This window comes from Equus caballus, chromosome 19 (genome assembly GCF_041296265.1).
Source record: "Equus caballus isolate H_3958 breed thoroughbred chromosome 19, TB-T2T, whole genome shotgun sequence".
NCBI lineage: Eukaryota > Metazoa > Chordata > Mammalia > Perissodactyla > Equidae > Equus > Equus caballus.
This window is the reverse complement of record NC_091702.1, coordinates 9,880,055-9,952,143: the sequence shown is the minus strand read 5'-3', so window position 1 is coordinate 9,952,143 and position 72,089 is coordinate 9,880,055. Positions and strand designations below refer to the sequence as shown.

Below are 72,089 nucleotides of genomic sequence, written 5' to 3'. Positions count from 1 at the left end.
TGTGATCCCTTTCAGCTATGGTGCTCTGATTGGCCAGGCTTAAGTCACGTTCCCATCCCTGGACTGGAGTGCTGTTACCAAAAGAAGGGTGAACAGCACTGGGCTGGCAATAGCAACCACAGTTCACTACAAAAGGACTTCTGTATCTGTCTGCTTTCATAACAGAAAATTATAGCACATCACATTCACTCCCTTATGATGAAGACTGGCAATGCCAAACTTCCAACCCAGAAACGCATCATTGTTTTCCGTTACTCTTCTTACAGAGCCAGAGGTGGACATTCCTCCATGAGAGTGGTTTTGCAGCCCAGTCTAGAGATTTGTCCTGGGTTGACAAGGGTCTGGTATCTCTAACTCTGGATGGTCCTGCAAGGAGCCGCGGCTTTAGTTTATATTGATCACAATACATCACTTCCAGTGTCCTCTAGGGGGTCTCTTTGCCAGGAGAAGGAAGGAGAGTAACTTCCCAGCAAGACCTTAAAGATGTGTGATTAAAACTACTTTTTATTAAAGAGCAATCTGACCTTATATATGTAGGAAATAATAAAAGTAACAGCTCACTGTCCAGAGCCTGGAGGGCTGATTTATGGTATATTCAACCCTTCCAAATACAGACTCTGCTCCCGGGCGGGGAAAAGTTTCTGCAGATCAGATAAAGCACTTATGCAGCTATACATTTAACTGCTCATTTGGAGATTTATTGATTGTCATTGAGCATACAAACATATAGTTCTGGACGCGTTTGATTTTTCCAGTTCCCCAGTCCACAGCAGATAAGAAACAACGAACTGAACAGGGGTGTGGCAGGGAGCTGTTGGAGAGTCACTGTGTTGCCAGCAAAGAAGTTGTCAGTGGTTTGAGTTGCTAAGACTGAAGGGGTCCTGGGTCTTGCTGCTCTTTATTCAACATGGACAGTAGGTAAGGCGCTGGGTAAGCACTTTACCTGTTACGTCTCATTCAATCATGCCAGTAACCCTGTAAGGTCAGGGCTATTGCCTTCCCTATCTCATAGAGGAGAAAGCTGAAGCTTAAGGGTGGTGTCAAAATATTAAGAAAGGGTTATATGTTTTTTTAACACTTAAGTTAAAAAAACTTAGATAACATCGTTTAGAAATGCTTCCTTCAAAAGTGGCTTACCAGAGGCTTCTTAGGGCTCAAAGGGATAAGTGGAAAGTTCACTTACAAGATCTATCTTAGCCTGTAACCAGGCACAATAAGGTGGCTCTGGGGTGCCTTCTAGGCTTGAGGTTCTGTGTTCTTGGAGGCCTGGGCCTCTAAGGTCACAGAGCTTTATAAATGGTTCTGAGGAGGCTGTCTATTGGAACTGCCAGTGTCCCTTTTGGATGCCTTCAGAGTCCCCGGTCAGGCCCAGGAGGCAGAGTCTGGGACAGAGGTTGACCATGCAGTCTCCCTCAGGGCAACTGCTAATAGCGGACGCTGGCATCTCTATGGTGACTGATTCCTATGCCTGCATTTCTCCTGCCCACCTGGCATCCTGGCTGGAAGGAGCCAGGATCCACTCCTACTTTGGGTCCCACAAGCTGCAGCTGCCCTCATCCCCCGCCTGAAGATTACATGGATACATTCAAAGAATTCTTTCTTTGAAGGAGGTAGTCATCTTTGGACTTAAGGTCAGATGCAGGAATTACTGAGGCTCCCACTCTCATTTGCTCCCCTGCCCTTGGTTCAGCTGGTTGAAAGAAGCAGCCATTGGCTTGAATGTTTTCTTAGCCTTGACAAGCAAACAAACGGGAAAAAACCCAGTGTGTGTTTTCTTCTCTCACAGGGCATATTAAGAGGCCCTTCTGGATCCTTCTCAGTGGGGGTGGATATCGTATTGGGAAGGAGAAATGTTTGTCAAGACTGTCAGGAGTCACTGAGATTCTGTGGTTTTCATAGGTAGGGTGTGTGTGAGTGTGCACGTGTGTTCATTCTTGCAGATTTTCACAATCCAATGCAGTCCCCCAAGGCCTAAAAAGCAGCTGAAAGCATCCATGCCTCTTTGAATGCCAGTATCTCCACATAGCTCAGGAATCTCATGGTTTCCTGGAACTCAGATCTATGATGTGAAATGCTTTAGTTTCCGACCCTGGAAATTCTAATACGCCCATTGTTCTTTCTGGCCTGGAACTGACCCTGAGTCCATTCAGCAAACACTTCCTGCGCCAGGCAAGGCAGAGGCATCAAGGAAGAAAATCCAGACATCAGGATTGGGCTTTGAAAAATAGAACTGATTACTGGATTCGAATCCTCCACAGGAACTGAGGGCACGATGTTCTCTTTCAAAGATCTTTCTTTTATTTTCAGACTTTACAAGGTATGAAGATCAAATATACACCCAGAAGGGTGTGGCATTGACTGTGTCAAACAAAACTGCCAAGGAAAGGGCACTGGCTTTCCCCCCGTTCTGTTTTTGCAGCCTTTCACCACCTCTTAGTTTCTCCCCTGCCCCAGATGTCCCCACTGTTAGGACATCCCCTCCCAACAGGGAAAAACAAAACTACGTAATAAACTAATTCAAAGGGAAAGAATTAGGAAGTGTTGTAATGTTTTATGCTGTCCAGAAGCAACAGTTTTAAAGGAAAACCTCTAAAGAGGCGTCACTTTGGAAGAATAAGTTTCTTTTGGGTGGGGGTGGGGGGAGTGCGGGGGTAGGGGGAGCCAAGAGCCATCAAATCATGGAGACTTGGAGAATTTCCTAAATTCTCCTCTCCCTGTAAATTGCCTGGGAGTAAACCACAGTCTTTTCCAGCCTTAGCCCTGACCTGGGTGCTCTAGGAGAGGCACCTGGAAGTCTGTGTCCCAGGTCATTTCTGTGACCAGCTAAGCTCTCACCCACATAACGCTGAAGGTCAAGTGGAGCTGTGAAAGTTGTGGTTCTTAAAGAAAAGACAGATCTGTGTTTGATTCTTGACTCTGTTACTTGACAAGTGGCTTGAGCGTCATCATTTAGCCTCTATGAGTCTCATTTGTAAACTGGATTAATAATCCTGTTTTGCAGAGTAGTTGTGCGGCTTGGAAATCATGCACGTCAAGGCCTGGCACATAGAAGCTCCTCAGATCCAAGGCTGAGTGCTCAGTTAATGATAGTTCTTAATAGCAGTTGAATAAGAATTTGCATATGTCAAATGGTTTTGCATCATTTCAAATGGGTGTCGAGTCTTTTTAAAAAATTTATTTAAATGCTTTCAAACATACATGAAAGTATAGGAAATTGTATAATGCCTCTTCTCTACTCTAGTTTTTACAGACTGCCCTGCCTTCTTGTAATTCTGTTCAGTTTTTAAGTGTTAGGAAATGCAGTGATCCCTATGGTAACCTGTGCTTGGAACTTTTTTAAACCTTCTCAGAGCTGATGCTACCTTTTTTGGGAGGGGGAAAGAGTACACCAGAAAAACCCAGTGTAAGTCAGCACCCCGATGACAGACAAACGACTGTGACACTCCTCAGACAACGGTCTGACCATACAAAATTCGTCATCGCCACTCTGGCCTCTAGGTCCACGAGGAATGTCCACAAACAAGCCCACAGCCTGGAGCACAGTTACTAAGACAGACGTGCTTCCAAAAAGCACAGAGCAACTGGGTGGCCTGAGCGCGGGAGTAGTGTGATAACTGGAAACCCTCAAGCGCACTCGGTCTGCCCGTCCCTCCAGCCGCGCTGCTCGTTTTATGCAGGAAACTGGCAGAGCAGCTCCTCCTCAGGGTGAAGAGAGAAACCCAGCGAGTTTGAAACCCTGGGCCTGGGGTGCTGGGGGCAAGGTCTGCCGGCCAGAGTGCCACCGACATGCACAACTTCTTTCCTATGGACCTCTGGATATGAGCACGTCCACGAGGTGACATGCAGTCCTGTCGTTAGTCCTGGGCTGGTCGTTCTTGCATCATCAGTCTGATACACTAACACCCCCAGTGAGGGCTCACAACTCCTAATGTTTATTTATTCAAAAGTTATCCACTGAATGGAAAGCAGATCAGCCTAACAAAGAACGACCCTAGTCCAAACAAACAAAATATAGACAGGAAGGAAAACAAAACAGTGTAGTTCGGGGCTCAGCCGTGCTGACTGTTCGAGCAGAAGTCAAAGTTCAGTCTCCCGCCTCTGCGGCCAGAACCAGGCGAACCGGGCTCGTGTCTCTGTCGGGGAGGCTCTGGCCGCGGGCGCGGGGGGCCGCTGGGGGAGGCTCGGCCGCGGGCGCGGGGGGCCGCTGGGGGAGGCTCGGCCGCGGGCGCGGGGGGCCGCTGGGGGAGGCTCTGGCCGCGGGCGCGGGGGGCCGCTGGGGGAGGCTCGGCCGCGGGCGCGGGAAGGCGGCTGGGGAGGCTCGGCCGCAGGAGGGCGGCGGCCGCGCTCTGGGAGCCTCGTTGGTGTGGTGGTTTTGTTCTCGCCTCAGGAACTCGCTAGAAAGCCTCCGGGGACCTCACACGTCGGTAAGGCACGGGTCCCGCCGCTGACCGCCCACGCCTGCCCGGCCTTCTAGAAGGGAAGGCGCTCCCACAGTGGGGGCGCGGCTTACTGTGCCCTCCCCCCGGAGGGCTGCGGGGCACATGCTCCTGCGGGGTCGCTGCCCGCCCCGCTGACCCCGGGTGCTAATGGTCCCGGAAACGATGCGCTGTGACTACAGAGTGAGGAGACCCTCTCCAGAGACAGACCTGGAACTCTGTTTTGTCACTTGTTAGTCACACTGGGCATGCGACGCGCTTGGAACACCTCGGGGACAGACAGGTCAAAAAAGAGTCACTTTCTACTTAAAGGACTATAAAACCTGTTACTCATGATTGAGAGCAGGGAGGGGGAGGGGAGGAAACAGCTGAGGAGAGGAGGGAAGGAACCAAGGGGGCAGTTGGCCCAAGTCACAAATTCAGCGGGAGATCCAGCTCCCAATTCACATTAGTTTAAACCAAAAACATTTCCTCCTTGGCTGAGACAGTTTACTTTCCTTGGGATAAGCTTTCCGTTCATTCTGAGGTGAGGAGGGCTAATAAGTTGGTTACGGAAGGGGTTTCCTTTAAATTGTGGAAAATCTTGGGGAGAGACTCCCTGATAGTCTTCGAAGCTCTTATGTCTTAACTTCATAGAGTTCACCTTTCCATATTCTGTCCCCATAATGACGTGACTTTTTCTCGTCATCTTCCATTTTAAAGTTGTTTTATTCACTATAAATCATCTCATCACAATATCTGTTATTTCCCCAAGGGAAGGAAAACATTAGAGAAAATGGGGGATAGAAATGTCACCATTATTCCACTCCTCCCCCGACTCTGTCAGCAGCCACAGGACCAAACACAATGCACCTTCCACACTGCTTAGCACAGTGGACAGCACCATACCAAAGAGCTTGTCGGGGTAATTCAGGCAACGGCAGCTTCCACCTGAAGTATCTGGACAAGTGCCCACAGCCGCTGGCTGCCCACGGCTTCTGGGAAAATAAATGCCTCCCAGCGGTGACTTTCTGTTCTCTTCTGTGTGAATGAAAGTCACACTCCTGGAAACTGCTTGCCCACATTTGGTAGGTCATTCCTCCCTCGAAGGGATCTGAGTAAGGAGTCGGAGAAAAGGCCTCTTCCCTCCCAAGCTGGCCCAAACGTCTCTCTTCTGGGCCACCTGGCCCCTCCGCCTCCTGCCTTTGTACAGCTGGTGTTGACATCAGGTTAATTACAGGTCCTGTGTTTACACGCCAATCTCCTGAAAGGCAGGCAGCAAGTTAGCTGCGCAGAGCCAGGTTGGAAAGCTCATTTCATGCACTTGTCCTTACGTCTGCATTGGCCTTTCCAAACGCTGACTGGTGGATGATTCACACATGTCCCCAGGGGACAGGCAACTAGTATCGTTCCCAATTCGTCAATGAAGAAATGGGCACCTGGTGGAAGCTGCCACTCCAGGGCCACACAGCAAGCCTGTCAGCCACAGAGCCAAACAGTCCTCATGCGGCCAGATTCCTGTTTCCCTGCTCCCTCCCTGGGCAGCTCTACCTCCTCTGAATAGCAGGTACTCTTGGGGTATCTCAAAACTTGACAAAAGGAAAAAACAGTAAACAGTGCACATTTTAGAAAAGCAGCGCTGGTTGAGTGCTTTCCAAAGCCTCTAGCTCTGTGTCAGAATTATTGAGGGCCAGCCTTTTGGTGCAGTATGGGAAAGGAATTTATGAGGGCACTATGGGAACAGAGCTTCATGAGGGCAACATGGGATTGGCGCTTCATGAAGGCAACATGGGATTGGAGCTTCATGAGGGCAATATGGGAACAGAGCTTCATGAGGGCAATATGGGAACAGAGCTTCATGAGGGCAATATGGGAATGGAGCTTCATGAGGGCAGGAATGTTGATGTTTTCTTGTCTGCTGTATCCACAGTGCCTGGACCTGTGCCTGGCTCACAGTAGGGGCTCAATAAATACCAGATGAAAGAGGAATGAACCTCGACTATGTTCTGTGGGCCTTCATGCCAACAGCTGGGTCTTGGCTGGCTGGTGCCTTTGTGAGCCTCCTTACCTACCTCAGTGATAAAGGTCATTTCGATAGGCTTTTGGTTGAGCTTGTCTGAGGAAATCACAGAACATCTCATCTAGAATGGCCTGTATGCTGCAGATGAAGAAACTCAAATATATGGAGGTAAAATGATTTGTTCAAACTCCTTCTGCTGAGACAGAACCTCCACTGACTTACTACCTGCTATGGACTGAAATGTGTCCTCCCAAAATGCATACGCTGAAGCCCTAACCCCTCGTGTGACGGTCTTTGAAGCGGGGCCTTTGAATGGGGCCCTCATGTTCTCTGTCTTCTCTCTGTGTCTGTCTCTGACAGAGTGAGAAGATGGCCATTTGCAAACCAGGAGGAGAGGCTTCACCAGAATCTGCCCATGCTGGCACCCTGATCTTGGACTTCCGGCGTCCAGAACTGTGAGAAATTTCTGTTGTTCAAGCCCCCCAGTCCATGGTATTTTGTTACGACAGCCCAAGCTGACCAAGACAATACCACACAATGGCTTTTCTGATACAACTTTGTCTCAGGGTTAAGCTATAGCCATAGCCACGCTGGTCACCCTGCCGCAGGTCCTGGACAGAAGAACCTTTGTGGAGAGGATTTAGAAACTACAGAGAAAGCCGTGTCCTCACTACTGTGCCGTCAGTTCTGGAAACCGAGTGGATACACAGTTTCTTGTTGGGCGTTCAGGTGAAGAGCAGGCATTGTGAAGACTCTAAGCTGTCTTGGCAAATGAGCCTTTCTAAGGGGTAGCTCTCCTAGTTAGAGGGCATTTTGTTTCTGAAACAATCTCGGTGGATGTATGAATGGGAATCGTAACATCACTCCTCATTCCACATGTTGGGGAGAATGTGTTTCTCTCTTCCTCCCCCTGCCACCAGGCAACTTAAGTTACTTCTGGGAAGATTCTTATGTCCTGCACAGAAAATCTAGGGCAGGCAGATGGATGTTTGATAGTCTGTAAGAAAATATATTGGAGAATCTTAAATGGGACAGAATTCTAGCAGTACCTTTTTTCAAAAATCTCATACATTTCTTAAATGCAAATATATAGTTCATTTCTCTTTGAAGGGTAATTTATAAAAAGTCTGGAAAATATATGCTGTGAAAGGAGGAGCATCTTAAATCCTTCAGATCAATTTGGTCCTTAGATCTTAGAAATCACATGATTCAAACAAACTTTGCATGACTCTGGTCACCCCCAATTCGTCGTTGTACTTTCTTCCCAGCTTTGGGGAAGGCATCTGCTCAAATGCCCTGGTCTGGAGGGGTCAGGGCTTCTTTGCACAGCCTCAGAGTGAGGGTCCTGTGTGGCTATCTGGCCCTTCTGCTAAGTGTTAATATTTGGCAGTTCTCGCTTATAGAGCAAGGGCCTGAGGTTAAGCCGCTTGGCAGACCTGGAAAAGTTCTCTTGAACCTCGTGCCGCTGGTTCTGACCTGCACATGATAACCCCGTCCCGCCACATTCTTCCACAGAGTCAGAAGTTCACAGAGGTCCCTGGGCTGGCTGAGATCAGAGCAGGACACTCTATGAAAGACTACCAAGAGTGAATTCCCTCGAGGTGGTATGTCTGGCGCAGAAGAAGTAGGACACTGGGACAAATGAGGCTGTCTTTGGACAGATAGCCCTGCAATGGCTATTTTCTCTGGTGTCTTCAGATCTGGAGGATCATGCCCAGGGGTGACTTGAAAATTTCCCTATGGGACACCCATCCAGCTAGAAGTAGAGGCCAGCCTGAAGACTTATCTTTGAAGCTGCACTTTCAATAGCACTTTAAGCTTGAGAAAATGTTAATCGTCCTTTTAAAGAGTTGGGGAAGATGACTGTGATGGGGATTAAGAGGGTCTAAGCCCCAAAAGCCACCCCCTTGGCATGGCACTGAAGCATGAAGGACTAGATGCAGTTTCTATATAAGAAACTGGGCAGCAGATTTCTCTAAGAATTCTGAGAAATGCATTCTTTGGCAATTCAGACAAGTATACTTCATGTATTTAATTAATCAGGACTGAGAAATATTTTCCAATGGGAAAGTTCACATGGTTTCCCCTGTATCTCCCAGAATATATATGTCCAGAAAGCTCAAATGACATTGTCATGTCTTCTTGGCGCCAAGCCAGTGAGTGGGAGCAGCAAGAAAAGTTTATACCAACAGTCATTACTCAAGTTTCCCACATGGCTGAACCTAATTAATTAGGCCTAGCCAAACCTGCCCGCCACACCCGCGGCCCAGCCGCACAACCCCGGAGGGTTCAGACACGCCCCTTCGACAAACCCTCGCTTATCGCGGCCTGTGTTCAGCGAGCCACCTCTGCAGAGGTGCTTCCTGACAGAACTTCCTCAGAACAGAGTGCTTCATAAACTGGAGGTCAAAGGCCTTGGTTTTATTCCTCATTAAAGAATATCTCGCCATTCTCTTGATAGTCATAGTGATGGTGCTTGACACTCTTCAGACCACTTTACAAATACTAATATCTACTCCACTTTGACCCATAGTTGGCCCAGAACCAAGGATAATGTAATTATTTCTCTTCAGGCACAAATCAAAGAACTGGATAGTTTCTTCCAGCTCCATTTGTTTTTCTTGACATTGGTGTGAGCCTTGTTTTCTCTTCAAAGCCTGTAAAATATTCTCAGAATGTGTTAGAAATTCTTCTGAGTCCCCAACCCCTGCTTTCTTGGAGGGCTCTGGAAAGTTGTTCCAGAGCAAACTCACAGCCATGGGTACCAAGGGTACCCTTAAACCCAGAGTTTCGTTCAACATATGCATTGAGTGCTGATTGGGCGCCAGGAACTGTTCAAAGTGTGGGGTGAACAGCACAGTCCATCACACTTCCTGTTTTGTCCCAAGGCTCACCACCTTGTGGGGAGCGGGGTGGGGGACAGCAAACAAAAGACAAAGAAGCAAAGTAATTTCTGAGAGACCAGTGATAGTGAGACAACGCAAAGGATGATGGGCCGGAGAGCAACTGGGGATGCACTTTGGATGGCCAGGGAAGCTTTGCTGAGCGAGTGACATTTGAGCTGAGACCTGAATGATAATATTATACTAATTGTGTCCTGTTCTTTTAGATATGCCTCTCTATTTTTAAAGCAATTCCACAAAGACATAAACTCCAATAGAGCAAAGAGATTGATTAGGAAAGCATTGTCCTCTCATACTTTTTTTTGAGTTGGAGGAGGTATGCGAGGAATGCTGGTAAATTGGTTCAGTCCCTAAGGAGGTCAACATTGCAATATCTGTCAGAACTTAAAATGCACTGTCCTTCGACCCAACAACCCTGCTTGTAGGAATTTAATGGATAGAAATAATGGCACAAATGCAAGGTTATACATACACATATATATATAAGGATATTCACCACGGGCTAGCTTGTAGTAGCGAAAGACTGCCAACAGCCCAAAAGTTCATCTCTAGAGGACCGGCTAAGTGAATTACGGAACATCCATATGAGAGAACACTTTTCAGTCAATAAGAAAAATGAGGTTGAGCTCCAGGAGAAATTAAGTGGAAAAAAGGAAGGTGTAAGAACTATGTGTTCAATATGCTATCACCTTTGAAAATATATATACAGTCCTATGTTGCTTAATGACAGGGATATGTTCTGAGAAATGTGTCGTTAGGCGATCGCATTGTTGTGTGAACGTCGTAGAGTGTGCTTACACAAACCTAGATGGTACAGCCTACCACACACCAAGGCTGTATGGTACTAATCTTACGCAGTCCATCTTGACTGAAACGCCGTTATGCATATATTATTATATAACGCCGTTATGAGCGCATGACTGGATCCACATACATACTATCTTTGGAAGGATAGACAAGAAACTGATAGCAGTTTTTGCCTCAGTAGGGGTTAGGAGAGAATTAGGGAAACTCTGTATAATTCTTTTGTAATGTTTGCATTTTTTACGTTGTGAAGACTTAGCTATTTAATAAATGTGTTTTGAAAAATAAAGCTTTGCAATATAAATAATCATGTATGTAATTTTCATACAAAGTTCTTTTCATGTGTACTTATAAATCACAGTTCCAGCCAGAAGGAATTTTAAGTGTTAAAAGGAGAAAAGCTCCTAAAATCAGTTGTGTAGTCGCCTTCTTGGCTGGCTCAACATGTGGGCGTTTCTCAGCCGGGGTTTCGGTGTGGTCTTTGTAAGTGTGAGTTTAAGAAACGTTTCAGGAAAGGCATTTTCTCTCAGGATGAACATCTATTTTGGAAGACAGTTCACTCATTTCTAACCTATTCAAAGATCTGAACAACTTACCTGACCAATTTTCAAATAGAGAATTGAAAAAAGATGACTTTTCCTGAAAAATACTTTTAAGGCATATATGATATTATAATTTTCCGAGTTAGAACAGGTCGTGGCTTCTAAGAATGAACTTGTTCCAGCAGGAATGTTTTTCTTAGCTCTCACAGCTATTTCATGTTCTGGTCCATTTATGATTATGGACTGATAAGAGCCTTCAGCTACCAGTAAAATTTTAAGAAGTACGACGGAAAGCAAGTGTTTTGCAGATGTCTGTGTTCGAGCACACATATATGTGTGGCTCCCTGCGGTGCTGTGCCAGGGAGGGGCAGCAATAACGCTTGTGACATCACTCTTCATGGGTGTAAAATCTGCCCTGTGCTCAGTAAATCATTTATGCATATAAAAGTTTTATTTAATAGAAAATTTGCCGTTGATAATCTGAAATAGCCATGGAAATGACATTCAGTATCTATTTAAGAAATGCATTAAATATGTATCTAGTAGACTTGTGAAGGATTAACTTGCTTGTAGGCAAAATTTGCATCAGCTACATGGCGAAAGTGAGAATCCACGCAGGGGCAGAGCGTGGGGAACTGGCAGAGTGGCCTGAGGTTTGAGTTCCAGTAGGGCTGCAGGAAAGAGAAGTGGCTCATGAGAACAAGCCGTGGTAACACTCCAGACAACAGGTGCATGTGGAGCTGAGTCAGAGAGCACGACCTGACCAAGGAGGGGCAAAGAGGACAGAAGCTGCTCACCAGCAACACGTGGATGGCAGCTCTGAATGCTCCATTCAAGAAGTGACTACCGTCCATTTTTGGCAGTCTCCTCCCTCTGTGAAGCTGGTACAGATGAAAAGTGTTTCAGAACACTCACTCACAGGCCCCTGGTCTTACAGGGCAGCACGAGCCCCAGGGGAGAAAGCCAGAGTCAATACTGCAGGAAGATTTTCCAGGCGGCAGGCCTGTTATCCATGCCGGCAGAACCTGATCACAGGGGAGGAAGTTATTAAAAAGTGGGTCACTGGAGAGGGCTGGGCTACCTCCGGATCAGGGTCCCTTGTCCTGATGATCAGGTTTCAGGGAAGGCTTTTGTGGCCCTTGACGACACACACCCTCTGGTATTCTTGGAGGTGGGAGGGAAAGGGCTGTGGTATGAACACTGGCTAGTGGAGGTGAAGTGTGAGAGCGACACGTGTGAATAACCTTGGATCTCGACTCGTCTTTTCCACCTTCTATTTTTGAGATCTGTCTTCGGAGTCGCGCAGCCTGAAGTCAGATGACTCTCTCTTCATGAAGCATATTATGTCTCTAAGGTCAAGGTCTTGAGTATGAACGATTTAAGCTGTCGGTTGATTATTTCTTACTTTGTCTTAGAATCATGGAGTTAGATGAGGTAGTAGAGATCTGACCCCTTCATTTTACAGATGAGGAAACTGAGGCCAGAAGGGTCAAGTAACTTGGATAAAACTGTCAGAAAAGCTGGGACTACAATTTAGGTTTTCTTTTTCTAAGCAGAGTCCTTTGCTATTTGAAAAGTAAGATTAATTTCCTACTTTCCCATTCTACAACACCTCTATTCACTGTTTAAACTGTGTGGTCTATTTCCCTGTCCCAGAGAGAAGTGAGTATATTGATTCAGCAGGAATTTTCTGAGAGCTGAGCTGAGAGGCAGGGAGGAGGAAGCGGGGAAGAAAGAGAGAGAGAAACAGCAAGAATGCAAACCTATGTATAAAGGCCTACAAAGCTTAATGTGACCCAAGGAATCTTAATTGACAAATACTGCCCAGTTTAACAGCCCCTGAGACCTCTAAACTGCCACCTGCTCCGACATGTGAAATGCAGGAGGCGGGGTGAGCCGCTATCTCGAGGGAGCCATGCTTGCTGCAGGACCACGCACCCTCAGCTGCCTGAGGTCCTGACTCGGTCTGGGTTCTGTTGCAGGTAATGTTCATGTGGTGCCAAGTGGAAAGGGATTTGGCATTTTCTAGCTCAATAAGTCTAAACAAAGCACACAATCTGGCATTAAGTAGATTGTGTTTTACCAGAATTTTCCAGTCCTGCAGCCTGTATTGATCAAATCAACTAAATTATTGCCACTCTGTGAAAAAACACAATTAGAAAACCCAGCGCCTTACCTTATACCTCCTCATGTGACACATCTCCTCGTGTGACACATTTCCTGGTGATGGTGAAATACCCCATCCTGCTGAGTCACAGTAATTTCCTCCCTCCCTCACTTGGGGTGGGTCTGTGATGCACAGTGACACTTTGGGGACATATACTGACATATTTTTATGTGGCTGATTTATCTTAGTTAATCTTAAATTAACCTTTTTCCTCAAGATAACGCAAATCTTGTGGTTCTTCTGCACTTCTGCACCCACTCACTCAACAAATATTATTTATTGAGTGTTCACGACCCCTGATTTCTAAAAAAGGTACAGAGATACCATCACGGAGCTCACAGGCTAGTGGTGGAGACGTACTTCCAAAGAAATGATAACAGTGTGGTGTGGTGAGGCACACTGTGTCCAGGTGGTAATCAGTCTGCCAGAAGGCCACAAGCCCTGCTCTGTTTTCCTTGCCAGTTCATCTCTGTGCTCCTTGACCTCCATCCTTGCAGGCAGCCCTCACATTGATGCCCCCCATTTGAAAGGGGACCAGTGTGAGAGACAGGAAAGGCCCCACAGCCCGCCTCCTTCATTTCACCTCCATTTGTATCCCAGTGACTTGCTTTCACAGGCAGGTGTGCAGTGGCTTTAAGTTAACATCTCAAGATTAGGGTGCAAACAACAATCAGTTGATATGAAGGACAAAAATATTGGAACATCTATTTACATTCATTTTTGTCTAAACATTTTCAAGAAAAATCTTGTTGCCCCAACTTTTTTATCCCTGAGGAAGATTTGCTCTGAGCTAACATCCATTGCCAATCTTCTTCTTTTTGTCTGTGAGCTGCTGCCACAGCATGGCCACTGACAGTCAGGTGGTGTAGGTCTGCGCCTGGGAATCGAACCCAGGCTACCAAAGTGGAGTGTGCTAAACTTAGCCACTAGGCCACCGGGGCTGGCTCTCCCTACCTTTTAACTTTTATAGCACTGGCACCCTCAGTAGGCCTGTCTGTTGGATGGACACATGTCATGTACAGTAGGCATGGTATCCTCAGGAAAAAGTGACGGCTTAGAGCAGAGGGAGGCATCTGCCCTCTTTTCCCTTTTGGAGTATTGCAACATACTGCAGGTTATCTGTGCTTGGCCGAGTGGATTTAAGGGTCGTATCATCCTATATCTACAGTCGGCAAACTGTGGCCATGACCAAGTCCAGCCTGATGTCTGCTTTGTAAATAAAGTTTTATTTACACAGCTCTGCTCATTGGCTCACCTGTCGCCTCTGGCTGCTTTCAGACAGAGACTGTCTGGCCTGAAAAACCTAAAATATTTACTATCAAGCCCTTTATAGAAAACATTTGCCAAAACCGCCCTTTCTAAATAACTCAATTTTGTAAAATTTTATAAGATGGAGATATAGGATTGTGACCATGAAAATCTTCATATCACACCTAGGTTCACTGGCATCTCATGATAAAGTTCTTAAATTTTTTTTTTTGTTTAAGATTGGCACCTGAGCTAACAACTGTTGCCAATCTTCTTTTTGTTTTCTGCTTTTTCTCCCCAAATACCCCCAGTTCATAGTCGTATATTTTAGTTGTGAGTCCTTTGAGTTGTGGCATGTGGGATGCTGCCTCGGCATGGCTTGATGAGCGGTGCCATGTCCACGCCCAGGATCCAAACCAGTGAAACCCTGGGCCGCTGAAGCGGAGGGCACGAAATTAACCATTCAGCCACCGGGCTGGCCCCAAGAAAAGTAAAATTAAAGATGAGCCATGCCTTATTATTTTATGAAAATACTAATGTTTCAAAGTTGCTGACCTTTTTTTCTGATGACAAATAGCATACTCTAGTGACCTAAAAGATTTTTGAAAACAAAACAAACCCCTACACATTTAAACTGTCTTTTCAAGTGAGACTGCCTTTTCACTTTTAAACAATGTGCGAGAAAGGCTTATGTATTTCACAAGAAACCTACTATGGAAAGAGCATTTTGAAAAAGAATGTTTTGATGTGTTTCCATTTTAAGTGATTCTGTTTCTAAAAATATGTATAAATATATCACAAAAAAATGTTTATATGTGCATTCTTAGAAACACTTGGAAGCAGAATTTTCCTGTTTAAAAGCCGTCTAAATGAAGAGTTTCAGTGAAATTTGAAGCCCTATGTTAAAAATATAAAAATACAACACTTTGCTATTAGTTTGGAAAAATGATTGACTTTAGAAAATAAGATTGTTTACTAACTGAATTTCAACAGAAATCTTTGTCTAAGGAGGTCAAGAACGAAACAATGAGGACGGTGATTTAGTAAGTGACGGACTTCTTCCACGTGGATGGAAGTATCTTTGTGATATACTTTTTACAGCTACTATTATAATTTTTTTAGTGAGAACAAAAAATATTTGCATACATTTACTAAATATAAAAGCACTACAATTCTGGCTTTAAAAATTTTTTTATCTTTTATATTATTTACTTTGTCTTTTTATATTCATTTTATTTTCATGTCTGTTTTATAATGTAAATCATTTATTAGTGGAGAAGATATATATATATAATTTTGAATAAATAAGTATACGTGCATTGGGGTGTACACCCCGAATATCTTGCATAATAGGAATGTATCATCAGAATGTTTGCAGACCACTGATTTTGAGAGTGAACTGGGAATTTAGCAGACAGGTTTAAATAGGGCTCTGCCACTCACTGGCTATATTCTCTTGATCAAAATGATCTATTATAGGCCTTATTTCCCAACTGTAAACTGAGATAAGGCTGGTAAGGCACTTCGTATGGAGCTGAGCACATAGCAGATGTTCCATAAACATCACTCAATATTATTATTATACCTAAATACTTCCAAGTTCTCCAGCTTTCCAGGGTCAACCTTTTCTTTAACATTTCAATAAAATTTCCTCCCATCTCACATATTTACGTGAAGGCCAGCATATGCCCCTGAATTTCCATAGAGAGTGCGTCAATTCTTCTCGTGGTGACATTTTCCTGGTGGTTGCCTGATGTCTTTCTCCTGACTCAGTTGTCTATCACCTGGAGGCTTCTGTCCTGGTTCCTTCTCCATATGATGCCAAGTGCGGACATAATCTCCGTTTGAGCATTCCTTAGGGCTCAAGGCCATTGTAAGACTTAAGACTGTGGATAACACGGGGTAAATACAGTTCAGAAGAGGAAACATCTTAATAATAAGTCAGCATTATTATTGTGTTAAATGTTTTGCATGAATTCTCCTTTAATCCTTATATTGCCCATGAATTTATTTATTATAAGAAAACTGAGATTTAGCGATGCTAACCTGCTCAAGTTATCCAGATGGAGATAATGAGGTGAGGATTCCAACCTAAGTAATCTAACCAGAGTCTTTGTTCTTAATATCAGTCCATTAGGAAGGCCAAAGTATCACATTAAAAGTAGCTCCCCTTAGAATCTGGAATTTTCACAGACCTGACAGTAGTATATCCAGCTTTAAGTCAGTTTGTAAGCTTTCTGAAACAATTTTTTTGCTTCCATAGCCATTTGATCTTTAAGTAAATGGATACCTAGGATCTTTGCAAAATAGACTGAAAAACTTTCCCAAGGAGTGCCCTTTAATGCAATCCCTTGATTTAACCTTGAAAAACAATATGTATGTGAATTAATAAGGGGAAACCTCATTTAAAATGGAGTCAGGAGGCAGGAAGGGGGAGCTCCCACACAGTACCACTCAAGGTCAACTGCAGGAAAGATAGTCAATTACAGATCCCGGCAGAAGCTATCAACAGGAAAGAATCCTCAGTTATAGGAAAAAATGTACATTGCATCCAAACAGAAATCGACTACCCCGGCAACTCAGCCAATGAGAAACCATCACCACCTGAACTCTCGCTTTTCTCCTATGGACTTTCCTTCAAAACAACTAGTCCTAATTTCCTTTTTCTCTATAAAATAACGTTCCTCTCCCTTGTTTGTTGGACTTGCCTATGGTCCACCATAGCAGGTGCATCCTAAATTGCAATTCTTTGGCTATTCCTGAGTAAACTTTATTTTGCTGGTAAAATAATTGGCTGTTTTATTTTGAAGGTTGACATGTGTGACAGGTAATTGTTGGTTTCTCTCTCCAACAGCCATTTTCCTTTTTCCTAACAAAACCACAGTCTTGTTCAGGTATGGGCGACCACTTGCTTAACAGATCCCTCCCCTGCCTTAGTGAGTAAGTGTTGGTTACTCCAAATCATTCAGTGATTCTGTCCCCCTTGCCAGGGATTGGTTTAGAAGGCATGTTCATGTGATGCAACCCAGGACGGTAAGACAAAAAAGGCAGTCCACTCGGGTGCTTTTGTAAGGTTTTACTAACTCTCAAAAGGAAAAAAAAAAAAGGCACTAGATGAGAATCATCGCTTCCTACTTTTGGATGTTGCAAATGAGAACCACTATTTGGGGCCAGAGCAGTCATCTTGTAATCATGAGGGGAAAACCAAAAGAATCATATGGAACCCTTGCAAATGTTGCACTTCTGAATTAATCAGTGTTGGAATAACCTGTTCTGGATTTCTGTTATGAGAGGTAAAGAATTCAATATGTTCGTTATGATTTAAAATGCCTTCATGTATTTTTACCAAAACAATCTGATTACCCTGACCCTCTCCACAAGACTCTCTGGAGGAAGGTACACCAGAGAAAAGCAAAGCTGACCAAGTGGATGTCTCTTCCTTCAAAGCAAAGCTCCAAACGCCGTCTTCTAGTAAGACGTTCCTGATCATGGAAAAAGCAGCAGCTGGTTAGGAGTGACGTTATTCTTAACAAGGTTTGAGACTTGAACAGTCTCCACAAAAGACAAGGGTTTCTAATATTTCTTCATCACTAGGGGCTGAAGGAAACCCTGCACCTTGCCAACTTAAAGAAAGCTACTTTATACCCTGGAGCACAGTGCCTATCAAGGAGGAATTCCAAGGGTCCTACAAGTTAGTCAACAAATGTTTTCTAAGTAGCTGTGTACTCTGTTCCTATGTAAGAACAACAGATCACCCAAAGTAAACCCACTATTAGACAATCTCAATGCTACAATTTTTCATCCCTACATCTTCTTCACCAACCAATTCTCTAAAGCAATTTGCTTTCTCCGTCTTTCATGAGGACTAAGCTATCCAACTAACTACAGCGCTTGCCTTTATTCGGTACTGAAATACCCTAGAAGACTTAAGTGAGGTTTGTCTTCAGCATGTATACACACCACCCTTGGAAAGCCACTGGTAGTATACTGTCTTGGAAATTCATATAACCTTTAAAATTTCTAACAAGCACTGGCATTTTTCATATTTGTAGTGCTCTTTTTGATTACTAATTTACATTAAAACAGCTTCCTGATGATTCTTCAATTTCTATTATATTTACTACTTATGTTAGCTTCGTATTGCTGCTGTTATAAATCACCACAAAATTAGTGGCTTAAAACAACACAAATTTATTATCTTACAGTTCTGTAGGTCAGAAGGTCCTAAAATCAAGGTGTCATTAGGGATGCGTTCCTTCTCAGGCTGTAGGGGAGACTGTTTCCTTACCTTTTCTAGCTCCTAGAGGCCACCTGCATTCCTTGGCTTATGGCTTCATCCTCCAACTTCAAACAGCAGAAGAGCCTCTTCCAGTCTCTCTCTGACCTTCTGCCTCCCTCTTATAAGGACCTTTGTGATTACACTGGGCCCCCTAGGATAATCCAGCATAATCTCCCCATCTCAAGACCCTTAATTTAATCACATCTGCAAGGCCTCTTTTGCCATGTAACATATTCACAGGTTCCTGGGATTAGGCCTTGGATATCTTTGGGGCCATTATTCAGTCTACCACACTACTACTTCTATTATTACTACCACTGGCTAAAATTCTATTGTATACCATGAGCCAGGCACTGTGCTAACCGCTTTACATTCTTTATCTCAGTTAGTCCACAAGCTGCAAAGTAACTTTCTCAGATAGGCTTTTGACTAAGCCATTGCTTTCTGATAAATTATAATAATCCATCACAAAATCAAGTAATGATAATTCACAGAATCTGCATTCCTGCTTCTATCTAGCACTGACTTTTATAGGCCTACATGTTAATAATAAATAAGACTACAAATTTTATTTTTGAAAAATGTAGCCATATGGATAGAAATTTGCATTTAGGAGAAATTTAGCTACATGTGAGAGTGGCTGGAACTAAGGCTTGTAGTCACTGGTTCAGTTAGCTTAGATCATTGAGACCAAGGCTAATTAGAGTTACAGGTGCTACGCCTAAGTGGAACAGTTCACTGCAAGGAGTTTAGAAATTAATTAATTAAACCCTTGACCAAGATACTATGAAATGCAAAACTTCAAGTAGGGCCTTTGTGAGAAAAGTGTGGGTTAATGCCCCAAATCCACCACTACTATTCAAAAACTAATTTATAAACTGATGATTGCACAAGAATTTCATATTAGCATTGAACAGTCCAGCATTATCATATAGTTAAGTCACATCTGTTTACTCTTGCCACTCAAACCTGTGAGATGCAGCCCTTAATGTCCTGGGGACACTGAAGTGCCGCTGACGTATCTGAACAGAAGGCCCACCAAGTAAAATATGGCACCTAAGACTTGCTAAGTATTACAACGTTAGAGGCTCTTGAACACTGGGCTGAGCCTCTTAGCTGTCTGATTTGATTAAGGCTATTTTAAGATTGGATATAATTAAGGAGATATACATAGTTATAAAAACTTGAATATAGAAACAATCTAGCCCAGTGGTTTCCAGCCTGCTGGCTATAAACTCTAGCAGCATATGGGAGTTACTGTAAGAGCTCAGTGATCCGAGCACCAAATGTTGTCTGTAGACTAAGTATGTCCTACACATCAAATGTAGATATTGTTGTGATGAGTAATACAAACTTATTTAAAAGGATCACTGAATTCGTAGCAGCTTTGGTCATTTTGCTAATCATTAGGTACTTAAATACAATTAAGGCTGTGAAATTCTGACATCCTCAACTGTGGTTGGGCATCTCTGCTTTAGCTTGGAAAACTTAGCAAAGTGTTCATGAAACATTTCTATCACAAAAACACTTCTTTCATCTAAGATAAAAACTTTAAGAGTTGCCACCTGACAGTTCTATTCAGAAGTTAGTCTCCCAAAAGATATGCTGAGTGAGTTGAGCAATAAAATAAGGCTAACTAATAATGCTGATGAAAGCTTTCGATAGCATCTTTCTCTTTCTATGATGCTAGATTATGAGTAAGGTTAGCAAGGTAAAGAAGGTAAAAAGTACTGTTTCATTGCATTTTTTAACTTGCCTGCAGAAAGACTAACTAAATCAATAAACAAGATAGGTCTGTTTTTAAAACTCGACACTATCTTTTCTAAGGAAAATCTACCTGGTTTTAATTTGTAAATAAATACAATCAGTTTGTACAACACTTTACAAAAATTTTTGCATTGTAGGGTCTCAAAGTTGGAACAGCCTTATTTATAGCATTTTTTAAAAAAACCCTCCATTTCAAACATGAGAAAACTAACCACATGAAAGGTTAAATCATTTGTCCAAGATTATAGAAATAGAAGAGCTTAAGTTATTTTAAAAAATCGCAACAGCAACAAGTGATGTGGATTAGACTTTAGAACAGCGCTATACAAAATTTTCTAAATGGATTTTGACTGATCCCAATTAAGGAAAACCAGAAACATTTTGCGGTTATCCTCCCTTCCTTAGATGGAGGAGGAAAAAACCCCTCTAATTTAAACTGACTGCATGGTACTGGTTTGAGTGTTGAATACATTCTCTTTTTTAGTCATTTTCAGACCTAGTATAATAAAAATTCCTTTCTAACGATCAGCATTTCAGGCCCTAATGATTATTGTTATATCTAAGTAATCAGTTACTAAAATAAACAGGTTTGCAGCAAAAGGCACAGAGTTGGGTTTTAGAACTTATAATTACAAAGGTTTCCAATATTTATAAAATTGTACACATTAAAAAAACCCCTTTCTGTCTACAGGATTGTATGACAATAGAGTATCTTGGGGAGTTTGCAGATTCTCCCTGGAAATCTTAACCAAAGTTTAAGAGTAAGCTCTAGTTTTCTCAAATGGTGTAAATTACAGCTGTGCCGGGAGGGAGGAGGATTTACTGAATGCTTTTCAGTATGCTTTAAATCCAGGGAACCATTACAAAATTTAGACTGACTCCATAGTTCTTGCTTAGTTAAAATAACATACAATACTATGTGGAAACTTAAAAATTATTACACTGGGGGGAAAGTACTGTCAGATGCTCATGTTTAACATTCATATGACTTTAAGTTGCTGAAAGCTAAGGTGCTTGAGAGCTGACAAGATTTCTACGATTCCTTTTTATATTTCCTCCAGCATCTGTTGAAGGGGACAACCTGCTCATATTTTTCACTATAGCTGTTTGCTGATATAAAACTTGTCCCTTTCCTCCAAATACTTACCTGCAAAATATCCACTCTTTTCTTATGACTTACAGTCAACCGCTAGATAATGTACTTTCTTGATGATTCCAGGAGCACAAAAATTTAAGCAGGTTCTCGTTAGGGCTGTTCACTCGTCATTCACTCACATTCATTCAACCAACCAACCAACCTTTACAGAGCATCCACTATGTGTTGAATTGTTATCTTAAATGAAACCAAAACAACAACAAAAAGTTTTAAAGAATTACTAGAACTTTTATTTTTGCTTAGTTTTATTAAAAAAATAAATATGTCATAAAGCTTTTTTTTCCTTTAGAGAGAAAAAAAGACCAAGTTTCATAAAATCAAATAAGCAATGGTAAGGTGTCTTAACTTGAAAAAGATTGGGATTCACTGGTTTACAAGTTATAATTGAGGAAAGAACAATGGTAACGGCCACAGCTGGCCATCTCATGCCAATGGCAGCAAACAAGATCAACTAGGGCAAAATAAATAACGTGTGGAAGCCCTGGTGAGTGCTTGAACACACTGATTCACTGAGACGTCAGGATAGATAGATCTTGCTTCAAACAACGCAGAAGTTCCTGAAAAGTTTGTGTAAATGAAATAACCACAAACATACTAGGAGGGCTTGGCATCTGAGGGAATTCTGTGGTGAACTCTTTTGTGAACAACCACTTCCGCTTTTGTAAATCCAGGTATCTGCTTTGCTTAAGGCGAAGTATACCTAGCTGCTACCTGTCTGAACAAAGGTATCAGCATGTTCACCTAACACTGCTCCAGCTGCGCCAGTGGCACAATTTCCAAGTTTGTGTTTCTGTTAAGTAAGTAGTGTAAAATACAGAGCCAGCCAGGGAACCCAGCTGCATCTGGCAAAGCAGGCATAGGAATGGGATTACCGCTTTTAACAATATGTCCAAGTCAACAAATACTTTTGAGAGTCTACTTGTGCAAAGCACGGTAATAAACCTTATGAATTCGGTTACAGATGTACTTCCTTTCTCTAAAACCTTCACTCAGGACCTAGCTCTGGAACCCTAAAATAAAGTAATACTTCTAATCCTCAAGACTGGCTTTCACCAGATGAGCTGCCCAACTCCTTCAAATTGGAGTGGATGATAATGCAAGAGACTGAGTTTCCCAAGGCTGAAGTTTAACAACACGAGAATCACATTTCATGTAAGTAGTTAGTGAAAAATTTTGCTGGTGACAAATGGTTCTTTTTGTTTTTTACTTCCTCTAAACAGAACTCTGAATTCTCAAATTCTGCAGAACAAAGCCATGGATGCTTTCTGGGTGGGTGATACATTTCAGTCCTGCTGATAGAAATAAAAATATCTGGGGCCGGCCTGGTGGCGCAGCGGTTAAGTTCGCACGTTCCACTTCTCCAGTGGCCCAGGGTTCGCCAGTTCGGATCCCGGGTGCGGACATGGCACCGCTTGGCAAACACCATGCTGTGGTAGGCATCCCACGTATAACATAGAGGAAGATGGGCATGGATGTTAGCTCTGGGCCAGTCTTCCTCAGCAAAAAGAGGAAGATTGGCAGTAGTTAGCTCAGGGCTGATCTTCCTCAAAAAAACAAACAAAAAAAACAGAAAAATATCTTTCCACCCACCAGAATTTCATGGACTTATCCTCCACCACAGCAGCGGTGCTTTGAACAGGGCATAAGTACAGTGGTACCAGTTCCAGTCAGTTTTATCACTGTAATCAATGGAATCCTCCCTTTGCTCACAGCCTCCATTTCATTTGGGCCAAACTTCTACCAGGCCTAAGTCACATTTAATTAGTTAGGCTGTTCAGTTTATTTTTTTTTAAATGCTTCTAATAACATTGCTGCCCATATGTACATGTGTGAATGAAAAGAGTAAGCAATCTGTAGTCTTTTCCACACTGAGTACACTAACAACAATTAGTAAACAATTAAAGAATAAGTGGTCATTTTAAAACTTGTGTATTTCTTAAAAAAAAATTTCATTTTCTAGCACTTAAAAAAATGGGCCTTAAAAGTGCTCTATTAATGTCCAATGCTGTTCCCCACTCTGTCCCACCCATCCAAAACCTGCTACAAATGCTGGATTGAGTTCATATCAAATAATTTAGCAGTACCAAGATTTTTCAAATAGAAACAGTGTTACTGACTTCTTCATATTGGATAACAAAATAAGGGTAACTCTGGTCATCGTTAAAAATGACAAAAATCTGAGGCTCAAAGAAATTATCCACACACGAGTCATACAGGTCACTGGTGACACTGCCAGGATTGACTGGAGGGGGCCTCCTCATGCCATGACTGCCCATCGTGTACCTGCCAGTTAGCACTTTGGCCAGAAACATGAAATGGACTCCTTTGGAGGACTTCTTAGAAAAGTTGTGAGAATAGCTTGCCTTCTTTGCAAAATAACTGCCTTGTCCAAACATTGTAGCATGCTTTCCACAGACTCGGGGGTCAAAGTTGTGCTTGCAGATTCCATCTACCACATCCTGGGATGTTCCATGAAATAAATGTCTCTCATTTATTATTCTGTCACGGCCAAACATTTTCCTGTTCATATATTCCTTTTTCCTAAGGCAAAGAGTGGACAGGGAATTTAGAAGAGGGAAGGTATAGATCAATTTAACAGGGAGGAGGTAGTCATAAACTTCTCTTTATGGTTTCAGTGGGGAGGAAATGTTAAAGCAACTATCACGGGCAAAATGCCATCAAAGATCATACTAAAAGTTTAAACCTATCTTTTCCACTGCAGACAAGAAATGCCCCTTTTTCCTTTTCTCCTCTACCAACTGCTCACTTGCTTTCTCTTTCATTTCAAATCTAGTTCTCACATCTTACCTTCTCAGGATGCCTTCCTTGTCTAATCCCACCAACCTGAGTGTCTCGAGTCTGAGATTCCTCAAACCCACATGTATTCCTTTTGCACTACGTTAGTGAGTTTGCTGACTTGAGAGGCAGCATAGTAAAGTGATTAAGAGCATACCTCTGGTGCAGGACTGCCTGGGTCCAAATTCCAGCACCATTAGCTTATTAGCTGTATGACCTGTGCTACATTACCAAACTTTCCTGTGACTTAGTTTCCTCTCTGTAAAATGGAGACTGTAATAATCCTACTTATAGGTCTGTTATGAGGATATGTAAGTTACATGAAAAAAAATACAAACCTACTAAGTTCCACACAAGTCTTTACCATTATGTTCTGCGTTTGTCATTAGGTACATTAAGAAAAGGCTCTCTTGAACTTTATTCATACTGCTCACTCACCTTTTATATTTCTCCCAGAGAAACTGGTTTTGGACTCTCAATATTTGCAAAATTCTATATTTAAACTCAGGCACAGTCTTATGAAAAAGATTATAAATGATTCGATAACTTTTGTCCTCTGCAGAAACAGGCACTTGGATGAAGTCCTGAGAGGGATGCATATAAACCCAAGTTTCAGGGTAAAAGTTTGCTGAGGTGACCCCATCTGGGCAGATGATTTGTGATGATGAGGTTGCTTCAAGAGGTGGAGGAGCCTGTGTGGGAACACCACCAAGTGTCCTAGAAAAGACAGGAAGGAACGTCAATGTAAGACATTCAGAAGTAAATACATTTCACATTATATTGCTCTAGAGCAGTATCTAATATTATAACTTGTATAGTTTAAATGCTGGTTTAAAAAACAATATAGAAAATACTACCTGTTAAAGAAAAAAATCCTAGAGCAAATACGGCCTATACCGGGATAACCTATCATTGGCTTCCTCCTGGCCTTCTCCTTGTGGAGAAAACTCTGGAATGTACTGCTGTAAGGCAAGCAAGCAAGAGCCAATTTATAAATAACTTCACTTTTTGAATCCTGGACTCCTCTTTTGCCTATAGGGTTAAAGAAACTGTTTCAAGGGAGCAACAATAATTTATACGCGTTCTTCAAACTCTGCTGTACTAAGCAGAAAACATGTCATTACTAAAAGCTATTTGGGGTAGGGGGTGCAGAGTGAGGGGAGACAAAGTGAGGTAGGTGGGAAAGAGGGAGCTTACAGGGTGGAGATATAAAATATTAAAAATAAAAAAGCTTATGCTTTAATTTTTGTATAAAAACAAAAATCATGGAGTAGGTATTGAAAGCTAACAATTGGCATTTGCTTCTTTTTTAGTATCACATGCAACAACAAAACCACAACACAATTCCAATTTCATAGTTTTAGGTGTGCTTAAGATGGACCTAATTACTTTAAGCTCCAGACACCAGAATGCATATCCTTGGATCTTTAAATTCAAATCTGTTACTTTGAAGGATGAGTTTAGATAAGCAGCAGCTTTGATCAGTTACTTACTCCTGCTCAGTTAAATGCTTAATCATATTTCTTGGCCACTTTCAAAACAGAGCAAAAGGAAAGAACAGAGAGAAAGGAAAGCCCAACCCTGAGACCCAGATTCAGGGCCAGGGTACTGTAACACTCACAGCATACGGTGGTCACAAGGAAGCAGAAAGTCTGCCAAATGGATTAGGAAACTGAAATTTTCCACAGAGCTTTGTGACACAGAGGTACAACTGTGGGTGAACATGTCTCTAATGTTCAAGAGCATATCTTACCATCACCCTCCTCATAATCACAGCCACTTGATACTAAGCACATACTACAGACCAGGTATTTTACAAACAGGGATGGCTTGGTTATCCCCACTTTTCAAATAAAGAAACTGCTAGCATAGCTAGCAAAGAACAGAGATAGGATATGAATCCAGGCCTATCTAGATAGTCTCTAAGCGCACACTCTTTCCATTTCCATGTACTTCACAATTCATGTGTGTGGGCGTGTGTGTGTATATATGTGTATATATGTGTGTGTGTATATCTTTTTTCCTCCCCACAAGGCTTGAAAGTGATAGGATACCAGGATTGCAACTCAGGTTTGCCTGACTCCTGCTACCATCACCACTAACACCGCCATCACCTCACACAGTCTTTTGACCTTTAAGATGGCTTGATAAGAAGCTAAAAGCTACAGAGGCACAACTGCCTTCTCTAACCCGTGCCCCCTTCAAGTAGCTGTGCCTATGATTTATCCGGCCTCAAAGTCCCTTTGTGAGACAGAGCTGGAGTTCTGGGTGGATCCAGGACTTACAGAATCCACCGGGTGCTTTCAGTTCAAGGGCCAATTTAAAGGGGGTGCTGGTTTCTCCAACCTTCACGACAGAAGGCACAACAGCTCCCGTCCTCTGGAGCATTTTCACAAAGCCCAGACAGACTCTCCAGAGCCTCCGTTCACTGGCACATCTTTCTGAAGAGAAATGTACCCAGCTGCTTTAATCAGATTCTAAAAGGTCTGTAACTCTTTAAAGCCATCACTATTCTGGAGGAACGGCAGGAAACACAGAATATAAGCTCCTTATTTTTAGCTGTTCCCTCTATCCTTGCTCTGCAAAGAGGGTCAGTCCCAGCCCACCAGGTTTTCCAGGATTATCAGTGGTTGAAGTTACCAACAGAGGTTTCCAGGTTGAGGGAGAAGGTGAGATTCTCACAAGCACTCCGCCCAAAACCGGTTTTAGGCTGTCGCAGCTGTACTGAAAACCCGACACTGACAATCGAAGAGACTCTGCTCCTTTTCTTCCTGGTATCACCCCTGCCTAAAAACTAGTTCCATAAAATGAAAGCTTCAAATGTATCCTTTCCTTTTTCTATTATTTACTCATAGATGCTTGAAGGATGAGCTCGTGTAAATAAATCCTACCCCTCCTGAGATATTAAATTAGATTTTACATATGTGGTTAGCATCCATTCCTATCCATAGATACTTACTTTTAATAAGCCAACATCCTAATTGGGCTAAAACATAAAAATGCATATAGACATCTGTCTGATGGACTTCTACACTCTAGTTGCCATGAGTTAAAAATATATATTCCAAGCACAGTTATTTTCTGAGAGTTTTGTTACTGCTCAGTTTGTATTCGGCTCATGGGTATTCCAATGACGCTGCGTGCTTCCCAGTGCTGGAGCAGCCTTCTTTAAGACAGGCAAAGCAGAGGATGTGGAGCTTGTACCCAAGGACCTCTGAAGGATGGATTTTCAGAATCTAAGGTCACCTTTTACCACTCTCCTTCCCTCCCCTTGTCATTTTGAAAGACATTTCCTAATTCAACTTCAATAATGAAGTAAAAATTAATTTTATTTTATCCTTTTTGGGGAGGAGTCAAAGAAATTCTATCAGGCCTTCTCATGACCACAAGGAACTGCATGGGACAGATGTCCTTTCAGCTGAAATGAACTCCCAAACCTCTAAATCTGAGATTTGTTTGCTTGTGCAGCCTCAGCTCAAGTATTCTAAGAATATTAAAGAATAAGCTCTTTTTTATCAGCTCCATTAAAAAGCAGCAAGCACAAGGAAAAAATTTTTTTGTAACTCTGAGGAGATGGATGTTAACTAAACGTACTGTGGTGATCATTTTGCAATATACTCGTATGTCAAGTCATTATGCTGTACACCTTAACTTAGACAGTGCTGTACGTCAATCATGTGTCAATAAAACTGGAAGAAAAAAAAGGCAGCAGGGAAGCTTTCATTTAAAAAGAGCCAGATTTACAGGAAATTCATGAATTAAGTCAGCCCTCTCACCCCACCCACCCTATTCTAGCATTCCCAATTCTTAGACATCTCTGATTCCCTGATAATTGTGGTCTTTTTGACATCTATGTTTTTCTTTGACTCTTTGCATTTACTAACACTTCAAAACAAAACTTTCTTCCTGGCTAAGATCATGGTCTCTCTGAAATCTGCTTTTTGGAATGAAGCCCCCTCCCCTTTCTCCCCAGTGGCCAGTCCCAGTGCCCCTTTGCCCCAGACTCCAGGGCTGACAGGAACCGAAGGGCTGCATTCACCCATTCCACACTGGAGAACCTGCTGCTTCTCTGCTCTTTTCTCATTCGAGTGTCTGCATAACTCTTTGATTTGCTAAGCTCTTACTTTACACCTGATTATCACTGTGTTCCAGACAAGACGACCAAAATAGGAAATTTTAAAAAGAAAAAGGAAGAGAGAATAGAGCCCTTCTTCCATTGACTTTCTTTGTTCTCTTGTAAGCTTATGTTATAAATAGTAAGGCCATACTTGTGTCATTAATTCTACTACTGCTTATACTATTTTTATAGTTCACACTTTTACAAAACAAGCCTAAGTTTAAAAAAGAAGGGGGGGCTAATTCCATAATTACTTGTCTTAGGATGGAAACAAATCAATTTTCACCCTTCTTGTAAACTCCCCCAACAATGCAGCACTTGAATGATGAGCATCCTTACTGTCACACAGAAGCGACATCTCGCTTGACTGGCTCAGCATGCCAAAGTGCCGGTCTCACTAATGAGTTCTGCCATCTCACTGGGAGGACAGTATGTTCCTAACTACTGGAGGCCAACACACTCTCCAGCTGTGCTGCTGAAATCACAGAAATGGCATTTTTATTAGTTTCTAATTTAAAAAAACCCTACAAGGTAACAATTTTCACACTTAGACTAGGAAGAAAGCACACATTTACCCCAAGCCAATATATATTTCTAAAATCAGCCTTATTACAAACTGCTTTTGGATACTGAGCATTTCACAGATTTTTATTTGTTTGTATTTTGTTTTTAATGTTCTCTTTGTAATCTCAGAATTAGAATCATTAAGATTTTGTCATAATGATCTGGGAAAAATACAGTTTGGGCTTGAAACAAAAAACTACTCATAAGAGTATAAAAGGAGCATCTTTACCTCAAAGATCAGCAGAAGAGACCAACCAATATTTACTCTAGACCTCCCAAGTTCATAAAACCAGGTAAACCCAGTATCACTTTAAAAATCAGGCTAAATATGGTAAATCTGATTAGAGTATAGAATGATTTCCTTAGAGATGCTAACTTCCAAAGATGGCCAAGCTAACGGTAACTGCCCTACCTTTTGGCGTCTATGGAGATGTGCCAGTGTGCTATCTAGAAGGAAAGAAGAAGTGGCACTTGGCAAAATGGAAGAAGAGCTCATTGACAATTGAGAAGGATGAGTTCAGTCTCAACCTAAAAGTATGACAGGTAATTTTAGTGAGTGTTTCAGGAAGATGGGCCTTACTTAGTAAATGAGAATGCAAATTATTTGAAAAGGTGAATTCTTCCCATATAGATTCACTCAAGGGAAAAGAATGGAGAACACAACCTTGAAGGACTCTCCCTACTTGTCCTGGCAGTTCACCTGGGCTGGGAAGTAGTCCCATAACGTAGAAGGGTTATCACCAGAAAAATCAATCTTCCACAAAGAGGCAAAAGCAAACTCTGCCTCATTCCAGATATAATTACTTTCAGCTGTGGGAAAATGTTAATTCTGCTTTTCAGTTCAAAAAATCCAATAGGATACTCATTCTTAGTGTTGGGTTAATTGTATCTTATCTGAACTCTATTTTTTTTAATTGATTTTTTTTTTTGAGGCAACAGTGGTTGATAGCATTATATAAATTTCAGGTGTCTATTATTATATTTGACTTCTGTATAGACTACATTGTGTTCCCCACCAATAATCTAGTTTCCATTTGTCACTGTGCACATGTGCCCCTTTATCTCTTTCGCCCTCCTCCCACCCCCTCTGATAATCACCAATCTGTTCTCCACATCTACGTTTGTGTCTGTTTTGAGCGAAATCATACAGTATATGCCTTTCTCTGTCTGACTTGTTTTGCTTAGCATAATGCCCTCAAGGTCCATCCATGTTGTTGCAAATGGCAAGATGTCATCTTTTTTGATGACCGAGTAGTATTCCACTGTATTATACACATCTTCTTTATCCACTCATCCAATGATGGGCACTTAAGTTGTTTCCAAGTCTTGAAGAATTAAACCCAAAGAATAACTCAGAATTTCACATTGTAGAGGTAATAACCAAGTTAGTCTCTTAAACTAAAATCTTTTTCTCTTTGGCATTCAGTTGTACATTTACATAAAATGAGAGTAAAGGTGAGACTTTCCACTGAACACTTACTGTAAATATGGAAGCAGTATAAAACAGGAGCGGAAGAGGGGTCTCCTTTTTATTTCTCTCCTGAAGAATGAATTGTGGAGGATGTAGTGGTTGTTCCACATCATAAATCGGACCTCTTTCAGACCCCGAGAGTTGGCTTCTTCAATCAATCGAATAACAGACTATGCAGTAGAAAATAGAAGATAGAGGGGGGAAAAAAAAGCAAGTTAAAAAAAAACAAGTCAAGAAACAATCACTATTAAATACGCAAAATGTTAATGTAACTAAAAGCAAAAATAATTAACCTTGCTGTTAACTTCAGAAGAGTTCCAATAAAGTACAGTGAGTCAAATTAATTCCCTTTATACATAAAATTTTTTTTGGCGGGGGGGGGGGCAAAGATACAGACTAGAAAGATGCTCCCTGTTCAGAAGAGCACAGATTTCTACCTCATGAAACATGTGAGGCCCAAGGAACTACTCTATCCTATTTTGAGGCCTTAACAATGTCCTAGAGATTTTTCTGTTTATATTGAAGGGGGTTTTCAAAAGAGGATTAGAGATGGTAGGGTATACAGTTGAAATAAACCAATTAAGTACCAAACCTAAGAAACCTCTCAGAGGAAAAACATTGGGACAGTCCAAGTATCCTGAGAATACATTTTAAACAGCCTCTTATTCTCTTTGGAAGGTATCAGACACTAGTGATTACTTTAAAAAGTCAGAAATTTTAATTCAATATTGTGTTTTATAGCAATTAACATTATTAGGTCATTTTCTTTTGCTATTGCCTTAAAAGAAAACCTAAGGTAGATAAGTCAGTTTTCCCTTTTTGTAACGATGGAAATGAATTTAATCAAATTGAAGAAGTCAGATGTTTGGAAATGTGAAATCAATCGCTAAAGTCCATTTCAGGGTGTTTAAACTTGACTCAGAATTCTCATTCAGAGGCAAAATAAACCATCATCATTTTAAAACCTTACTTTTTGATTGATGGGCTTCTTCTTACCATCTCGAGTAAGGATGCATGTGCACATATGACAGAATTTTAAATGACTGATGTGCCTCACCACAGCTCAAGAAACATTTTCAAGTATTCTTCCAGGGGCTTAAGAGCGACTGTTTCCCACTAGACTTCTGAAATGCTAAGTGTAACACGTGATCCAACCAACATAAGTCCAGGAGCTAGATACAGTCAAAAGTTACACCAGTGCTTACCTCATTAAAATTACTCAAGGAGGCACTGAGTCTGAGTACTGACCCCTATAAATACTTGGTCTCTTTAGTATAAGATACTGGGGAAAGCATTTTATCTCTCTGATAATAGTGGTATTCTATTTATGGATTCCAGGAGATTAATGTAAAGAAATATATTTTCAGAAAAATCAAGAAAGGTGTTATTTATATCAACGAGACTCAATTTTATATCCATAAGCTCCTTGATTTGTGGTTCTGTCTAGTCATTGTTGGAAAGGGAGAATAAAATAACAGTGAAAGATAAAAAAAATTTAAAGGTACTTTTTGGAAAAAGAACCTGTGTAAATACCTCAGGATACTCTCTCCATCCAAAGTGATCCCTACAGAAGAATTTCCAGGCTGTGTGGTAAACAGAGTTGACATTGCTAGAGGGTGGTGTGGACAGCCTTCGTAGTTGGTCAAATTCAGTTGTTTCATATAAGTTCATGGCATTCAAATCTGCCCAAAATTCTTGTCCTCTAAAAAGACCCAAGAAAAAACAAACTGTTAATATTAACACATTCAATTTTTAAAATGTGTCTGATTTGAAGAAAAGGACATTACTGGTTGTTTCCGCATTTCCTACATGACTTTTCTTAACATGACCAAAATTTCCAGGCCCTGGAGTTATGTTAGGATTGATTCTATCCCATGGCATCACTGGCCTAAACCAATCAACACAATTCCACCCTCCCCACCACAGTGGGATGAGCTAAACACTGGTGAGTCAGTCTTAGGATGATGAAGGTGATATAGAAAGCAGACAGAGAAAGGAAACTTCTCTTTAAGCTTGTCTTTTTTTCAGAGCCATCAGTTTACCTAAGCCAATACAGGAATACACAGTATTGGCTGATCAAAGACAGGAAAAAAAGAAAACAAGGGAAAAATAAAATGAACCTAGATGAGGCCAGTACTGCTAATCTACCCAACATCAATATTATCTTTTATCCTGTGGGTGGAAAAATTTGGCAAAACATGAAGAGAAAAATAGTTTGGATTATTATCAAGTTTAGCTAGAATATTTGTGTCATTTTGTCCTCTAGTCTGCTGCTGCTGAATCAGCACTTTATAAACATCTCAGTTATTGGGGGAAAAATCCCACTACATGAATCAGAATCATTTAAGAAATTAATTTATAAAGGGTAGTCCAATTGAAATATTTGTATTTCTTTTTTAATGGAACTTCATCTAGTGTTTGAAACATTTCAAACATTATTTTAAGTAACTGACAAAATTTTTTATTGTACTCTTCCCTCTTTTTCTGTATGTTTCAAAATTAGCAGAGTGACTAGGTTTCCAAATATATTCCTTCATACTTTCCACTACAGACTCCTATATGGATGTCCATAACACACAGGATACTCCAGATCCAGAGGCACTTAGAACGACTGGTTGACGTGAAATTCAGGTGTTTGGACAAATATTTCAAATAATTAACTTATTGCCTTCCTGTAAATTAGGATTTTGAAAAGGATATTACTTTGGCTCATGGGTTTTATTGGTTAGTGCAACACTTTACAAACTCTGCTCTTGGAACACTTGTTTCAAAGACTATTAATAGGTATTCTATGCAAAAAAGCATTCTGTGGTCAAATGTTTGAAAAAACTTGGTTACATAAAGTTAAACAATTTACTTATGGCAGCCACTCCTTAGTCCCTTTAATATGCTAAGGTAGATATTTAAATACCATGATCAGGGCTATAAAGTATCCTTCCAAATCTCTGACAGTGCTCTCCCTTTTCCCCATGAATACGTATTAACATCTCTCAATAAACACCCCTGGCAAATGTCAGGGAAAGAAAATCTATCTCTCACCCTCCAGCCCAAAGTTCATAATTTGCAAATCAGGTTCCATCTGAAAAAATTCAAGTCAAATACCCAACTGACAGTGCCACAAAGCACATAACTTGTAAAAAGCAGTATGTTCCTTCAGAAATTCCTACAGAGCTTCCAAAAACTCTAATTTCTTGCTTAGAAAGAGTACTAACTAATAGGATGTGGTCTTAAAAGGAATATACAATTTTAATGAAGTGTGAAATGGGAATAAGACAATAAAATGTAGCTCAAAAACCACATTTGGACACTGCTTTAAAATGATTTATGATAAATAGTATTATTTAACCCAAAAGGAAAAAAATGTTTCTGAGAAATTCTTAAAGAAAAAAAGAAAACACTGAAAACTGGAACTCCTATACCTAAATTAAACTCCACATCAAGTTGCTTTAAACAATTTCCACTTAATTTTAGGAAAATCTGATGTTATCATTGACCGGAGAGATACTAACCTCTTTTTCCCCCTTAAGATCATTTTCAATTTCTAAACAGATTTTCCCCCTTTATTTCCCAGTAGCTGTTTCCAAATGAGTTAACAAATCCTCAGTATTTTAAGGAGTTCTCAGAACAGCAGTCATTATGTTAACAAGCATTATAATATAAACAGCCAATGTTTTTTGCTGTTAAAATATCAGATTTTATTCTGGACGTCACTCTAGCAATTTCTGTTTAAGCCTGATTATTAAAACTTTATAGATAATGATTTGCATGAGAAAGACATCTAAAACTGCAGCCTTTGCCACATTCTCCACGCATTTCAGTCCTTTGGGCATTATGAAATTTCTGTAACAAATCCTAATTTACTACAATCAACTGTTCTTTGGATTGATGTATCAAAGTACTGTTTTAGCTCTATTTGATTTTCAATATGCTTTTCTAGACTTGACAGAGACAAAACAACAAATGTGAAAAACATTAAATTATCTTTTTATAAGATTAATTTTACCACCTGCTCTTCCTTAAACAGGGAATGCTTAAAAAATCCAAGGCCAAGGTTTTTTTCTCCTCAATCTGCATCAGTATAAAATGCATGCAATATGATGCCAAATGTTCAACACCCACCACTCTTCTTTATCAAACCATTGTTTCCTACTATCAGAAAGCAGTTACAAGCCATGTATGTGTGACAATGGTGATGGTGGGCTGTATTAGGCAGTACACCAAGAATTAAACAGATGTAGTCCCTGGCTTCCAGGGGCTTCGAGAGAGAAGTAACTAACAAAACATAAGACCAAAGAAGCAGTACATCTGCCAACCTAAACTCATCAGTGGCACGCACATTTAGGGAATGAGAGGACAAAGAAGAGTCATGCAGCATTATGGGAGAGGAGGTGGTTACTGACATCCAGGAATGGACAAAGGTCAGGAAAAGTAAGTGGCTTTCCTCTATCAATCCAAGAGAGCTTTCTGTAAGAGAAAGAATTTTAGGAGCAGTTTAAATAATAAGAAATATTACAAGTAAAGGGCTGTGTGGAAGAACAAGAAAAAAAGAGTTCTTCAAGCACTTTGCTTCTTGGAAGAAGGGTGGGGACATGGAGGAACAGGAGCAGAGCAGATAGTTGGAAAAGGAAACCTTCTAAAGAGGGGTACAACGTAAGAGACAAGGAAATGTGAACCAGGGTATAACAGGCAATGTGAGAGATGTCAGGCCATGAGCTGAGGAGGTAAGCCCAGGGTCTCAGAGCCTTAACTAAGGGTAGGAATTTAGAGTATTGAACAGATGGTGATAAAGGGTCAAAGTAGTAAATACAGGCTATGTGAAAACTGAGCAACAGAGACAGTGCTAGAGACTCGGGGGGAGGGCTTTGTAAAAGCAGGGCGCAACGATCCTGGTAGATGAGGACCCTACCTGGCCCAAGGGCATCCCTACCGAGGGATGGCCAGAAAAGTAAGAGTGTAAGACATAGCCACTGTGCAGTAGGATTTAGATTTGGCTAAATGTATCACATTGCTAAATCAATCAGTATTGAATTACTCAATAAATAACCCTATCATGATGAATCAGGAGAAAAAAATTTTGTAAACAGATTACTGATTTTTGCTATAAAGGGAAGAATGAACATGAACTGATGAAATATTCACAATTCTGTTTCACATGCTTCACCAACAAGCACAGCACCACACATACCAATAAAAGAATCTAGATACAAAACTAATTTAAAATTCTGAAAAGGACACCCAGTCTCATAATTTAGATGCTTTATAACAATTGTTCTCTTCCTACTCAACAAATATCTTGCCATACCAATAAAGCCAACATTTTCCAACATATATTATCAATGCATAGAACACCAACACCCACACTAAGTCAGAAAGTATGCACCACATACCATCATTTCTTCTATTATATTTCAGATACTAAAAAGAAAGTAAAAAGGGCCTATGATATAAATGATAGACAGAGCTGTAACGAAAACCAAAACCATTAAAGAAATAGTTGCTGAAAAACAGAAATTAGAACATTATCTCTTTGTTAAATAAATGGTTCTTGGGATTATGCATTTGGGAGCTCAGTAAAGAGTGTAACCATTTCAGGCAATCTATTTATAAATTGTTTGAAACCAAGAAAGAAATGACAATTAAAACAAAAATCTTAAGTCAACACATTGATTAGGCACTGGCTATGTGTTGGGGATAAGAAGATGAAAAAGATAAAATGTGAGAGTCAGTGGGGAGAGAAAGACCAGCAAACCCTGTGGTACAGTGTGAGATGTGGCACAAAGGTGGTCTGGGAACAATTCAGAGGCAAAGGGCCTACCTCTGCTGGGAAAGGGGTCAGGAAAGGTGGTCAAGGGAAGTGTCCCAGAGTGGATGAAATGAGAACTAAGTCTGGCCAGGCAGACAGTGGGGGTCAGGACACTACACGCAGAGTGACTGACATGAGTAGAAGCTAACTAAGCAAGGCACGAGAGATCCAAGAGCGTGCAGCACATGCAGTTCATGTGGGAGGTCAGAGTATAAGTGTGTGTGAGGGGGATGATAAGAGATAAGACTGGACTGGATAGGCTGGCTGGGGCTAGATAATGAGTTTTGTATACTGGGTTAAGAGGTTAAGATTTGATTCTGTGGGCAGTAGGAATCACTGGTGGATTTTCAACAAGGCTGAGACTTGCCTCTTCTAAAAGTCACTGCAATAGTAGTGGTATGCACTGATTTGTTTATTTTTGGTAGGGGAAGGTGGGGGAAGGGAAGGGGAGAGACAGGCACTTATTTGCTAAATATTTATTAGCATGTTTATTTATTATTAACATTTCTTATTCTATGCTTAGCGATCGACAGCTATTAGAACTGCACAAAACAAATGATGATAGAGAACTAAGGAGGCAACAGTAGGATGATCTGAAAGGTATTTAAGAGTTAGTATCTAACTGCAAGGAGGATGATTACATGTGGGGCTGAAGGGAGTGGAAGAGTACAGGATGTGTCCCATGTTTCTGATCTGGGTGACCGGACTAATAGTAACCCATTAAATGAGACAGGAGTTGCAGGAGACGGAACACATTTAAGTGGGAAGATGATGCAAATAAAATACAGAACTCGGACTCAGCAAAAGTCAATTAAGTATAAAGTTTTCTGGACCCTAATCTGTATAGTTTTAACCAGATGGGCTAGACTTCGGAACCTTGGCTTCCTGCCTGTAAGAGTTAACTAGTTTCTACAAGGATAAACCTGTGACCTCAAACTAATTAACACAAACCCTAATCAGATGGACTAACTAGACACTTAATAGGTCCTCTTATTTTATTACTATGATGTAAAGTGAAAATGTCTCCTAAACGGAGGGTCATAACGATAGAAGGATAAAGATCAAATGCAGTACGAAGAGTATTTAGGCTCTTCTGCTACAGACTTGAGACAGGCATGACAGATGGGGTGTGTTTGCTGCTGCTAAAGAAATTTCACAGGCGCACAAAATATAGCTGGCTTTTGATACCTGGCTTTGATGTTTCCAGAACTCATTTAGCAATGCTGGAATATCTGGCAGCTTATACACTGCTTCAAATATGTTACAAGGTGATGAGAATCAAAGCCATGGCATATACAACACCAACATATTTTGTGAAAGCAGTGTAGTTATTAGACTTCAGAGGACTATGTACTCTAACTTTCTGTTTGAGAAGCATAGTAACTGTCATTTATTCTGCTACTAATTAAGATTTTTGCTAACATTGACTCAAATGGCACAGAGCTATTGGGGCAATAAAAATTATCTATAAATGCTCACAGACAAAGCAACATCTTTCAATATTTACCAGAGGTTAAAATTCTATACTTCTACAGTATGCCATTGGGTCTCGGTAACAACAGGATTTTCACCCTTTGTATCCAGAAGTAGCTGCAGACACAGACAAACCTACAAATCAAAATTTGGAGTTTACATTATTATGCATATGGCCCTCAGTAGTTAGGGCAGGCTAACAATCAAATGCTGACTCTCAATTAAATCTGCCCCCCTCTGAGGAGACCCTGACCTAATCAAGGCAGGGCTGCTGAGGCTTAGATCATTCTCTAATTAACATCAAACAGATCATGGATTTATCTTATGGTTCTAAATACCTCAAAAGATTTTTGGGAACGTAATATTCCCCACTTTAGGATACAATGAGTTTCTGGGGACCAACTCTTACAAAAATGATCATCATAAGGCAAAATTCTGACCGTGTGTGCCACTCCCTTGGTCCCTCCTGAGACATCTTGGAAACAGGTGAATGAAAAGGTAGGGAGTTAGTGAGTAGATGCTGTCTGGAATCAGATTTATCTGTGTGCTAAACACCATGTCTGATTTACAAATTGTTAAGACATCTAATCTTGAGGCTGTCCTGGTGACCGAGTGCTTAAGTTCATGCGCTGCGCTTTGGCAGCCCGGGGTTCGCTGGTTCAGGTCCTGGGTGCAACCTATGTATGCACCACTCGTTAAGCTATGCTGAGGCGGCATCCCACAGAGAGGAACTGGAATGACTTGTAACTAGGATATACCACTATCTACTGGGGCTTTGGGGGGAGAAAAAAAAAGAGGAAGATTGGCAACAGATGTTAACTCAGGGCCAGTCTCTCCTCATCAAAAAACAAACAAACAAAAAGACATCTAATCTATGGTCTTAAAGTCCAGAGGTCTAGAAGTGAATATAGTGAAATGAAAATAAGAGGCTAAGAGATAGGAGAATAAAGGAAAGTAGGTAGGTTTCCTAAGTGAAAGGATACCCTGTTTTTAAGCTTTTGTAATTCTATATTCTCCAAAAGCATGTGGGGAACTAAACAAGTACATAACACAGTTTATTCTCAAAAAACTGTGTACTAAGATATGGCCATTTGAATACCTCTAAATGTTTCCTAAACCCCTAAAAAATAATATCACAGATTGAAGTCCCCTACCCCATGCAACCACTAAAAGCAAACTGCAATATCCACTTGAGGAAAAAAATCTAAAATACTGTTATGTGGGGCTTTTCTTATGTTTTTATTACAAAGCTACCAGAAGACATCAGAAATGTCATACAGGCTTAAGTTTTATTCAAGTTCAGTCACATGTCCTGAGGCTCCTAGCAGGTAATGTAAGTGAGACATACTTCTCAACAAGGCCTGAAGAGGAAGTGAAACAATTTCCACAAGAACAGCTGGGACAGAAAGTCCACAACAGATTAAAAAATGTGTATCATGCCTCACACTACCTTAAATTACGCAGTTACTACTTTTTTATGAAGATGAGTAAATACCCCCTTTGTTAAGTGAAATATTTTAAAACTGAGGTTTCTATTTTAACTTAGAGTAGACAACAAAACATGTCTGCCATGTACTCAAGGCACAAATACTGATTAATTCAATTCTGTGGATATAGAATTTGACAGCATTTAAAGAGGGCCGAAATATATTTATTTATAAAACTTTTCTACATGATTATAAAATCAGTTGTATGTAAATACTAAAGTGCTTAAAAACAATTGTCTTCAAATAACCTCAAACAATTCAGAACTCATTCACACATAAATGAAATACTAATTATAGATAATTATCATAAAATATATCCTCTAATAACTCGCAGGAAGATACAATCTATTGGCTTAATGTATTTCTGGATCCACTTCTAAAATTACAAACAAGTCCTTTAAAAGGTTTTTGTTCAGAATTTTCTCAATTTAGCCTTGTCTTTTTCCCGAATTAGTACAGATAAACTAACAGATAATGAACAAATTAAAAATATACTCACTAGTGTCTTATTATGAGAACCCAGAGGTGATTAAGAAGCTCAGCACTAGAGATTTGAATGTCTACAAACTAACTATATGGACAATTCATCACTCCCTGAGAGTTTATGCAAATTTCTGAAGAAAAAAAAGACTTCCTACAGAAAACATATTAGGAGAGTTTTTTTATTGTCTAGGTTTTGTAAACTATGACTCCCAAAACTCTCAACAGGGTCTTAAGTCAGTAACTTCTCCTAGGGAGAGGGATTCTACAAAGCCAAGTTTCTCCAATAGATTCAATTTTATCAATTAAGACAGTCTAAATTATTTTTTAGTAACAAATTAATTGTATTAATTAAGCATTAATTGTAATTATTTCCACAATGCTTCTGATGTGTGCAGCATCTTGGACAATCCAAACATCAGAAAGCAAGTAAGCACAGTTCCTTCTGTTCCCCACATTCTAGCCCCACACAACGATTTCTTTTACTACCTTGGAAGGCAAACCTAGTATTTCTCCTGTGCTTATTTTTATTCTCTCAATGCCTGGAAACGAAAGAACGAAGCCAGGTGACAGTCAGAAACCAAAGGCCAACCGCAGCAGGAAATTATTTAGAGTATTCTGTGCCATTTGCCCTCTCTCACCCTGATCAGCTGCAGGAACTGTGAACATCACAGGGTGCAGGCCAGATTCAGAAAGCACAGGCACTCCTGCAAGCACAACCACCTGTGGGTCCTGCCCCTGCCCTTCTTCACTGACCATTCAGTGCTGGTAAAACTTTAGAGCAAAGAAGATCACTCAAATTCTATGGCTATATGTTAAATGAGAAAGGACAGTTTAAGAAATCTCTTAATCCAAAAAGAAAAAAAAGATTAACGTACAGTCATGTGTCACTTAACAACAGGGCTACATTCTGAGAAATGTTTTAGGCCATTTCGTCGTCCTGCTTCGTTGTGCAACATCATAGTGTGTGCTTACACAAACCTAGATGGAATAGCCTATTGCACACCTAGGCTCTATGGTACTAATCTTATGACACCACAGTCATATGTGTAGTCTGTCACTGACTGAAACGTCATTATGTGGTGCATGACTGTAATAAAGAGAAATTCTTGTAAGTGTGGTCTAAACATTTTCCAATCATCATGAGAACTGCTGTATTTCAACATAAGACTATTCACAAATCATTCCTTATGCTCAGAAGCAATAGCACCAAAACAAAGGACATCCATTTGCATAAACAATACAAATTTCATGAACTCTTTCTCAGACAACTTAGTCACAGGGGATTCTAATACACTCCTCACACAACATTTTGTGGTACACACACTCTCAAATCACTGGTTTCTGTACAATGTGAACGGGAACAGCCACTCTAGCATTCTCACTCTCATATGAGCTTACCCTTTCATTGTGATGACCATGCAAAGGTTATTTACTGGTCAAGTGGGTGTTCTCAGTAAGTAAACAGCACATAGCAGAAAAAGATCGAAGAGACAGACACATTTTGTTGTGTGGACACGGCAAATATGAATGCTTAACTAGTTAACGCCCTTCTGTGCTTATCTTAGCAACAGTAACAGGCTAGACCAGCAAAGAAAATTGGAAGTTTCACAATCATAAGTTTGTTAATATCATCAACTTCTAAAATTTGAGTTCCTGATCACAGAAATGATTATATTTAGCACAAGACTGCAATACTGTCTTTTGCACATATGAAATATAAATCTTAACAAACTATGAAGCTGAATAAGTGGAATACAGTTTACATAAAATCCCTGATTTTCAAAGATTTCAAAATGTATTTTAGAATCTACCCCTTGTAATTTCAAATTCCCCTATTAACAAGAAATCTATATTAGAAATTTGAGGCTTTCAGTTAATGTGTCAGAGGTTGAGCTGGATTAGTTTTAACACAGGGATTTTAAATAGAGGTGAGTCTGTGCAGTATAATTCCTGGACCCTAGAAAGCACTGCCATAAATAATCTATAAATATAAAAGTATTTGGTTTTGTTAAAGAAGTTCCTTCATATCTAAAATGTGGTTTGTTTGCTCCTAGAAATGGTGAACTCCAGAAGTATTTTATTCCTTTGTACAGTTTGTGTTTATAGTGTTGCAAAGTACAGTTCAACCCAAGATCTTAAGCTATTACCTAACAATTTCAAACCCAGAATGAAACAGAAAATGGTTCAACCCTCAGCACTCTGGTTTCTTCCAAAGATACAAAATCACTCATCTTCACTTGACTTTAGCTTAAGACTCCAAGATCTATTTTAAAAGAGAAACTACTGCTTTTACAAAGAGAGTTTCTTGCAAAACTTACCAGTGTCCAATCTGAACCAGTCATATAGGAAGTTGTGCCAGAATAATCAAGAATCATCTTGTAACTCAAAATATATTTTTTTCCTTTGCAAAAATGACATACACGTGTACTTAAGTTTTCCTTCCACAAAAAGGCAAATGTAACTCACAAACAGGACAGAGGTAATTATTAAAGGCTGCTAACCTAGGTTAAGAGGATCTCAGGCCCTAATTTAAATGTGATCAAAATTACTACCATCAGACAAAGGGTGCAAAATCCTTTGTCTGACGGTGGTCTCAAATCAGGGAATAAGAAAAGAGGCCATAGGAAAACAGTCACAATCTCAAATGGGTAGATTTTAGTGGCATTCCTTGAGCAGTGTCAAGGTTTTTATGGGCAACATATTGCTTTACCCTTTAGAAACAGCCCCAAACCCAATATAAAACTAAGGATCACCGACTAAGATCAGAGATGCACAGACAGAATTTATGAATTTACTTTTCCCTTTATGGTAGAACGCAAATCTGGAAACTCCAGCTTAACAAAATTGATTTACAGGGACACAGCAGAATTAATCAGTTAAAAGTTGCATTTTTTGCAAGTCCACATACACAGAATGAAGTTTTACATGATTAATGGAGTTACTATTTACTTTTTTCCTACTTATTCACAATAAAAAGTAAAAGCTTTAGAGTCAACTCAATGAGAAAATGAATACATCATGCAATTAATTTTAGGGATGGCCAGATAAACTTATAAGCTATTTCTTCCAACTGTCTAAGTTATTCATCTTTGCTTTTTGCAAGGTTTATTTTCATTACCATAAATGCATCAGGAACAGACTGACCCCAACCTGAAGCCAGGTGCCAGCTGCTTCAAAAAGTCTAATCTGCTTATTGACAAAAAACCAGAAAGGGAATAAATGATTGCTATTGATTCCCATGATAGCTCTACACAGACCCAGCAACTTCTCTGGATTAGTACAGACAGAAGCCAATTAGTTTTATTTCACATGTAAATAGCAGCATAAAGAGGTACAAAAAATAATTTACTGGATTGCTTTATCCTAAAGTACAAGACACACATTTTGAAAGTCACTTCAAACACAGTTCTTGCTTATGGATCTCTTTCTCTTAAGCAGGAATTTTTAAAATAAATTCAAACTCATCCAGCTGTGTATATTCAAGAAATACCAAAAAGTCACAAGGCATAGTAAGTTTCAGCTGTTCTCCTCTCTCCAGTGTTATCAATAACACATAATGAGTTAGTTCATACATCATCACAGCTGTGCAGGCCAGAGCTAACTTGGCTAATCCAACTCTTCCAGTAGAGTCCTTCAGGAGCTTGCTCTGCTTTAGATAATCCACCCTGCAAGTCATATAGAAAATGGTAGCATATGCTCTTTATTATCATTAATATGCAATTCTCCTTGTCTTCCTTCAGAGAGGTCCTGTGAAGTCTTCTAATGGTACTGTCCCTTGGACATTTTAAAATGAAAACAAAAAAACAAAAAGAAACTTCTGAGAGCAATTAGCAGCCAAATCACTCGAAACTAAGACTACGACAATGCTCTAGGCTTAAACCATAAGCAAGTAAAACACGCTCTTTCATCAATATGCTTTAATTCCAAAAGAAGAGAAAAAGAACACAATTAAACATCAAGTCAGGGTTTGCAACTTTCTTCTTCACCTTCCTCCTTTCAGGAAATTCAGAATTAGAAATAATCACTGGTCATATTTTCACTTACAGATTACCTCCAAAATAAAGTTTGCAGAGTGCCTCCTCTTTATGGGTGATAACTAGAAGACTACTCTGGCACACTTTAAAATGAATGTAATGTGAAAACCAATGATGATCTTAGTTGCTAAAGGGAGATTTGCACATCCTCCACAATCCCAATTATCCAAAACAGGATTCCACACAGTTAGTGAGGCTCTTTTAAAACTGCTTAGTCCTGCCATTTAGCGTCATTTTCTACAAAGGAAAAGTGCCTAAACTGTCAGAGACTGTGTTTTCTTAATCGAAAACACAACATTCGATGTTGTTTTCTTAACTGCGTATTTGGAATTTGGAAATTCTCCAAGCCCATCCCGTGTGCAAAAGAAGCCTTGGCATCTAAATATGGGAAGTTCAGACATACAACTGGTTTCCAGCTGATGCTGGCAATAAACATCTGCAGATGTACAAAAGCAGAGTGAGAAAGCAAAGTGGGAATATATCATAATTTGGGGTGAAGGCAAAACTAGAAAAGAAAAATTAAAATGATTTCACTATAAAATGAACCAAATAAGCACTTATTATTCTTGAAATCCTCTTTTATAAATGTTTTTCCAATATCTTAGCATCTTGACTGGAGAGTTGGAAGGGATCAGTGAACTTATCTAGCTCAACTTCCTTTCCAAGTTCATTCTTGAGAATAAATTGAACACTGCACATCTAATTTGGATTAACTTAAATATTATATCCAATATACTTGCAAAACAAAGAATTTTATCTGCAGAGTTTGAAACTATGAACTTGTGTCTCTGCTAGAGACCCAGAACTATGAACTTTCCTTAAGTTCCATACAATGAAGTATTATGGATACAGTACATAATAATGATTTACTAAGTCATAAAAACTGCTGAAAACAAGTAGAATAAACAACTGCCATTCATTTTTCCTGAAATCTAAAGACTACTGGGTCCCAGTTGGACATATACACAGCTGAACACACACTTCCTGGTTATGTGCAATCTGCACAGATAGACCAGCTTTACAAGCCTGACCACAGAGATTAATAGCTTTAGCCAAATAATGTGGTAACCATGTGAACCTGGGCTGCTCCAGCTTGTTTGTGAATCTCTCAGCAAGGCTCAACATGCCGTTATCTGCATCTTGTTGCCAGGAAACACAACATCGCTTTGGAATACAAGGAAAACCAGGTTGCAATGACCACAGGTCGACTTCCCAAAAGCCTAATTTTTGATGCTTAGCTATCTACAATCTTACAACATTTCTTACTGTTTTCCATGGAGAACTTCATTTTACTAGCAATTAACAGTGAGTACTTTTTGCTATTTTTTTCAGGGCAGGACCACTTACTACCATTAACAATGTAGCAGCAGCAAAGTAATTATAATAATTCACTCATACTTTTCCTCTCAAGTGTCAAACATTAGTTTACTTCACTAAAACTGATTTGAAAATCAAGCACTCACTGCAACTACTTTATAACTGATTCAACAATACTTGCTCATGGGCTTATTATCTATGTGTTCTTCAGCAAAGCAATTTTACCAAAGGGCAAAATACCCAATATGCTGCTGACCTAAGAGTGCCTGGATTCTCTAAGACCAAAATACCTGTCTTGCCTTGCTCATGGTAACAGAATGTAATGTGTTGGACAGTAACCCTGCTACTTTCTTCCTAACAATTCAAACAGAGAAATTTAATGTACCAAGATGCTGAAATACTCAGCCGACTACAAATTTGCTTCCTAAGAGCGAAGGGGGAGGCCACTGTTCTGCACAGTTTTGCAATCTGGAGATGGAAGGATTACAGTGCCTTTAAGAGTATATAAAATTAATTATCCTTGACACACCAATTAGAATTGCTAGCTCATGGGCAATAAGGATTTTGGACAATACCTTATTAAAAAGATTTTTAAGATAAAATAGAAAATATTTTTTTCTCTTCCAATGCTGGCTTAAAAAAAAAAGTTAAAAGTAGCTTTATTACAGGATCTAAGAATTTTGCTACCCAAGCAAGACAGAATCTTGAATGCATTATATTATCAAGATAGTACATTTATGATCAGGAAAACTACATTCTTGATATAATCTTATTTTTATGCCAAAAGGTCTTCTATACAAAAACGCCATTAAATTTGAGCCTTATGTTGTTTCTCATCTTGTTCCATATGTTTCTTTTGAAACACAAGATGCAAAGGTCTAGTCTGTATGACTGCTAGGTTGCTAAAGACACACAGAGCTGTGTACTATATAACTGAAATATTGAAATATTAAAAGAAAACCACTTACCTAATACTAAATGTGAGCAAGAGAAGTTTAAAAAAAAAAACGCCCAGGTTTCTGCAATGGCAACAATGCTCTGGCACTATGCTAAAACACAAGAGTTAACATCAAGACTAACAGAATTAGACAACTTGGAAATGGTTTATTGCGAGCATTTGCTTGCTGACTCTCCAGACACTTGGCTAGTATAACCCAACTTATCTGTGAACAAAGATGACTCTCAAGAAAGTTTTTCTCCTAGACTTCTGGGTTAGGATACCCTGAGTGTTCTTCCTCCCTATGGGTCAGGCTTCTCAGTACTACATCAGGATCTGTGAAGCTGTCAGGTTGCCCTCATGGTCTCCCAAATCGGGTAGCATGAATAAACGTGCTCTTCTACCCTCATAGAATTTTAATCCTTACTCTTGGTCATACATAAACAACTATTAACATCACACATTTTAACCCCCTCTATACTACAGGACAAACAACTTATAAATATAAAGATTAATGCTTATTATACAGCCATTTTTGCACTAGCAACTTCACGTGGCAACTATCATTTTGTTCTTCATTTTTAAGTTCAATTAACCAATGAGAAGTGGAAATTTCAGTTCTCTATCAGTGAATACTGCTTGGACATCCATACTAAAAGAAGTGACTTATATGTCTTGCATATAAAAACACGATAACTGTTTTTTACATAAATCATAAATAAACATACTCATTAACATAAATCTTCCCTTCACTCATTGTTAAAAGACTCTTTCAAGTTTAAAGAAATACCCTAAATTGCGGAACAATTTATTTTACCTGTAAGATAAATAGAATAATAAACTGAATGGTAAAAAATTTAAAAAAAAGAAATTTAAAAAAATTTTTAAAAATCTTTAAAAAAAGATTTAACATGTTTGGGCAGGATTCAGAAGTTTGGGAGGAACTTCTGAATCATTCACAGAAAAACTGTAGCATTCAAAATGAAAAGAGGGCCACAAAAATCTCTAAACAATACTATTTTCCCTGAAAAACAGCAGCTACTCAAAATGCAAAACTTTATAAACTTAAGATACATTTGATATTCATTATTTATAAGATTCACCATGGATTTTCTTTGAAAAGCTCTCTTGTATGATTAAAATAGTATCTGATTCACAACATTCAATGTATATGCAACTTCTCAGTCACACAAATATTGCACAGAGTGACATGTGAATTGTTCAAATCATAAAACCTTCATTGTCTGGTTAGGTAAATAGCCTGCATTCAACCACCATGAAAAATTAGGATAGCATACAGCCAAAAGAATAACAGTGAAAAAAAGAATAAACCAGTTAGGTTACTACTGAAAGAAACCACCCTACGAAGCTTTTAGCCTCTTTACCCTCTCCACAGGATTTAACAACAGCTTTAAAGTAGTTATAAATACATACCCGTACTTCAGTCTCATTCTATCGTTCTCTGGGTTACAGTAAAATCTCTCCAAGTGCTCCTGGGAATCATTGGAAACACTCTGCCACTTCTGAGTAGTTGTCCTCTTGATCTGCCAATGATATGGCAAGACTGTGTGGTGCTTCAAACAATCTCTGCCATAAATACAAGTGCCTTGCAAAAACTCCATGCAAATTTCAACTCCATTCTCTTGGTGAGTATGGTACTGTAGCTGGTTCACCAGCTCAAACACAAGGTCAAGGGAAGCCTCCTCACTTTTGTCCTGAAAGAGCTCGGTACTCAACTTATCACTGGTGTCCAAAATGTACTGGATTGTAAAACTGTTGTCTTGGAAAACCCCTGGAACGTAATCCATGACTTTGTCTATGCAGTCAGGACTAGCAGGAACATCACTTGAAACTGGGTGCAAAAGGTCAGTCTGGAAGTGCCCTGCTGTAGTATCTGCCACAGTCCTACTGATGGTTTCTGGGGGAAAGCTGTGATCTTGAATTGGAACCACTTGTTCTGGAGCATCAGTGGAAGGATGGGCTTCTGGTATTTGGCCCCCAACACTTGTCCTATCAGGAATCAGGACAGACATATTGTTTTCTGCTGGTGGACACGATGGATTGATTTCCAGGGCTTTTTTCACCATAGGTTCATGTAAGCTGCTCTCATCTGCACTCTGGTTTCTAGATCTAAAAACCCCATCAAGTGAGCCAGATTCTAGCAAAGTGTTTAATATTGGCCTCAAAGATCTCAGGGTTCCAGTTCCCAATCTCTTCTGATCTTTTTTCTTAAAACAAGTCTTCAACGGAGTGATCTTCTCAGAGAGTCTCACTTGGCATGAAAAGTCATCAGGAGGAGAGGGAGGCTGCACTACACAGTCTGGCTCAGGTTCGGTGGTTTCCATTTCCATGATGTGGATTAGCTCCAATTGCTCCTCAGAGTCTAAAAATCCTACCAGGAAAGGAGAGAAGATGATCATTTACAAGCTGACAACAACCGGATCCCATTCACTCATCAAAATGTTTTGTTCTAGTCTGTGACTAAGTCTCTGAAATCACTCCTCTTACATATCTTCATGGGTCAATTTTAAATTTTATTGAGAAATCAAGGCTTCAAAGCAGCCAAGGCTCTTCAAAAGCCCACAGCAGGTAAGGATAAAAGAGAAATAGTATCTTCCAATAAGCTCTTGATATTTACTTGTGGACTATTATAATGTACAATGATTTGTAATTCTGCTGGGGTAAGACTTTTTACTGGAAGTCTAGTGTGGGTAGGGGGCGTGAGGCAGAAATAAGTGCATCTAACTGATGACAGCAGGGAAACCACATCTCCACTGCTTTGTGGTTCTCTTCATAGTTGTTTATGCATCATCTACCTCATGAAGTGACAAAAACTTTTTTTGTAAAAAAAAATAAGTTCATCAAATGAAGGATAAACTTCAAAGTTAAATAGTGAGCAAATTTGGAGTGTGAGGATATACTCAGGAAGCAGGGGCTCTCAAGTTATATGGGACAAAGTCAGCAGCCTGTTGAAGCATTTCTATATTCAGCAAGTTCCAGCATATTCCCCAAGGATGTTAAGGGTCTACTTCTGCAATCTCCAACATTACCATTACTGGAGGAGGAACACAAGGGCTTATTTATCGACAGAAGCTCCATCAGCAACAACCGCTGAACACTGTTTTAGAAACCACACACACCTTCATAATACAGAAAGGGCCTCCTTGTCCCTGTCTTCAGAATAGTTATATACACTTTTTTAAAAGGGCAAATGGAGGCATATTATAGAAAAATAACATGAATATAAAACACACACCAAACTTCACATTCCTAATGAACTACTGAAAGAGACTAAAAAAGTCGTTTTTTCAAAGAATCAGGCCTCTTGAAAAAAACTGAAACAAAGTAAAAAGCAAAGTGTGTAAAATGACAAATGGTGTCTCCTCCACAATCTAGCATTCATTAACTAATTCTGAAAATATTTACTGAGCATGGTGCCAGGTAGAAAAGGGGTGATGATGAGCAATTAATCCTCTTCTTTCTTGTCCAACAGACGGAAAGAAATCTTTGATGCAAGAGCTCATGACTTCATCAAGCATGCATCCCAAGTGCGAGCACAGTGCCTAGCACAATGCACACAGTGGGTGCTCCAGGATAATGTTTGGCTGAATTATTGAAGAAACGGCACCTATTAAATGCCTAGATGTTAGCCGTTGTGGGTCAACAGTAACAACAAAATGATAAAATTGAGTCCCCAGAAAAGTATTAAAGATCTAATTGAAGAGATTCGTCTATGTACGTGTGTAAAAGATGCATAAGGATCGAACTCAGAAAAATAAAATAAAAAGCAGTACAGAACGAAGCGCTGGTGTGCACGGTAAACACAAAAGGAAGAGGCAGGAAAAGGAGAGTTCAGCGTGCGCTGGCAGCGTTAGGGAAAGCTCCGCGAAGAAGGAGGAACTTGACATAAGACATAAATCAACTGGAAAGCAGCCAAGCCAGGCGTTATTATGCATCATTCGGCGCTCTCGCCTCAAGGCACAATTGGCACAGACTGTGGTATTCCCTCCCCACACCGAACCGGCCTGTGCCTTCCCTCACGCACGCACACGCACGCACACTACCCATTCCTGTCACACCCAATCAAGGCGAAACACACGAACCAATTCCATTCGTACGTGTGCACACACACTACGACTCTCCCGCACTGCCCTCTGCCACACTCGGAAATAAAGCTGAGGAAGAGGCAGAGCACGGGGGAGTGGCTGAGGGGAAGTCACTGGAACCCAGTTCCCCAATTCGTTTGCATAACACAAAAATAAAGACTGCAAGGACGCTTCCTCCGGCCCGGCTGGGGCGGCCGCCGCGCACCCCGCGAGGCCCGGCTCCTCGGCACTCCGGCTCCGGCCCCGGCCGGACACCGCCCGCCCCAAACGGGGGCTCCGCGGCCGGCCGCCCCGGCGCCGAGCCCGGGTCCGAGCGACGCCCCCTGCCGGCCCTGCGCGCCCCGGCGCCCCCCGCCGCAGACCCTCGCCCGCCGCCCCCCGCGTCTCCCGCTGACCTCCGCCCCGACCTTCCCGGGGGTGGCCCGCCCAGCCGGCCGGGCGCGCGGGGCCGCGGCGGCGGCGGCGGGAGGGGAAGACGCGCCCGCCGAAGTTCCCTGACGGCAGCCCGCAAACTTCGGGCGCGGGGTCCGGCGGCGCGGAGGGGAGCCGAGGGCGGCGCGCCTGCACCCTAGTGCGGCGCTCCGAGCGCTACACCTGCCGGAGGCCCCGGGCGCTGAGGGCTGAGGCGGAGCAGTTCCCCCGGCCCGGACGCGGCCACGCCGACTCGGCGCCTCAGCCCCCGACGCGGAGAGCCGGCGGCCAGGCCGCCCCTCCGCGCCACCTTCCCACCCGGCCCCCGTCGGCCCCCCGAGCCCCTACCTGAGCGGGCAGCCCGAGGGGACGGACCCCGGGAGCGGTCGCGCACGGTCGGCTCGCGGCGGCGTTCGCGGGGCCGGTGCTGAGGTAACTCGGCGTCTAGGGGTCGCAGGCCGGGGACGCGGCGAGCAGCGCCTGGGCCATCCCGCCACCGCGAGCGCAGAAAGCCGCGGCTGCAGTCCCAACCCAGCTCGCTCGCCTGTCACCCCGAGCTCTGCTTTAAAGTGGCTTCCGGTCGCCTCCTCTCGGCAGCCCGTCGCGGGGGCGGAGCCTGGGCGCGGGGGTGGGGCGAGCGCGGGAAGCGGGCCCGCCCCGTGCGCGTGCGCGCTGGCTCGCTCGCGAGGAGCGGCGGGGAGGGTGCGGAGGCCGCGTTCCGGAGCGCGCGGAGAGGCAGGGCGGTGCGCGCCGCGGGGGGCGGGCTCCACCTGCCTGCCGACAGAGGGAGGGCCGCCGAGGGAGGATGTGAAACGGGAAGACCCGCTTCTGCGCCGGCGACTTGCCTTGTTTGCCTCCTCACAGACGACTCCTGCCCCTGACGCCGCCGCACCCGAGAGGCGGCGAACGGCTGCTCCCGCCGCTGCGGCCAGACGGGGTCGCCCGCCCCGCACCGGCCGGGCCGCCTGCCCGACGGGGTCGCCGGCGATCCTGTTTCACGGGAAACGTGCGCGGCGTGGCGGAAGGGACTCCTCGCTCTGGGCTTTGGGCGATAAAAGCGCGTGTACGTGTGTGTTAAAGCCCACAGACAGCGTAGCGACTTCTTGATTCATTCGGCAAATACTGTGGAGCGCTGTGGCGTGCCAGGCTGTGCCAGGCTTAGACGACAGCCCTGATCAGCGCCGACACCGCACCTGTCCTCGGGGAGCATGCAGGACACCGCTACTCACCTCTAAAAAACACACCGCATGTGAATTTGCCGTATTTTCTGGACTGTAAAATGCTTTGTATGCTAAGTCCATATATCGAATAGCTTTTCAGTGGTGGAGGAAGAAACTACCTTAAAGTCATATAATCACCATATATGCGGGGAAAGGTCCTGGTCAAAATCAAAGAAAGTTAGTAACAGCTGGCAGAGAGAGAAGGGAACACAGCTTGCAAAGAGATGGCCTCTGCCTGTGGCCTGAAATCTAAACTGACTTAATTCCATAATTTGGAGCCTTTATGGGTTGAAGTGCTAACTATGACCTTAACAGACATGGAAGCCTGTAAAAATAGCAGCTAAGAGGTGGTAGTCATAGATACTATGGTTCTAAGCCTTTCTTAAACTCTTCTAAAGCAGACTGGGTGACCCATCAGCAAAAACAGATTAAGGTAGCACCTCCGCAGCAGATTTATTTCAGATTGCATCAAGGCAGGGCCGTTAAACTAAGGTGGGAATGATATGGACAGAATTCAGAGGCTAATAGGTAAAAGACAAGAATTTTCAGGCTTAAAAACCCTTTTGAGAGAAGATCTTGGTCTGGTGCCTACTCATACATGGAATTGCCTAGAAGTAAGTATCTAGTTTAAATCTACCATTTTGCTGTTCGCTTTCTATTTGTCTCATCCGTTTCATGTTCTGTTCTTTCCTTTCTTACTTTCTTTTGGATTAAGTATTTTTCATTCTGTTCTCTCCCAACAATTAGGTTTATACATTCTTTATTCTTTTAGTAGTGTTTCAGTTATTCATTGCTACGTACAAACCACCCCAAAACTTAATGACTTAAGATAACAACACTTATTTGCTCATGATTCTAGATTCTCTGGCTCAGGGATGCAGTCAGGGCATAGTGCATGTGGGCTCATCTCTGCTCCATGATGTCTGGGGCCTCAGTTGGGGTGGTTCAGGTGGCTGGGGCCTGGCTCAGCTAGAACCGTATATCTTGGGCCTCTGTTCTGGCTGTTGGCTGAGTTCTCTGGTTTTTCTCCACGTGGCTAGCTTGGGCTTCCTCATGGCATGGTAATCTCAGGGTTCCAAGAAGACAAGCCTCAGTGTTCAAGCCTCTGCTTGTATCGTGCTGACTAATGTGCAGTTCGCCAAAGCAAAGCAAGTCACACGACCAAGCTCAGCGTCCATGGCACGAGGCCATGAATATTGGGTGATATGGTTCATTGGGGGCCAAATTAAGGGCAGATCACCTTAATCCGATAAGGGATTAATAACTAAAAATTACTTCCAGTGTGTAACGCTTTGGAATTCCAACTTAAAATCTTTCCTCCTTGGGTCCTGAACTCAAATTTTTCACCCTCCCCTCGAGGCAGTTGAAAACTTTAGCTAGTTCTCAACCTTTCCAGTACTGCTTTCAGAATGGCAGTTGCCTCAAAGGGAAGAGTGGCACCAGATTTTTGACTCACCACTTTTGGATCTAGGCTCCTCAGACTGCTAACGTGTTACCGCTCCGGAAAAGGTTTCTCCACAATGTCCACCTCAGATGTGACCCCTGGAAGATAATGGAATAGGCATATCCTCCTGCAGAACAGAACCAAGAGCTGACAAATTAACTGATCAAGGGCACGGATTCCTTGCTATAATAATCCTACAGGATTTGAGATGTTCTATGGACCATTGACCACTGTGTTTCCCGTTTTCCCCTTTTCTGAATAGGAGTTTTACCAACATCTTGTACCTTGTCTATCCACCATTACTTATTAAGAGTATTGAGGCAAATAACTTTTCCTTAAAAATTGGTTCCCAGAGCATGAAGATCCACACTCTTGAGGGGGAATACCTCACATCATCAGGACTTCTGGCTCCTAGACTCTGAGCTCATTGCAGTAACTGGGTGAGACTTTGGGACAGTTTCTCTCAGTGAGGGGATGAATGAATTCCTTATATGAGAAGAAGGGGCAGATACTGCTTGTTGCCCCTTTCTCATTAGAAATATCCTGATACGTTTTTTGTTTTGTTTTCTTGGAGGAGGAGGGCTGGCAGAGTACCCAGCAAAAACCTCATTTTCCTAGATCCCATACAGCGATGAGTGGCCGTGGGATATAGTTCTACCTATATAGTGAAGATTTCTAGGAAAACATAGCTCTTCCTAATTTAGTCACCCTTTCCATTTCTTCCTTTTTTTTCTTCTCCCTAGAATACTAACATGAGGATGAAAATGGAGCCTCGTGATGAGAATAAAGGTGAACGTGATGTGGAAAATATGAAGATGGAATCCATAAGCTAGGGATGCTGGAGCAGAAAGATAGAAGGAGTCTGGGTCATTCGTATCACATGGAAGCTGCTGCAGCAGTCCTAGACTGGCTACCCCTGGACGTCTTGTTATGTCTGAAAAACCCCAATTTGGTTAAAGTGTTTTCTGTTATGTGTAGCTAAACATGATGTTGGCTAATATAGAAACTATCATAAGTTATCTTCTAAATGGTCTTCTTGTTTGCAGGCTCTACCAGTTAGATAGCAACATGACTCAGTATGTCAGACATATATGAGCTATCACAAAGCAATTCATCAACCTCTATAGCATTTCCTGCCAATTCCACAGATATACCAAATTATAGTATTAAGAAACATATGTTGATAAAGAAAAATTAAAGAGACGTAAGAATACCCATAGTTGAACCTCCTGAAGTCCCATTTTAACATTTTGCTATAGATATGTTCTGTCTTATGTTATTCAAATGTTTTTTCTATTGTTATAGCATTACTGTATATTCATATTTTACCTAACACTATATCACAAACAGCTTTCCATGTTAACACGGTCTTTTAAACAAATAGCTGTTTAATGTTCCAAGTAACTGTAACAAATTTTACTTACCTGGTTTCTTGTCATTGAACTTGTCAATTCACTTTTTTTTAAATTGTTGATTCACTGAGTATCTACTACATTCAAGTCACTGGATTAAATATTGTAAGTGCCTATACGTGAATTCACATGAAGCCACGTGAATAAGTGGCTTCTCTTTGAATGCTCTTCAAAACTACAAAAGACACAGACATATAAATGCAACATATATGGCTTATGCCTGTGTACACTTTCTGGCCCTAGGCCATTTAATTCTTCTTAAATATGCTTATAGGTTGAAGTATGCTAATTTCCTTTCCACATATTCTTTTTATTGCTAATTTCTGTGATCTTTGTCTGCCAGATTTGCCTTAGCCTGACTAATCAGTTCAGTACAGTACTTCTAATGAACAACTTATTAATGTAAAAGCCAAGACTACTTGCTTGAAATTTCAAGTGACTCAAGACCTCCCGTCTTCATCAACAGAGTACGTGCTATGAAGTATCAGTATCTGCTGCTTTCTGCTTTTGCAATTACTACTAATAGTTAATTCCCCAACATCCTTCTGGTGAAAAGACAATCATTTCTGGTTACCACACCAAGAAGGAAACTGAATAACGTGACTCAGAGAGCACAGTGAAAGACCTGAGATTTGGAAACAGAGGCCTTGGCTCTTAGCAATGCTATCCTGAGACTACATGGAGAACACAGCCAACTCGCATAAATGGCAGACTGACGGTTCCTTATCTAGGAGTGCTAAGTCCAAGCTATAATGTTTTCTGACTATGTAAATAAGGGCAACTCATTCTTTAACTCAGTAGAAGTTCATATGTGCACATATCTGATATATTCAAGGTGAAAGGAAAGTGAAACTGCTATTATCTAGGCAACTGAATTACTATTTTTAAACATAAATCCATTCTTGAAAATTCTGTCTTGATGCTGTTACTAATGAGCCAACTCCTGGAACTTATGTAAAGGCAGAGTTCCTATTTCCCTGAGAGGGAGTTCTGCACTCTTGGGACTCTAGAACAAGGAAAGATTGTTGGCTGAACTTTATTAACCGCAAGTGGGTTTTAATATGGTTTTGTTGAGAGAAGATTGGAAAATGCTACTAGAGGATATGTCAGAGCAACTAAAGGTAGGGACTTTAATCAGCATGAATTAAGGGAGAATTAACAATGCTCAGAGGTAGGTTGATTTAGAGCCCAACACGAACATGCTTTGATAAATGTAATCTTAAGATTTATATTTTCACAAAGTGATAGAATGTTCACTTTGCAGACCATTTCCAAGTTTTAAAAATATTTCTCAGTTATAATCTCCTCTTTCTTGACACTCACTTCTTTTGTCCGCCTGTGATGAGGCCACAAGGTGCCTCTGTCTAGGAAGATGAGGGTACAGGCCTAGTGGAAAATGAAACAGATAAAACATAAACAGGAGAGGCTCTAAAATGCTTATGCCAGATCACCAACAATCCTGTTTACCTAAGATTTGCATTTAGAAACTGATAATCATCCTGGGACTGTTCTCATCTTCACAGGATCCATGACAGCCAGGTGTGGTCTTTAATCCCCTTCAGTTTGGACCTGGTAAGTAATTCCCACAGCATGTCATCAAAGTGCTGACTAACTGGTTTTGGGTCTATATGAAATGATTCCCTCAGAGAAGTCCCCAGATGTTTTCTCGAGCATGCTGTCAGTTGATTCAGTGCATATTTATCGGGTGTGTTATGTGCCAGACACTAGTTATGCAAGGTGACTAAGATAGTCCCTACCCTGTCAATTTCTTATAGTGAATCTGTGAACTCACCATGCAGATCACCTGGGCAAGTCTGCTGCGGAGTCCCCAACCCCACCCTAGGCCTCCTGAATCGAAATCTCGCAGGGCAGGGGATTTTGTGCTTTGAAGAAGTTCCTTCAGTACTGCTGCTTTACTAGCTCAGTCTTTTAAAACACTTGCGGGGCATGGTGCTGGCAAGGGAAGGAGACTTGGAGGGTGTGGCCTGTGGCCAAGTAAAAAATAAATGAACACACTATAGTGTGGTAAATGCTGTAATAGGGGAATAAACCTGCAAGGTGTCAAGAAGATAGAGAGAGGTGGAACTGAGCCTAACTACATGTTGTCAGAGGAGAGAAGTACCAGATTTCTTGAAGTATCCAGAATTATTATTCCTTAGAATTTTAAGAAACTCAGTTGTTTCTAGTTGGAGTACACCTAAATTTAATAGGGAAAAAAAAGTTTACTTTTTAAAAAAGTGAATTCTCACAAATTAAAGATGGTCTTGAAAGTCATGTGCAGAGGTCATGTGAGTTATACAATATTTCAACTTGTGTGAATTTATCCTAAGGATGTAATTAGGGTTATAGGCACAAGTTTAGCTACAAAGCTCTTCCCTACAACAAATAAATTATGTCCACGTGCTCTTTTTCGTTAAGTCCCAGACTCAGTTCTCTGTGGGCAACCACCCTGTCCCTACTTCTCATACTGTCATGAGACATTCTGGGCCATAAATACTTCCCATTTTTGCTGTTCAGGCTCTGCAAAGCCAATACTCTACCTTTATAGTAAAGACGTTTTCCAGTGACAAAAACAGAGTTTAAGAATTTAACTTCATCAGTAGCCCTGGCATAGCATAAGTTTTCATGTTGATGTCCAAACTCAATATGGTGATTTTGGTAGACTGGACATCCTAGCCATTCACTGAGGAGAGAGGTTCTGATGCCCACCTGCTTTTCATCGTCGACTCCTCCACCAGGCAGATAGCTTCTAGACCATAGGTTTTCACCTGGCCTGTACATGAGAATCACTTAAGCCATTTAAAAATATATACATAGCCATTTCCAGTCTCTACACAAGACCAATCAAAGCAGAATCTCTCAGGTGGGGCTTGGGCGTTGAATAGGAACTGTATCTTATTTATCTTTTCCTCCCTAGTTCCCAGGAAAGCAGTTGACATTATCAGGTAGTTAATGACTCCATTCATTCATTCATTCAACATATATTTATTATTTGTGTTCTAGATGTTTCTTAGTGCTGGAGATACAGCAGAGAATAAAGCAAATGGTCACCTCTTATCAACATTCTAATGGGGAGAGACAGGGTATCAGGTGGTGATGAAAGGTATAAAAATAAACATGGTAAGGGTGGACAACCACATAATTTATCAAACAAGGACACTTTGAGAGTGATTATTTATAATTATGTCAAGACAATACAGATGAAACCAGGACTGTCCTGGGTAAATGTTACCCTAGGTAAGATAGTAAAGAGTACTGTGGGTGAGGGAATGAAAAATGATGTGCTGTCAGGAAAGGCATTTCCTAAATGGAAACATTTAATCAGAAGCCTGAGGAAGATAAAGCGGCTAGCCATGAGGACATTAGGGGAAGAGCATTCCAGGTAGATGGAACAGTATCTGCAAAGGCTCTGAGGAAGGGGCAAGTTGGCATGTTAGAGGAAAATCACAGAAGCCAGTAAGATTGAAATGGAATGAACAAAAGGGAGTTCTGCCGAAGAGATTAAGAGAGTGGCCAGAGGCCAGATTTCATATTTTTTAGGCCTATAGCAAAGACTTTGGATTCTACCTTGAGACAAAAATCGATATAGTTTACATTTTAAAAGGATAACTGGCTGCTGTTTGTAAAAGAGCCTTGTGTGATAGCAAGAATGAAAGCAGGAAGCTCAGTTAATAGTCAAGACAAGAGATTACGGTGGTGTGACCAGTGTGGGGACTGGAGCAGTGGTGAGATGGGCTTAGGTTATGGACACGTGCTGAGGGTAGAGCTGAGAGCATTTGCTGTTGAATTGGATATAGGGTATGAGGGAAACTGAAGAGCCAGGGATGACCCCTCAGTTTTTAGCTTATGGAGTTGTCATTTATTGAGATAGCGAAGATTGTGGGAAGCAGGTTTTGGGAGGAAGGGGTAACGAGTATAGTTTTGGACATGTAAGGTTGACATCTATTAGATGTCCAAGTGGAGATGGTTAGTAGGCAGTTGGATGATGAAGACTAGAGTTTAGGGGATAAGTTGGAACTGCTTACTACCATATCTAAGAATATCCCCATTTCTAAACCTACGCAGTGAACACATTGATCCCTCCATTTGACATGAAGGTTAATTAGGAGGGCTTAAATGTGTCGCTTTTAAAAAGAGGCTTTTAAAAAGAGGCTATATTCTGCATTTGCAAAGCAGAGAGATTTATTTTCACAAAGCCTGGAAATGAGGTGTTGCCCAATGGTGTGTCCACTCATTTCATATTTTTCCAGCAGAGGCAAACCATAATCTCTATAAACCTAAGCTAATTTACAATTCCCATTGCTCAACTTTGTCAGTGAAGTCCCCAGTCAGGGAAGCTGACTGAATAAGAAATTACTTTGAGGCTAAAGAAGTGAAACAGTTGACATTTGTATGTTCTGTGGGTTTAGAGAACAAAAAATAGCCAACTCCAAATCAAGCATGTTAAAATATGAAAATAAAAAATTGGTACAGGCTCATACAAGTTTCCAATAAAGTAAGCTTAAATCTGGTTTTAAAACAAAAACCTATAATATCAGAGTTCCCATTATTTATTGACTTCTTGCCTACAAACTTTAAAGAAGCAGCTGTCTTTTATTTTCAAATGCAAAACAGATGGAAATTTACTCTACCAGGGAAATCTATATTAAGCAAAAGAAAATATTTGCAACATTATTTGCTGTATTATTTTGACTTCATCACCTGCCTGAGACTCTGGCTTTTATTTTTCACTTTCTGAGGCGAGGCGTTAGCTAAATTGGAAATCAAGGATGGGAATGGCTTTTTCTCAATGATCAGTGTGTTTACACTGAAACCAAGGTAACCTCTTCATTTCAAATTTTGCAAAGTTGCCAAAAAACTGTGTTTCTTTGGTTAAAAATAACACTCTGTTGACATGAAATCAAGAAGACCATAAGAGAAATGGAAACTGAAACTGTTTTTTATCATACTTCACAGTTAAAAGCCAGGAAATTTTGGCTTCATCAACAAAACCCTAGGTGCAGATCTATAGGTGGAAATAAATGTGCTCATTGCAAAGATAAGTGACCCAGAAAAGGCCTTGTTGATTGACATTCATTTTTGTTCATTCCTCTATTATACTGAATGCCTGCTACAAGTAATTGCTGGGCATGCAATGGTGAGCAAAGCTGACATGATCCCTGCCTTCATACAGCATGTGGAAGAAGACAGACATTGTTCAAATAATCGCTCAAGTCAACATATAATTACCAACTTTAGTAAATGCTTTGAAGAAGAGCAGGGTGCCATGACTAAGACCTGACCTAGGCTGGGGGAGCCAGGAAAGGCTGCCCTGGTGAAGAAACGCTGGGCTGAGCTCTGATGATTAAGTAAGCATTAACTAGATCAGAGGAAGATAGGTGGGAGCAGTTAACAGCAGTCAGAGATGGAACCACAAGTGCAAAGCCAAAACTGTGAAGGTGTGGCATGTCAAAGACAGTGAGTGGGTCTGGAAAACTGAGAGGGAGAATGGCTGGAGATGGTTTGGGGATATAGACCTTCAGGCCTAATTAAGGATTCTGAAGAAAAATAACAGTCATTAAAGTATTTTAATTAGGAAAATGACATGATTGTATTTTTATTTTTAGAAGTCAACGCTGGGGTAAGAGGAACTTTCACTTCCAGTAATGGATTAGGTGATTCAGGCTAAACCTTTTATGGAAAAAAACCCACAAAAGTTGGACAAAATATTTTTAAAATCACTCCGAGAGCTAACATGAAGAATTAAGGCAACAGGATCTGAGAGAAGGAAATCCAGAGAGGTGAGCAGAACATTTAGAGCCACTTTTCCCAAAGAGGTGGCTGAGAAGCTGGACAGAACTTCTGATGGATTTATAGGGATAGGGGTAGAAAAACTAAAGTCTGAGGAAGGTCAAAGGGAGTGATGCCAGGCTTTGGGTTGGGACCCAAAGGACTGCATTGGGAGTAAGGGTAAACCGGAAATAGACCAGCTCGCCCCACTTCAAATCCTCTCAGGTCTCCCAATTAAATTAAAGTGATCTAGGATTGCTAGTTGCCTTAACCTCTTGCCAGAAGCAGATGTAAATCCTCCTTGGAGAAAGATATTATTATTATTAATATTATTCTAGGCCTCAAACTATTTTTATAATTATCCAAATGCAATATTTGGCATTCAATTAAAAATAACCAGATAAGCATTCACAAACTGATGGGACGTGTCAAAGGACACAGAAGCCAGATTAACGATCCTCCTACTGGCCAAAACAGAACATTTGAACGATAAAAACAATGATGGCAATTCATTATAACATGCTGAATGAAAAAGAATCCGTGAGTCTATAAAAACACTTATAAAAGGGACAGGGTGCAAGCGAGGAAGGAAAGCTCTTCTTTACAGAAGAATGCCAGCTAATAAATATAGACAAACTGATAGAATTAGGAAATCATCATTTTATAACCACCAAAATAATGATTGATAAGGAAAGGATTATCAATGGATGTTAACACAACTGGGTGAAAGGTTGTAAAATAGGATATTCATATAGTTGCCCAGTATCTCCTTATGTATAACTCATTAAGAGCAGAAGGAAAGAGGTAACCTGACAATACAGAAATGTGACACATACCACCTTAACCAACGCTCAGACTTAAAATGACCGCCAGCGAACATTATATTCCTTCTGATATGATGAACAGAGGAGAACAAACCATCATCTATGTAGTATTCGTATAAAAAATATACATTTTTTTTTCAACTCAGCAAGCGTTACAGGTAAAGTATGTGTTAGGAGCTGTGGAGAATAAGACCTTAAGATATCATAACTAGTTTATAAACTAGTTGATGAGACAAGCCATCCCTGAAAATTATAAGAGTTATTTTGCTTGCCACGACTAAAACAACAATATTTCAATCACAGATTTCTTTTCAAATGCCTATTGGGTCATCCCCAAGAGTCTAGTACTCTCCCATATAAAGTGTTATCAATAGAAACACGTATCACTCTGAAAGCAGTGCTTTCATGAAGACAGTTTGATCTGGAAATCTTTAATCTTGCCCACTGAGCTTGTCATCAGTTCAATTCAATAAAAATTCGGAAAGTCTATCATGCCCTGGGAACTGGATGGGCACTGGGCATATGTCTTCACAGAACTTTGCTAAAAGGTAAATCCTCCCCTGTGAGATGTGTCTTTTTAAACTGCTGATAGTCATTTCAATTTCAGTGTAAGGGTTTTCAATCTTTTGAGAGTAGATTTTGATTGGGATAGAGAATGAGAGGGCATTTGAGCATCCAAGGGGTAAAAAGAGGGACTCCCTTGAAAGCACTGAATGAAGAAAATGGGTGATGGAATCTCAGTCATTCTTGAGAATGTGTGGGACGGTTGAGGGAGTTAGTTGTGGAGTTGTTTGGTTTTGTTTTTTGGAGAGAAGATTGGTTGGTTACTTGGTTGGATGGTTAAGGAGAGAGAGAAAGGAGTAAAAAGGAAGAGAAGAACATACAGAAATTTCTAGCTATAGCTAGCTAGGCCCTGGTTTGGGAGTGGGAGTTGGGCATGTGGAGGAAACAAGTTGTAGAACATAAATATTTAATCTAAATCTACGCAGGAGAGCACAATCAGACAAATCCAAATAGTGGGACGTTCTACAGAACTCTAAAAAATATCAACGGCTTGAGAGGAAAAGAAAAAAAGCAGTGGGACTAGATTAAAGGAAACTAAAGACTATGCTTGATCTTTTTGTAGATACCGGATATTTAAAGATGGTGTCAAGGGTATTATTCAGACAGTTGGGGAAATTTGAATGTGTACTGAATATTACATATATTATGATATCAGTGTTTAATTTCTTGAGAGTGATAAGAGAGGTATTGTGATGACGTAGGAGAACGTCCCTGTTCTTCAGAGCTAGAGATACATGTTGCCATATTTAGGAGGTGAAGCATCGTGATATCTATAGAGCACTTTCAAATGGTTCAAGAAACAATGTATATGTATACATATATGCAGGCCTAATTTTGAATGAAAGTGCAGGACTCAAATATGACCATGTAATGTGAAACTGTAAAATGATTTTAATAATCAGTGAGATAAATTATCATTGCTTCATGATCTTTAAGCATTTTTGTCAAAATATTATGAACTCTAGTGAAACTTATTTTTTATTTAGTATACTGTAGTTTAAAACATTAGAAACATTGAAGATTAAAGTATTTTATTTCTTTGTAAAAGACTTAGGGTAGCTTGAACAGTTCTAATCGTATAACTAACTATATGGATCGAGCATATTCTCTATGCCTTTGCAAATTGTCACACTCCTTTCTAAGTTTGGGTCAGCTTGCAGCATTTTATCATTTGCACTTACACAATGTCATGAAATATCACCAAAAGTTTGTTTAGTGGGAAGTTTTTGCCAATGTCTCTTCCTCCGGTACATTTTCATCCTTTTCATCACAACCACTTTCCTTATGAATCTCAATAAGTTTGTCCTGACTGAGTTCCTCTGGCTGAATATCTAGAGTGTTTCTAATGGTAGCAGAGTCTATATTCCCAGTTATCTCTTCTATAACTCCATTTATGTTTCATTCAAATTGCACTTTCAGTGTTATCACTTTAAATTTCTTTCCTGCACTTTCACCTTTTTTGGCTAATTTCCTCTTCCAAATATCCATTTTTGTAAAATGTCACATGAGTTTATCACTGAGAGTCAAGGAGGCAACACAATTGCTTGCTTTGATGTCTGTTCATGAACTGAATAACAGATGTACGGTGACCAATCACTGACGGATTTTGAAAGTGTTGTGTTTGGTCACTGTCACTGATCATGATGGGCATATGCTAATTATGTAGTGATTTGAAGACTGAAGCTCTGGCAGGGAAGTTTGCGCTCTGTGCAGTTACAGTTAGTCTACCATGGTACCTGAAATTTGAATCATGTCATGTGTAACTGTGTGTGTGGGTGTGTGGGTGTGTGTGTGTGCGCGCATGCATGTAAACCTAGATATGTGTGTGCATCTAGATAAAGGGTATATAGGTGCCCATTGTACTTTTCTGAGTTGTTTTTTTTAAAGATTGACACCTGAGCTAACAACTGTTGCCAATCTTCTTTTTTTTTCCTGCTTTTTCTCCCCAAATCCCCCCAGTACATAGTTGTATATTTTAGTTGTGGGTCCTTCTAGTTGTGGTATGTGGGATGCCACCACAGCGTGGCCTGACAAGTGGTGCCATGTCCTTGGCCAGGATCCAAACCAGTGAAACCCTGAGCCGCTGAAGAGGAGTGCGTGAACTTAACCACTCAGCCATGGGGCTGGCCCCACATTGCACTTTTCTTGCAGCTTTTCTGTAAATTTCAAATTTATCATAATGGAAGTTGGAGGAGGGGAGAGAAGCAGGTCATGAGGAGACAAGACAATGCAATAGCAAACCTAGAGAAACAACAGACAATAAAAACAGACCAACAGGGAATCCAGAGAATAGAAAAGGCTATGGAACCCGACTGTCTGGGTTTGAATCCCACTTTATTCATCAGCTGTGTGATCTTGGGCAAGTTATATAACCTCTCTGAATCTGTTTCCTTTTAAAAAATGGAGATAAAAATACTACCTACTTCATAGGGTAACGATAATTAAAGAAGTTGCATATATGAAGTACTTACATCATTAGTGGTACATAGCAATTACTTTATAACTGCAAACTGTTACGGGTTTATTAAGATAGGGGAGACGTTAATCTGTTTAGATACTGATAAGAATCCAGAAGAGAGAGGTTGAAGTTAGAAGAAGGGATAATTGATGGTTATAGTTCCTAAGAAGGTAGGAGGGGATGGGATCCAAAGAAGAAACAGAGGCACTGGTCTTGGACTAAAGGAGGAGCATCTCTATTTTAGCAGGAGGGAAAGAGAATAGCATGGGTGCAGGTGTAGGTTGGGTGGTAAATTTGCTAGGGAGAAGGTGTTATAGTATAATGATTTCTGTATTCTCCAAGAAACAAAAGGTGAGGTATCTTCTGAGAGTGAGCAGCAAGGCAGGAGATTAGAGATTGAAGAGAGTGGGGAAGACTTGAAATGAACCTTGCAGAAAACAAGAGGGCCAATTGGCCAAAGAAACATAACAAGATGGTCAGCAGTGTTGAGAGCTGAGCTAGTGACCTTAAAACTATAGTCTTACCAGCTTGCCCCTTTGTGTTTCTCAGTTGTGGTGTGCAGCTGCCTGGGCACAGGCATAGAGGATGTTGAGTTCATCCAGGATCGAGGTTTTTCCAGATTGATCTAAGGAAAAGAAAGAGACAAGGGAATTTATGGTATTCGCAAGAGGATTACTGAGAGTATGGACCATGAAGTCTAACCTGGGAGAGAGGGGGCCGGAGAAAGCTACTGATGAGAGAAAGTATAGGGGGCCACAAATGGGAGAAGGGTCCCCTGAGGTCAAGTAATGGTCCTAGTAAGAATTGTTTAACAAGGAAACTAGCCATTTCCTAAATTAGGGAGCAGTGTCCTGTGTAAACAGGATGTTCAATTGGGGCTCTTTCTGTTCTAGTTTTGGCTGAGGCCCTAAACACTGAGAAGATGACAATAGGAGCTATAATGAAGGGCTATATCACCTATGCAGGACTTGCAAAGAGAGGATCAAACTGGTTTTCTGACTCTTGATCCATCACCTACCTGGAGTGTGTACAAGCATTGGGGTTGAAAAATTGAGAAACAAGTTCTCTTCGGAGAATTGTTGGAGTGCTTTGGCTTTTTTCTTCCCCTCTCTCCTAACGGAAGAAGGGAGTGGTGTTCCCCGCTGCTTACACCAAGTGAGAGAGGTACTTTAAGGAAACTACTTGAAGAGCTTTACATGCGCCTTCTTGAGTTTGAAGAGTATGAGAACTGGTAAGAGAAGCTCTAATCAAACCAGGTTAGGGGGTGGAGGGTGGGGAGCAAGCTGTATATCCACCAGCAGTGAGGCAACAGTATTTCTCCTGGGCCAGATGTGGGCCTGTGGGAGGAACCAGTCTGGAACTATCTCAGATTCCATGACTGGCTGGAGGGAGTGGCCACGAGATTGCCAGAGGCTGAGAAGGAATTGTAGAAAGCCAGTAGGAGCCACGAGACATTGCCTCCATCATGGGGACTTACTGGAGTTCCAAGGGGAGAATATCTCCTCAAAATTCACAAAAACACCCAGTGAAAGAAAGAATGAGCAATGGGATTCCACTGTCCCAGAGGCTGCCGTGGTGGATTGTGTCTGGGCCAATCAAGTAAAACCTTGACAACCTCCTCTCTCTTCCTGATTCAGTCCTCAAGAATACAGAGGTAGCCGAACTGGGGGTGGGGGGTGGGAAAGAGAGAAGCTGCCATCTGTACTCCTCTCCCTCTCCACAGGCTTTCCAGCCAGAAACAGTAACAAGATTGGGGAGGATAGGAGCTTTAGCTTTGAAAGTGGTTCAAATTTTATTGAACATTTTAATTTTTGAACTGAGACTATTATTGTGACTAAGAGTTCCCAGGAGACTTTTTATGACCTGAAAGTAGCCAGAACAGTTAGTAGTTTGCCCTAGAGACAAGGAAACAAAACAAAACAAAAACTAGCTTAGAAAGGGATTTGAAAAGGGTAATTGGCAGAAAAAAAGAACTTTCTGTATAATTCTGCCCTATAGAGTACAGCTCATTCACTGTAATCGTGGTTACTCCAGATTAGCGAGATAATGATGACCAGGTTCAGAGTGTGGCTTTGGGAGTGGCTGGTTCTGATGGAGTGGAGTAGAAGGTCATAGAGGGTGAAGAGGTCAAGAAAAGAGAGGTCTGGTGTTGGCCGAGTCGTCTTTATGGAAGATGAAGTCTTCCACGATGCTGGCAAAGGTTGGGGTAGAAAGACTGCAAGCCATGTGCCCAAGGCCAGTGGCTCTCAAACTGTAGAGTGTATCAGAATCAACCTAGAGGCCAGGAGAAGCTACAGAGACAGGCTGGTTGAAGTAGGATAGCACCTGGGCTTCTGTTTATTTTTACCAAGTTCCCAGGTGATCTGGGATGTACAAAAAAGTTTGAGAACCACTGCCTATTATATGGTGGAGAGAAATAAATGACTGGTCAGTACAAAACAATATCTACCAGAAGAAAGAAAGAGAAAGTAGTTTTGCCAAAGAGCAGGGGCCCCTCGGAAGCAATTTTTTGTTATGTGGGGGTAGGGTAATAGTCTAAAAACAGTAATGGGGACAACTAGCCTCCTAACCCATTATCCATAACTACTACTTTTCCTACCTTCCTTCCTTCCTTCCTTCTTGTGAGAATGAATATTATGGGTTGAATTGTATCTGCTCCAAAAAAGATATGCTGTGGACCTAGTCCCTAGTACCTTAGAATGTAACTTATTTGGAAATAGGGTCACAAAAATTTGGAAGTAGATGTAATTAGTTAAAACGAGGTCATACTGGAGTAGGGTGGGTCTCTAATCCAATACAATTGGTGTCCTTAAAAGAAAATGGCCACTTGCAGACACAGGGAAGGCCATGTGATGATGAAGTCAGAGGTGAGAGTTAATGCAGCTGTGAACCAAGGAATGTCCCAAAGGTTGCCCGTGAACCACCAGAAGCTAGAAGGAGGCAAAGAAGGATTCCCCTATGGGTTTCAGAAGAAGCTTGGCCCTGCTGACACACTGATTTTGGGCTTCCAACCTCCAGAACTGGGAGACAATACATTTATGTTGTTTTAAGCCGCTCAGTTTGTGGTACTTTGTTATGGCAGCTCTAGGAAATGAATACAATGAGATAACCGATACAATGACACCCTCCTTTTCTGGCGTACTGTAAATCATCTCTCCTACATTCTGCCCATGTTGTGTCTCTGCCCCCTCTCCACTGAATTTATAGCCTCTCTCAGGACACAGAAAAACCATGTTTAAGTCAATGGATGCCATTAGAACACCAAGAAAAAGTTCACTGCTTCTCGACATGCTTAAGCTGAAACACAATACACTTCATGCGTTCTTGATGAAGTAGTCAGCTCCCATATTGGCTTTTGCACTTATTATTGACGAATGAGTCAGTTCATACAAGACTGGTAGCTTCTTTCAGTAGGTGTATGTTAAAGTTATTTTGAAAAAAGGAAAAGAAGCCTGTAAAGTATACCTGCATGCTACTCTCACAAGAAAGCATTCCCATGAGGAATCTGAAAAGTCTTCGTCAAAGTGCTGAGGAAACTTCTTGGCAGTCATACATAATGTGTTCCACTTCCAAAAGTCCTCCCATCTTCTCTGATTTTCATAGTATTCTCTTCTTCCCAATATTGAAAGAAAGTCTCGAGACCACACTCATGACCCCAGAAAAGATTAAGGTCCTGATTTGTTTAGCAAAGGCTACAGAAACCAACCAGAAGATACTACTCAGAGCAGTAACAGAGACACAGCATATCTTATTCAGCTTTCTCCAACCTCCTGTAGGCCCTACGAGGGTGCACAGCTGCCTTTGACATGTCAGATCAAGACATACCTTGTGGCCTAGAAATGCTACTTCTAGAAAATTACTTACAGAAAAAACCCAAAGGACCAGGTAAAGGATTAAGATGCCGTGTACATTACAGAGAGAGGACGGAGTCCGTGGTTACTAGCTGAGCTGAGTAGTCCAAGACTTCAGTCTGGAAGAGGGGTAATGGGCTAAATCTCCTCTTTTATGTCAGAGCCTTGACCATGGACGACTCCTCCTTGAGGAAGGGGAGATAGAGTACCTTAAAGGGGCATCTAGGCCAGAGATTCTTGTTCCAGCTTTGGCTGCACACACATGGTTCCAAAGCTCTCTCTCAAGTCATAATCCAGCCTTCTGTAAGAGATTTTCACTTCGATGCTCTGAAGCTCACCCTACCTAAAAAGTTAGTTTATCTCAGGCCCATCTTCCTTCCCCAAATCTGTCTCCTCCTCCTGAATTTCCTTTTTATATGCTCTCCCAAACTCCCCCCAAAAGTTTTCTGCTTGTGCACTCTCAAATTTCTCAGCTCCCTCAGGCCCTCCAATCTGTCTTCAGTATCCTTCACATTCCTGAAACCGCCTGGTTAAGACCTCCAGTACCCCTGGTGGTGTCCAATCTAATAGTCACTCTAATCCCCTCCAGCAGCATTCAAGCTGCACACTTCTCAGCTCACCATTCTCCTCTCTTGACTCTGGTTACACAGCCTGGTTTCCTTTCTAATTCCTTTCCCTGTTCCTTCTCTATCTCCTCACATTCTCATCTTCTATCTCTAAAATGTGGAGTTCCTCTGACATATCTTTAAATACCATCCATATGTGCTGATAAACCATATATCCAGTAGGCTCCGGACTTGTAAATGTAATGACTAACTTGATGTCTCTCTCAGTGTCTCTCAGGCATAACATAACCCCAACCAAACTCGATACTCCTTCAAAGCTCCCAGTCCAACCTGTTCTTCGCCAGTCTTCCCAACTCAGAAAATGGTATTCCGTTGTATACAGTTGCTCAAGCCAGAAACCTCTCCCTTTTCTTCACCTCCCACATCTGATCCATCTGTAGACCCTATGGTTTCTAACTTCACCATAAATCTCAAATGTATTTCTCTTTATTCCCCTTCCACAATTTTAGTCTAAACCTCCAAACTGATTTCTCTGATACACCTCCTGCCACCCTTACCCCAACCCCAATCTCTTCTCCCACAGCAGTCAGAGAGTAAACTTTTAAGAACTCCTTCCTTTGGCCTATAAGATCATGAATGATTTGGCTTTTGCTAGTCTCTCCAAACTCATCTCATTCCATTCTCTCCTTCGCCCACAGTTTAAACCTGCTGTCCTTTCAGTTCCTGGGACCAGCCCAGCTCTTTCCCCGCCTCAGGGCTTTTGCATAAACGGTTCCCTTTTTCCTTGAACGCTCTGCCTACTCCTTTTGTGTGTATCTATGCTTTTTGCCTAACTGCACTTGACATTAGGTAGAGTGACTGACACCTAGTCGGCTCTCAGTAAGTAATTGCTGAATGAGGGCAACAGATGGATCTGACCAGAAAATTCTACCAGCAACCTGTTAGCCAGTGAGGAGGGCAAGGGGAAACCCTTCACTCTGTGCCAGAAAATACCTCTTAGAAAAACAGACTGAAGTTCAAACTGATAGCTAACACCGGTGCTCCTTTTTCTTAATGATTCTACAATCTCATTGGAAAGATAATAACCAAAATATTGAAAGAAGAATATTTAGCTAGCATGAGACAATTTAAGTGCTTTCAGAAAAAGGTAGAGAATAAATCACAAATAATAACTACTCTTTTAGGCAGCAGCAGTGTAGAGAGATAATTGCCAAATGATTAGTATAGGTTCATGGTTCCCAACATTTTCATCACCAAGGATTTGTTTCATTATGCTTTTCCCACAGGGACCTCATATTTTCAAAAAAGTCTGTCTACTAAATAAACTACATTTATCATGCAATAATTTACTTTTCCATTTTTAATCATATGTAATCTCTAATTAGACATATATAACTCCTAATTGGGGCATTTTATCAACATGCTATGAAAAATGCAAGCCAAAAGTAGGGCCAGGTAGCTTTGTTTTAGTATCAATAGAATTTTCGCTGCACTTTTTGAAATACTCAAAATATCTAGCAAATTTCAGCCTGGTATTCCTTTCAAAGCTTTAGCCTCTGTATTTTGTAAAGAAAATAATACACACGGTTTATTTCTCTTTTTTCTTCATGAAATTCTCCGCTCTTTGCTGATTAGCAACTGTAAGGTGGATTCTTTGGGGGAGACTCTTTCATCCGCGTGGTGTTTTGATAGTAAGGTAATCGGGGGTTGGATAGTCGAGCGGAGCCAAACCGCACAACTGACAGCAGAGCATCGCTCCCCATCATGGCAGGCGCCACCGCAGATCTAACACGCCTCCTCTTTTCTCCAGTGCTGCTGGGGAAAAATATCCATAAAATGAACATTCATTCATATGCTTTAAAAGTATCTGAAATAAATTAATGATGCTTTTCAAGCTGTTGCTTTGAGAACATTTCCTAAAAACTGACCATTATCAACAAAATCAGTGTTTCTATAGAGGTATCCAAGATACGCAAGCAAATCATGTTACATAAGTTCTAAAGAAGAAGAATGTTAATCATATAGTTATTAAGCAACTTAACACCGGAACTCAAGATATTTCAATTCATAATTTTGCTAACAGGTGCTGAATCTTTTATATTTTTATAGCTTTTGTGTGGGAAGCAAGCTGTAGCTTAGTTGGTGGAAATTTCATCTTACTAGACAAATGCTTGATAGATCAGGATTTTTGGTTCTTAATGCACCCCACGATGGATCCAAATTTTCACATTTTTTCCCGTCAAGATGTTCACAAACATCCCCATCTTAAGACTTTAAAGGACTTCACAAATGGACATTTTTCTTCCCATTTTAGGCACAGACGAAACAGCTGCAGTGACTCTGTGAAGTTATATATAGCCTCTGCTAAGCTGGAATCTGAAGCTGTAGGTTCTTTTTCATTAGGTATATACAGATTTTTTCTTTTATTATGGTAAAATATACATAACATAAAAGATGCCATTTTAACCATATAATTCAGTCTCATTAACTTCGTTGACAATGTTGTGCAACCATTACCACTATTTATTTCCAAAACTTTTCCATCACCCCAAACTCTGTATCACTAGGTATATTTTATGCAACATGTTGAATGACTGTTTATTCATTAAGTAAGTAGTTCATCCACTAAAAAAATACTTATGAAGTACCTTCCATGTGTGTCATCCTGCACTCAGTACTGGAGATGAACAATGTGAACAACGTATGATGAACACAAGTGAACAATGCAGAGAGTGGCCACTTTTCAAATATTTGTGCCTTTCTGTGAATGTCCAAGTGACTGATGAAAATATCAGTAATAATATTAATATTTGCCCTCTGACCTAAGAGCTTTATGAATGTTAATTCATTTACTCCCGACAATAACCCTATGAGGTTAGATAGGTAGAACCTAACTATTATTATTATCCTGATGCTACAGGTGATGAAACTGAGGCAAAGGGAGATTAAGTAACTTGTCCAAGGTCACACGACTACGAGAGTTGGAGCTGGGTTTCCAACCCGGGCTGATAGGTTCAGAGTATGTGCCCTTAAAGCATTATCTGTAACGTTTTTTAAAAAATAAATTTTATTGAGGTATAATTTCCATAAAATAAAATGCACTCAATTTATGATTTAACAAGTTTTAACAAATGAGTACAACCATGGTACAACCAGTCAAGAAATGGCATGTTTTCATCACCCTAAAACGTTCCCTTGTAACCTTTTGCAGCCCATGCTCCCTGACCCACAACCGAGTCTTAGGCAACAACAAGCACACTTTCTGTAACTATGGATTAGCTTTCCTTTCTAGAATTTCACATAAATGGAATTATACACAATGTACTCTTTTACATTTAGTTTCTTTTGCTCAGTGTATTGTTTGAGATCATTGATATTGTTGCATGCACTAGTATTCCTTTTAATAGCTGAGTAATATGCCATTGTTGGACATTCCTTAATTTATCAGTTCATCTGTTGATGAACATTTGGGTTGTTTGCGCTTTGCCTACTATGAATAAAGCTGCTGCAAACATTCATGTACAGATATATACTGATACACATTTTCATTTGTCTTGTGTAAACAACTATGAATGGAGTTGGTGGGTTATATGGAAGTGTATGTTTAACTTTTTAAGAAACTGCCCAATTATTTTTCAAAGCAGTTGTAGCATTTTATGTTCCCACCAGCAATATACGACA

The 72,089-nt window shown here is 41.0% G+C and overlaps 1 protein-coding gene across 1 annotated transcript; it reads right to left on the bottom strand.

Annotated features, from left to right (window-relative positions):
- Positions 1-21,508: 21,508 nt before the first annotated feature.
- Positions 21,509-51,254, bottom strand: TIPARP (TCDD inducible poly(ADP-ribose) polymerase). Its single transcript, XM_023623182.2, has 6 exons — positions 50,649-51,254; positions 47,218-48,175; positions 31,783-31,951; positions 30,259-30,419; positions 24,536-24,814; positions 21,509-23,842 (listed from the first exon to the last, which is right to left on the bottom strand). Exons 2-6 carry the CDS (start codon positions 48,132-48,134, stop codon positions 23,395-23,397), a joined length of 1,974 nt encoding a protein of 657 aa, XP_023478950.1. The 5' UTR covers positions 48,135-48,175; positions 50,649-51,254; the 3' UTR covers positions 21,509-23,394.
- Positions 51,255-72,089: the final 20,835 nt, after the last annotated feature.

What these genes read in the sequence shown, in the direction of transcription:
- TIPARP (XM_023623182.2), bottom strand. Translation starts at nt 48,134, where the DNA reads ATGGAAATGGAAACCACCGAACCTGAGCCAGACTGTGTAGTGCAGCCT. An exon ending in AGAATGAGACTGAAGTACGG is followed by an intron (nt 31,952 to 47,217) that starts GTATGTATTTAT and finishes GGGTCTTTTTAG; the next exon opens with AGGACAAGAATTTTGGGCAG. An exon ending in ATACTGCTTCCATATTTACA is followed by an intron (nt 24,815 to 30,258) that starts GTAAGTGTTCAG and finishes TGTCTTTTCTAG; the next exon opens with GACACTTGGTGGTGTTCCCA.